Source organism: Vicia villosa, unplaced genomic scaffold (genome assembly GCF_029867415.1).
Source record: "Vicia villosa cultivar HV-30 ecotype Madison, WI unplaced genomic scaffold, Vvil1.0 ctg.000901F_1_1, whole genome shotgun sequence".
NCBI lineage: Eukaryota > Viridiplantae > Streptophyta > Magnoliopsida > Fabales > Fabaceae > Vicia > Vicia villosa.
The window spans coordinates 82,628-146,038 of NW_026705405.1; the positions used below are offsets into that span (position 1 = coordinate 82,628).

General features: G+C 31.4%; 2 protein-coding genes and 1 long non-coding RNA gene across 4 annotated transcripts; all 3 read left to right on the plus strand.

The window, feature by feature from the left end:
• Positions 1-11,883: 11,883 nt before the first annotated feature.
• Positions 11,884-13,922, plus strand: LOC131632066 (tobamovirus multiplication protein 1-like). Its single transcript, XM_058902830.1, has 11 exons — positions 11,884-12,122; positions 12,203-12,293; positions 12,368-12,420; positions 12,497-12,589; positions 12,671-12,742; positions 12,831-12,903; positions 13,066-13,111; positions 13,190-13,253; positions 13,408-13,461; positions 13,540-13,617; positions 13,727-13,922. The coding sequence occupies exons 1-11, from the start codon at positions 11,967-11,969 to the stop codon at positions 13,817-13,819; spliced, it is 873 nt and encodes a 290-aa protein (XP_058758813.1). The 5' UTR covers positions 11,884-11,966; the 3' UTR covers positions 13,820-13,922.
• An 18,468-nt stretch (positions 13,923-32,390) lies between these two features.
• On the plus strand, positions 32,391-33,803 carry LOC131632077 (uncharacterized). The gene is made up of 3 exons (XR_009292902.1): positions 32,391-32,511; positions 32,660-33,414; positions 33,566-33,803. It is a non-coding gene; the product is annotated as an uncharacterized LOC131632077 (long non-coding RNA).
• A 13,268-nt stretch (positions 33,804-47,071) lies between these two features.
• Positions 47,072-49,962, plus strand: LOC131632067 (probable protein phosphatase 2C 9). 2 transcript variants are annotated; one of them, XM_058902832.1, is made up of 6 exons: positions 47,072-47,264; positions 47,376-47,461; positions 48,576-48,815; positions 48,927-49,203; positions 49,347-49,501; positions 49,606-49,962. In XM_058902832.1, exons 2-6 carry the CDS (start codon positions 47,435-47,437, stop codon positions 49,744-49,746), a joined length of 840 nt encoding a protein of 279 aa, XP_058758815.1. In that variant the 5' UTR covers positions 47,072-47,264; positions 47,376-47,434; the 3' UTR covers positions 49,747-49,962. The 2 variants fall into 2 exon arrangements, with proteins under 2 accessions (XP_058758815.1, XP_058758814.1); XM_058902831.1 differs by having other exon boundaries at positions 47,073-47,264; positions 47,368-47,461.
• The last annotated feature ends 13,449 nt before the right edge of the window (positions 49,963-63,411 follow it).

Sequence of the window (63,411 nt, forward strand, 5' to 3'; positions counted from 1 at the left end):
ACTCTTTAATATCATGTTAGCAAAGGAGAAAGAAGAAAGAAAAGAGAAAGGATACAAGAGTTTCCTTTATAATAAGAAAAATCTATAAAACAAAGATTACAATAAAATATAAATAAATACTAGAGTGTTTGCGTTGCAGTTTAGATCGATTTTGAGATAAAAATTCATTTAATATAAAAATAAATTTATTTTGCGGTTCGGTTTATTTGTGAATTTGATCAATCCAATTCAATTATATGCGATTTAATTTATATTGATTTTTGAATAATCAAATTATAATTTATAATTTTACTAAGATTATAAAAATAATAGATTTCTGGGAGTAGAAATTTGCTTACATTGAAGAAGAAATGGTCAATTCCAAAACAATAACTACACAAATTGATCGGAGGAACGATAAAGTCAAGTATCACACCAACCGAAACCGAATACATCAAACCCAACACAATGCCAAACAATGTCATGTCTGTCCACTGCAACACACTAAAACGATATGCCACCATGTCACACGTGTACACAACAATAAACCTACGTGTACCACCTTTCCTCTCGCCACGTGTCCTCTCACTAAATTTCATAGAGTGTAGGTGGTTCAATTTTCCCATAGACCATCATGATGAACGGATTGTATTCCTCCGGAAGACCTTGTAAGATAGCATCAATTTGGTCACATTCTGAGATAGGCTCTCCTACAGCTAAGAGTGCATCAGCAATTGCACGGATGCGAAGAACGAACTCAGATATCGAACGATTTGCTTTCTTTGTGATCTTGAGTTCAGCGTGCAATTGGTGAACCCTGGCTTTCATCACTGTAGTGAAGTATTTATGGATTTGATCCCAAATCTGATAAGAATGCTTGCAAGATAAAACCCTAGGTAAAACAGATTCTGAAATTGTGGACAAAAGCCAAGTAAACAAGGTTTGATCTTTAACGATCCATGATTCATATTCTTCTGACCTGACATTGGCAAGTCGATCTGCATCTGTCTTGAACATTGGAGGGATTTGTGGATTCACGACGAATCTGTGAAGTTTGTGTGCAATGATGATGCCTTCGACTTGTTGATTCCAGAGAAGAAAGTTCTTTTCTTAAAGCTTGATTGATAGCTTAGGTCCAAACACTGTGTGGTTGGACATGTTGGAGAGTTGTGAATGCGAATCCTTGTTTTCTGGTGAAGGCGCCATGGTTGAAGATTCTCTGAAGGTCGTAACGGAACCAGGTTGCGAAAACTAGGAAGTGAAAAAGAAGAACGATATTACACTGCAAGATTTGAGTTCAGAGAATTCTTGCGTGTGTATATATGGTGAGCGGAAGATGGTTAGGAACGATTGGCGATTGATACCATAATAGGATATTCAGTGCTCTGCACTTTGTTATTCATTGTAATATCCATAACTGGATTTCTGGTAAAGTTTGTTACAAGTGTTTACACAAGCATTGCATAGATGCAGATTATATATCCTAGTTCTAGAGCTATGAAATAATAGTACAATACGTAAGCCCATTATACAAAGGACAGGCCCAATAATATGCATAAGCCCAGTAAGTAATATATGGTCTAATAGTTGTTAAAACCGCGATTTAAAACCTAAAATCTATAGATTTCACATTTCAAGGTCAGAACGTTGTGTTGAATCGTAGGCGAAATAGATAAAATCATTCTGAAATTGATAAAATCGTTAAAAATCATTGGATTTTATTCTTTCACCCGATTTGCCATTTTTTTGTCAAATTTTAAAAAGCACCATTTATATTCTGCCCCATGAAAACTTCTCTCGTACTTTTTAATTTGATTCACATTCACATATTAGTTATAATATTGTATAACCTTTATCATATAGAGATGATTTTAATCAAGTCGAATATGAATACACTAATAAAGATGAGGTTGTAAAATAATTGAACTTTTGATTAAGTTGAAGATGAAAACACTTGTTTTTTTTTTTTTTTAACTTGAGAAACTTATAAAACTCTTGTTTTTTTAGATAATCTTTTGGATGTTACTTTTTAGGGTTTAATATACAAAGCCCCCCTGTAATATTAGCGAGATCCGGTTTAAGCCCCTGTCCGTCAGATAAGTCCCCGATTGCCAGATTGCATCAAAGATTCTTTCATTTTGTCTACGTGGCAGTCCATCGTGTCATTTTCAAAATTTTAATTATTTTTTAAATATACGTGGAATTTTTTTATTATGATTTTTTAATTACATATTATATTTTCTTACCATTAATATTTTATTACATATTATATTTTTTACCATTAATATTTTTTCAGAATTATTATCTTCATTTTTATTAATATTTTTTTATAAATTATTATTTTAAAGTGTCAAAATAATACATTGGATCTTAAGCCCAAATCATTTTACACAGCAGCCCAACACCATCACATTTAATATTTATTGTTTGAAATAGCTTTATAAACACTCCTACTTATTACTAAATTTTCGATGCGGGACTTCTAATATCATCAAAAAATCATAAACAAACTAACAACTGATGGAGTCCCACTTCCATTCCCATACAAAACCAAAACAACTTCTCTATCATCATTACTATTATTTTATCTAACTCAAAACAACTTCTATTATTTTGCCAGCATGACTTCCTGCACTCAGTAAAGTTAAATGGAATCATATCCTTTCTTATCCATTTCAATGTCTCACAAGAAAAACTAGCTTATAATCAAACTTACATCTTGCGGCAGCACCACGATTGCATTGAAAAGTTTTCTGGAGACAGTTTAATCCAGTAGGCAAACCACTGCAAAATATTTATAGGAAAAATATTTGTCTCAAGTTATTCAAAATCAAAAGAAATTTATAAAAGTAAAACAAGATTATGGTAAGATCAAAACGTACATTACTTCCTATAAATAAAAGTAAGCTCAAATATTTTTTAATGAATTATTGAAACAATCAGCATTAAATAATCTGTATAAATATTACATGCTATTTGAAGCATCTATTGTCAAGTTGTTGGCTACTAAGTTCCTGCATTTCATGCCCAAAACATATCACAACATAATCTTTACTTGATAGGTCAGGTCATCAATGAACTCGGTAAAGTTAAAAGGAACCATAACCTGATAACAATGTGGATTTTAAATACAAAGTAATTTCCTAATATTAAACTCTTAGACTATAGAAACATTTCTTGATGTGAATTTCAAGCAATTCTTTAAAGCTTATTATAGTATTGTTCTCATTGATACCCTTGTTTGTGCCACCATCTCCCACATAGTGCTCGGCACAAGCTGCAACCTTGTTCCTGGGCATTGTCTGTTCTAACGGCATTGTCTGTTCCAACGACATGAAGATGAAGATGAATGAAAATGAATACATGAAGATGGAGGTGATGGACTTGGAGGATTCAAAGGGCTATCACTCTTTGATTTGGTCCCTACTCTCTTCCTTTGTTTTGATTCAGCAGAGAGTTCCTTCAACATAGTCAAACTGGACTTGGCAGTGGAAATGAGATTATGCATTGTCAAATTGCAAAAGAGTCCCACATCGAATGTTTCAGAAACTAAATTAATGTTTATAATGCAAACAAACACTTTAGCTATTAAATTGGTAACATGCCTAAGGTAGATGGGCCATAAGCTTTGGCCAACCAAATAAATAACAATTTTTGTTTAAATAATTTCTTAACTTCTAAAAAAAATTATTAATTAATATATATTCTGTAAAAAATAAAATATAGAATATAAAAATAATATATATCCTTTAAAAAATATGACATGGATTTAAAAAATATGACGTGGACTGCCACATTGGTAGTCATAAGGAATCTTTATTGTAATGTGGCAATCAAGGAGTATCTGAAGGAATCTGGAAATTGTAAGGGGCTTTTTTTTTAAAAAACTTTACCAGGGGCTAAAAACAAATCTCGCTAATATTACAGGGGGACTTTGTATATTTAACCCTACTTTTTATGATTTGGTGGGTAATTGATATAGTTGGATAGAAATTTGTAAATATTTCACTTCACTATGGCGATATAGTATTTTTTGCATTATAATTAAGTTAAAACTTTAGATTACTGCATTTACAATATTACACAAGTATATATATGTCATGTATATAAATTTAATATTATTTTAATATAAAGTAAACTTAATGATTTTACGCTTCGATTTTACATTTTGATTTTACCTAGACAAAACGAGTCAAAGTAAAAACTCGATTCTGACAACCTTGCTTGAGCCTTTATAAGTGGGAGAATCCACACACCTATCACCTTAAGATTTTGAGTGAGTATGTGGTATGTCTCTCACAAAGTGTGTTGCTCCTAAAATAAATGCTCAAAAGTACAAAAAAATGTCCCCTCGTGTTGATCTTTGAACATATAACTTATTAAATTGATTTTGAAAATAATAGTATGAAAAATTATGTTGTATTTGAAAAACATCTTACACTAATTAATATTGTTCAAGCATTTTGTAACTCATCATTCATCTCACGTTCTTTATTGGTTAAAATATTTCTCAAAGCTTCTAATTTTCGTTCAATTTATTCTATACTTTCATTTTGCAAAGCATCAATTTTTATGTTGTGAAGAATGAACTAGTAGAGAAGGAATTGTTGATTGAAGAACTTGAAATATTGAAAGAGATTACAAGATGCTCAAAAATCATTGAGTAATGTAAGTTGTTCTTTAAATATAATATAGTTGTCCATATAATTATTTTGTAAATCAATTTGAAAAGTTATGTTCAGTTAAGATTTGGTGAAATAAGTTATCCACATTATATATAATAAACTCAATTGTGTTTTATCCGTCGATTAAATGACAAAAATCAAAGAAAAATGTGTTTTTACCATTTAAAAATTAAAAAAAATTATCGTTGGGGATGAAACCCATGACAGTTATGCCTATCTCGTATGTGGAATTCCAACCGAGAGGTAAAGTGGCGCAATTTTTATGACGCCCTTCGTTACCTCACATATGAAACGGCGGCAACACTTTATATCTAACCAAGGTTAACAATGTTTTATGTAGTAGTGAGGGAGGGTTGTGGGGAAATCTTATAAAAAGTTCAAGTGTGTTTAGTGAAACTCTCAAGGAGAAACTTTTGGGGGTCATGAGTATGACAAATGATCATGTTGAACATGTATAAATCTCTAATATACACTTTATTTATCTCTTCTTTCTTTTATTTCTACTGTTTATGTTATCTGTATGTGTTTCTCTCTTCATCTTAATCTTTCTTTATTTCAATGCCTTATCTATGTGTGATTATCAAAATCAAAATAATTATTTGAAATAATAAAGTTTTTATAAATTGATTTTAATTTTTAATCAACACAATTAATCCATCTCTCTTGTGTTTGGAATTTTTCAGTCAACAAATTATTAAATCATACCATACTATAGTTTTTTAGTGTGATTTTAAGAGCATAAAATTCATACCAGACCGACCAATTAGATAATACCATACTTATTTACTTACCAAATAAACTTAAATAACTTTCTGCTTTTTTAATAGCTAATAAAAATACTAATAAATAATAGATTTGATATAATATATAATATATTAAAAATTAACATTACAAAATAAGAATGATCGATTATGGTTGAATGAAATAATAAAAGTAAATAGATTAAACTAAACTAATAAATAGTATTAAAAAATAACTATTTGTAAATAATTATGCTCTTAATAAATCAAGTAGGATGGTTTTTAAATAAGAGGTAAGAGGAACAAATATCATTAACCAAGAGAGAGAAATTAATAGCTACATTAAAATTGTAATAAATGATTTTTGATTAACCTAATGGTTGATATTTGTTCCTCTCATCTCTCATTATATATATATATATATATATATATATATATATATATATATATATATATATATATATATATATAGGTGACATATGAAATGAGAACTTTATATATAATGAAAAATGAGAACTTTTAATAATAAGCACTGAATTTGAATTAATGACTCAGATTTATCTCATATTTTAAAATATTTAATTAATGTTTAAGTGAACAAGATATTTATGTAATATGTATTTAAAATATGAGGTAAATCTGAACCATTAATTTAAATCTAGTGATTATTATTAAAAGTTCTCAGTTCTCACTATAAACAAAGTTGTCATTTGATATATATATATATATATATATATATATATATATATATATATATATATATATATATATATATATATATATATATATATATATATATATATATATATATATATATATATATATATATATATATAGGGCATATCATATGAGAATGTCATATTTATATGAGAATGTGAGAATAAATATGAACCATTGAATTTTAAAATAAATGGTGGAGATTATGACTGAATCTTTTTTTTCTCTTTCCTACATTTTGAAATAAATGATGTAGGAGAGAGAAAAAAAGATTCAGCCATAATCTACACCATTTATTTTAAAATTCAATGGTTCAGATTCATTCTCACATTCTCATATGATATGCCCTATATATATATATATATATATATATATATATATATATATATATATATATAGGGGACGACTCAAGTGAGAACACTTGGTTATTATGAGAAATGAGAACAATGAATCACGACCATTAAATTTGATTTTAATGGACTGGATTGGTTTCTCTTTCTAAGATCCAGTCCATTAAATATTAAGGATCTTAGAAAGAGAAACCAATCCAATCCATTAAAATCAAATTTAATGGTCGTGATTCATTGTTCTCATTTCTCATAATAACCAAGTGTTCTCACTTGAGTCGTCCCCATATATATATATATATATATATATATATATATATATATATATATATATATATATATATATATATATATATATATATATATATATATATATATATATATATATATATATATATATATATATATATATATATATATATATATATATATATATATATATATATATATATATATATATATATATATATATATATATATATATATATATATATGGAGCATATCAAGTGAGAGCATTTTTTAAATGAAAGATGAGAAGAAGAAATATCAACCATTTGATTCATCAAGAGAGATAAATTAATGTATTAACATTCTCTCTCTTGATGAATCAAATGGTTGATATTTCTTCCTCTCATCTCTCATTTAAAAATGCTCTCACTTGATATGCTCCCTATATATATATATATATATATATATATATATATATATATATATATATATATATATATATATATATATATATATATATATATATATATATATATATATATATATATATATATATAGTTCGGTTTGGGTCGATTTGAATGAATTTTGAAAAATAACATCAAAACACATTTAAAATATTTTTTTAAGATTTTTGATTTTTAAGATCAATTGCAGTTTTATTTAGATCAATATTCATCAAACTACTCTCTATTAAAATATAATAAATATAATAAATATAATAATAATAATATAAATAATACTAGCTTATGCTCTAGAAGCACAAGTTAAAAACTAGGTAAAGAAATATTATCTTAAAATTTTACTTTAATTTTAATAAAAATATATAATTAATATTTTTTTTTTTTAATATATATTTTTATAAATGAGTTTCTTAATTTGGGGCGCTAAAGCACAAAATATTATCTAGCACATATCATACTTATCTATTTCATTAACGGCAAAACTTAGGTGTGGTTGACTAGTGTATAATCTTCTCTTACACGTAAGCAAATTTCTCCTATTTTCACTCATTAAACAAGTAACAAACCCGTGCATACGCACGGGTTCTAATTTGGTACGCGCATTTGTTTACATAATATATTTATTTCAAATAGAAGGTAAAAAAAAATTTAAATCAATAATAATTTTTCCCGTATATCTTTTTTTGAATAAAAAATATTTTTGGATCTTAAATACCATTTTGCATATATAAAAATATTTAGATCATTAATAGATTTTTCCCATATACAAATATTATTTATGTTAGGTATCATTTACAAAAATATCTGAATCAATTGTAAATTTTCATATATAAAAAAATTTAAATCAATAATAGTTTTGTTCCCATATACCTTTTTTGAATAATTTTTTTTTTATCATAAATACCATTTTTCATATATAAAAATATTTAGATCATTAATAAATGTTTCTCATATACAAATATTATTTATGTTTAGGTATCGTTTATATAAAAATATTTAGATCAATAATAGTTTTTTCCTGTATACCTTTTTTTAATAAAAGTTTTTTGGATGATAAATATCATTTTTCGTATATAAAAATATTTAGATCAATAATAGATTTTTTCTCGTATACAAATATTATTTTTGTCTAGGTACCATTTACAAAAATATCTGAATCCATAGAATTTGACTATAAATAATAATAGTATACTACAATTGAATAAGTAATACACTTTTTCTCGTATATTTCTCCTATTTACATTGATAACATATATTTGTGAAATGACATCAATAACAAATAATTTTTCTAATATTTAATTGTACAAACATTATTTTAATTGTATAAACTTCATTAATGACATATATTAATATAACAATATTTTGAATCATATAAATTAAAGTTAATGGTAAGTGACACACATTTTTGTATTTTATCCAATAACACATCTTTTCAAGTATATTTTTAAATTCATTTTAATTGAAACAATTTTTTATTAAACTAAAATTATTATTATTTTCTTAAAAAATATTGTATCTTAAGATAAAAATTATTTCAAATTATATTTCTTTGTTATTAATTGAGAAAATCCATAAGATAACAGAAAATTCATAGGTACTATGATTTTAACACTTCCGTCCAGAGGTTGAACAAATGGGAAGATAAAAAGGAGCCTCTTCTAAAATAATCAATTGGATTAGCTTTATTTAACTAGACATTGTTTAGAATTGTTTAAAATAAATGCTAGAAAAATTAGATTGGTGATTGGAGTGATGAAAGTCACGAGACCTTTAAATTTTGATTCAATCAGAATGGGTCTTTTTATTTTAGATTAAAAAAAAAATCTTCCGTCGATGTGTCTACGGAAGGAGATAATTTTTTTGCAAAATAAATGTGTTTCTGGAAGTGCATCTACAGAAGCATGAGGCAAAATTGGAAATTTGCGCGGTAACTAAAAGATCCATGGGTGGGTGCATTGAAAAATTATCAATAGTAAAAACCACACCTAAAGAATTGTACCTAAGTTTTATTATTCAAAAAAAATTTAAATATATATTTTTTATGTTTTATGTTTGAATAGTTAATAATATGCATAAAAGTTTATATAATAGGTAAAATTAGAAAGGAAATATTGGCATAATACACCTCATGTATTTTTTTTTTAGGTTGAAGGTAGTGCACTGATCGTGTAAAATAATTTTATACTGTTATTCAATGAAAATTCATCAATTAATCATATTACACAATTAACTCAAAAATATTAGGATGACTTGACATGATACATGATAGTGATTAATTGACTTTCACTGTCGGTGCATATCTTTTTTCTCTTTCTTTATTGAAAAAAAGGATGATGCACAGACGGTGTAAACTATTTTTACACAATGACAACCATGTAAACGTAAACTATTTTTACACAATGACAACCATGTAAAACGTCAAGTCACACTTTAAATTTTAAAATACTTTTATAATTGGGTTAATACCTACTTTCACCCCCGCCATATGGTGTTGGTTTGAAAAAACCCCTGCCAAAAAAAAAATTGCAAGAATTCCCCTAACATTTGAAAATTCTCTCGTTTTAAACCTTGTAAAAGTTTTGTTTTTAAAATCAACCTTGCCATTTGAAGATTAAGTCATTTTAAACACTGTAATCTTGTAGATTATGTCATTTTAAACCCTCTGGAATATGATGGACAATGTTGGTTTTACTAAAAAAAATAATTTACAGGGTTCAAAATGATAGAGTCATTCAAATGACAAGGTTGGTTTTAAAAGTAAATTTTTTACAAGGTTTAAAACGAGAGAATCTTCAATTGTTAGGGGAATTCTTGCAACTTTTTTTTTGGCAGGGAGATTTTTCAAACCAATCTCATATAACAGGGGTAGAAATAGGTATTAACCCTTTATAAATTAACACTTTAAAATATTCTAATTTGAATAAATGTGTAATTCTTTTTTACACTAACAATATACTACCCTTAAACTCTTCATAATATATACAATAAATATAGAAATGGAGAATAACTGCTCATATATCCTACCATAAAAAGTTCATTTAACAAATTTATTATATAATACCGTCCACACGGGCACTCACGTGCTCTTCTGACCACTTTTTTCAATGTGCACCCAAAAAAAATATAAGTTATATTTTTTATTTATATTTAATTTAAAAAAAAACACATTATGTAGAAGTTAATTCTAAGGGTGTGTTTGATTCGGTGCTAGAAAAAAGATTTATGGGAATCTGAGGCTGAAAATAGTTATTCATTTGTTTGGTAGATGAGAAAGAAAAAAAGTGCATTGGAATAAATAATACCCAGAAATATATGTTATTCATAAAATTTTAACTGTTTATTTCCATGTTAAAGGGTGAGAATTATATATTCTCATAAGAATAAAAAATAACTAATTCAAACTACCCACTTTCATATTATTTCAACACATTATTTTATATTTTTAAAATTTTAAAAATTTAAATAAAATAAAATTTTAAATTATTCATTGGAACCTTAATTATTTATCAAAAAAATTGATAGGAATAAAATTCTTAGGATTAACATTCCAAGAAATAACATTCCTGAAATTGTAATTTAAATCCGTCAAACAAACGCACCCTAAAAATTTTTGAGGAAGTTAATAATAATAGTTTAAATGAAAATTATTATATAAATTACATAATAAAGAGTAAAAATAGACTACACCAAAAAAAAAATTTATATATATATATATATATATATATATATATATATATAATCCAAGAGTAAGTGTTCAACACTTACTCTAAATCTTAATCATTGATTATCATTAATCTAACGACCTTAATTATTTTTGTATATAGAAAAATATTTCCAAATTAAATGATCAATTAAAGCCGTTAGATCAATGATAATCAATTGTTAGGATTTGGAGTAAGTTTTATACTCTTGGAGTAAATATATATATATATATATATATATATATATATATATATATATATATATATATATATATATATATATATAAGGGATCGTTTGACACCGTTGTCAAAGTATTAATTTTGACATCAAATCCTACCCGTTTATTATTATTAATCTAAAGGTTAAGATACATTTACTTAAAACTAACACGAGTTTTTTAAGGAAATATATACTAACCTTTGAATTGTTAAGAATAAAGGGGTAAGATTTGGTGTCAAAATTAATACTTTGACACTGGTGTCAAATGATTCCCTCCCATATATATATATATATATATATATATATATATATATATATATATATATATATATATATATATATATATATATATATATATATATATATATATATATATATATATATATATATATATATATATATATATATATATATATATAAATAAGAGAAAGAATTAACTTTTATCCATTAATCTTAATACTAAATAGCGATGTATTTATGATTACCCTAAATAAAAAAGTAGACAAAAATTGTTTTTCTGGGAGTAGAAATTTGCTTACATTGAAGAAGAAATGGTCAATTCCAAAACAATAACTACACAAATTGATCGGAGGAACGATAAAGTCAAGTATCACACCAACCGAAACCGAATACATCAAACCCAAACAATGCCAAACTATTGTCATGTCTGTCCACTGCAATACTCTAAAACGATATGCCACCATGTCACACGTGTACACAACAATAAACCTACGTGTACCACCTTTCCTCTCGCCACGTGTCCACTCACTAAACTTCCAATCTCTCTGTCTCTCATGAAACACAGCGAAAACCAAACTCTTCTTCCTCCTCTTCTTCTTCTTTCTTCCATCTTCAGATTCTTTCCTTACAACTCAAGTTTTCATTTTCATGGCATTTTCACTTAGGACCAAGACGTTTACGTTTACAGAAGGAGAATCTCCACTTCAATCGTCGTTCAACGAGATTTATCATCTAGATCAATGGCAGAGAAGCATTTACTATACCCTATGTGCCGCTTACGCAACCGTTTCCGTTATTGCCCTCGTACGTCTTTTCATTCAAAATCTTAGATCAATGCCAAAAATTTCACAAATGAATTAATAATCATCTCTTTGTTTGTTCAGATACAACTGGTGCGGATTCAAATGAGAGTCCCTGAATATGGATGGACAACACAGAAGGTTTTTCATTTGATGAATTTTCTCGTCAATGGAGGTAAACACTTACGATTACGAATAATCTATTATCAGTCAATTAAACTTATTTATATTTACCTATTACATTTGCAGTGAGGGCTCTTATTTTTGGTTTGTACGAAAGTGTTTTCGCAATTAAACCAAAGGTACTTTCACTTCACAAATCTCTTTACCTTATTTTTTGAATCATGTAATGTTCTAACCTGTTATGTTATGTTATAGGCATTTGAACAGGTGTTAATGGAAGTTCCTGGTCTTCTGTTTTTCTCTACTTATACATTGCTGGTCTTGTTTTGGGCTGAGATATATCACCAGGTACATCAACTTTCTGATAAGAGAATTCGAATATTAATTATTAATTTTGCTTCAAGTTTATGTGCCTCAAATGTATTTCAGGCTAGAAGTGAACCTGCACAAAAGCTTAGGCCTGCTTATTTTTCAATAAATGGAGTTGTTTACTTCATACAGGTAATGGTACAAATTTGATTAAGTCCTTTACAAGTAAATATAATGGTAATGCTACTTTCTCTTATTCTTCTCATCATCATGTTTATAGATTTGCCTCTGGATTTACATGTCTGCAAGCAAAACTGCCACGGGCTTTGGAGCGGCTAAACTCTTCCTTGCAGGTTATTTCTATTTACATTGTTTTAGTTTTTCATATTTTATATCAAAAATCAATTTCATGTGGAATTAGTTAGCAATAAGATCAAGGATCTCTTTGATTCCATACATATAATGAAGGCTACTATGTATGGGATTGTAAACTTTGTTTCAATGTTGTTTTGCAGTTATATCATTCTGTGCTTCTCTTGGATTTTTGTTGTATGGTGGAAGGTATACATATTCTATCATCTTGCAAATGGATGCATTCTTCTTACACACGGTAACACTAACATGTTCATGATGATGTAGGTTGTTTTTCTTGTTGAGACGCTTCCCCATTGAATCCAGAGGTCGTCAAAAGAAGCTCTACGAGGTTAGTGTCTAAATATGTAACCCCTTTCGTCTTTTGTTATAATCAAAAGTAAATGTTAGATGTTTAGTCACAGTTTAATTGTGACAAATCTACCATGACGCTCTATTCTGCCACGATTTAATTTAACCGTGTCTAATATTTTTGTTCTTGGCAGGTTGGATCAGTTACAAGTATTTGCTGCACATGTTTCTTGATAAGATGTGCTTTGGTGAGTTTCTCTCAGTTTGAAAATATGTATTATAAATATCTGAAATTATTGTTTACTAAGATCTTGGTTTTTATGTAGCTTGCTGTTTCAGCATTTCATAAGGAAGCAGATCTTGATGTTTTGGATCATCCCATACTTAACTTAATGTATTATTTGGTAAGTTTCAACATTCAACATTCCTCCTCATATTGAAGCTACTTGAAAACTGTTTGAGATGATGATGAAATTGAATGATTTTGTCTTTGTTGATTATTTTATGGTGCAGTTGGTAGAGATTGTTCCATCAGCATTGGTGTTGTTCATTCTAAGAAAGCTTCCTCCAAAACGAGTTTCAGATCAGTATCACCCTATTAGATAATTGTGTGTATTTATTTTAAATTTTCAAGGCAATATTCAACAGTTTCTTCCATTTTATAATTACCCTCCTTTTTAATACATCTTTTCGTCTCTCTGCTCCACAATCGTTTCATGACTATTGTGTATGTTCATTAATAATTTTACCCTCCTTTTTAACAAACTTACAGTTTTTCTTTAAAAAAAATTAGAAATTAGTGATTTATAAGTATCAACAATTTATTTAGTTAAAGTCAGGAAAAGTCAATGAGATTAAGAGGCAGAGACCAATTGTTGTTGACAATGAAATTGCTGACATGCATTTTGAGAGAATCCTGATAAAAACTAGGAACATTGTATTTCTGAACCACAGGTATACCACACTAAGAGTCCAACCAAAAGTTTATATCTTTGCCATTTCTAACAATCCAAGAAGAGTTATCAAAGATGTTATTAATGTGGTTTTATAAACCAATCCATAAGGAGGGTAAAATATGGTGGCTGATAGCCTTCCCATTTTTTAATGGAATTGCATATGTGCATACTGGTTTATCTTATGTTTTGAAATTTTCTTTATCTTATTTTATCATATTTTGAGTTTCTTCATTGATCTTCTCTCACATACAAAATAAAAATGTTTTTTTTTTTTTAATATAAAATGAAGGTTTAAACGATTGAAGGTGATTCATGACTCGATTCAAACTGTCAAGGTTGCTTGAAATGGTTCAAAAAAGGTTCTGAATCGATTCCAATAGATTTTTGAAATTCATAATTTCCATTATGCTTGTAAGAATCGAATCAGAAACTTGTTTGAAACAATTCAAAGAGATATTTTGATCTTTCTCTGTTTGTGGGAATCGATTCAAATGCTGAGATAACCTGATTCAAACATTCCTTTGAATCGATTCAAGAACTATTTTGATCTTGAACTTTTAAGGAAAACCTTCAACATTTGAATTGATTCAATAAATTTTTTGAATAGGATCATTTAAGGCTAATTTGAACAAATTTAATGTTATTTTTATTGGTCAAAATTATGTATATGGAAAGGATTGCATGTACGTGTACCTTATGTCTATGGATTTACAATTATGGGCAGTCCTAGGAGAATGACCTTTTGTTCTTATGTCGAATCCGTTAATAAACCACATAAAGAATAGAATGACAGTGAGATTAGGAAGGTGCTTTTTGATTTGAAAGTGAGAAATATACTCATCTCTCAATTGAGTGTGAATATGATGTTTCTTAATATCACATTTTAAGATGGCTAAGGCAATGTGGGACGCTCTTTAAATTCTTCATGAGGGAACTGAAGACATCAAGCAGCCTACTAAAATTAGCACTTTGATAGAAGAATAAGAATTGGTGAATTCTTATCTACCCAACTCAAAAAGTTGGGTAAAGTTACCTTCAATGTAAAATTTCTTGGAAACAACAAAAAATTATACTATTTTATAATTAATTAAATGTGTTAAAATTAAATGGAACATTGTGATTGGCTGAAGGTACCATACCCAATATTTTGTGATGGGTAGAGAAGTTGTCCTCTAAGAATTTTTCTGTATGGAACTCGGTGAAATTGTGGCTTCTACGCAAATGAAGTTTTCACATACAAGCAACAAACTAGAGAATTCAGAGGAAACAATGTCTAATCATAATTGTGTTGATAAAATTTTGAAATCTATGTACAGGGAATGACAACCTAAAATAACTATTATTAAGGAATCCCATGATTTAAAGACTCTACATATGTCAACTCTCGTTGGAAAGCTCAATGAACATGAACATGAGTCAATGAGTCTTAAAGCGAGTGAAAGCATTACAAATATTAAAGGTCAGAATAAAGATTATGAGAAAAACATTTTTTCGAAACCTCAACTTCCAAGGCCAAGGTGAAAGAAGATAAACATGACTCAAGTGATTACTCTACGAAAGGCAAAGATATATGACTATCTGAGAGATTGTAAAATAATTACATGATGAATAATGGTCTAAAACATCCACACATAAACTTAATGAAGATCTGAAAATCAAATTCTCTAAAGAAGTTTGATGATAAAAAGAAGGAAAAAAATAAAATAACATGCTTTAAGTGTGGTAAAATCGAACACTACAAAAACAAATGTCCAAGATTGATGAAGCACAACATAAAATAACCATTCTATAAATCTAAAAGCTAAGACAAAGGACGTAGAGCATACATTACTCGGGAGAAGGTGAATATTCTTCATCATCAAATTCAAGTTTAGATTAAAAAGTAGCTAATATTTGTTTGATGGAGTGACATAAGAAAAAAGACTCAGAACTAAGTGACTATGACACATACTCTATACCTTTTTATAATTGTAGTGATATATTTGTGAGACCCTCTAAATGGGGTAACATATGTCCCTCACCGGCTATCAGCCCCATGACGCGTCTCCCAGAGTATAACCCTCATGTAGCATGGGGCTCACCCTAAAGGGAAACATGAATAATAATGTTTATCCATCCCATAAATGTATGTGTGAATTCATGCCCATGACTTCCTAAGAAATATGTAGTCAAAAGCTCCCCCAGTCAAGAGGGAGAGGTTACCATTTCTTAGGAGTTTTTTGAACTCTAGGTCCACATGCCTCTATAAATACCTCAACCTTAAGGCAGAGGGACAACTCAGATACACATGAAATATCACTAAGAACATAAAGCTTTTTACCTTACGTGAGTTTGCTCTCTCTCTCTCTATAGCAAAACAATGCCAAATAGGATTTTTCACCTCCATGAGCAAGTCCTAAACCACTGAAAAATACTAAGGCTTGTGACCACCCCTACCATCATATGGGTGTCATACATTATTTACTTTTTGACAACTATATTAGTGTCCACTATGGGCTTTCAGTAAGACTAATTTGGGCTACACCTTTCGTTACCATAACTATTTTGATACTCATTGATACCTTAACTCCTATACCTAATTGTTCCTAGTCATGGTTGTTATGAGAGCATAATCCCTCACGTCTGAGGATACTAGAGGTAGAAGTGATTCTAATGGCCTAGCCAAAATGTGAGTCACCATGGAGGAACTTCATCGCCAAAATTAAAGACTAGAGGACAATGTCCATAAAATCCAACAATGCCAACATGAGACTACCACCACAGTTGAGATAGAAGTTTTGGATCCTTAGCCACTTTTAGACGAAATATAGGAAATATCTATTCGCAAATGGTTCAAGCCTCCTTCCTTGGAAAAGTTTGATGGACGTAGTGATCCCTATGAGCATGTCGCTTCCATCAACACACATATGACCCTTATCGGAGCACTCGATTCCTTGAAGTGAAAGCACTTGTCTAGCTCTTTCAAAGACGAGGCCTTGCAATGGTACATGGATCTATCCCGAGCTTCCATAGCCAACTATCATGATATGGTGAAGAAACTCATGCTTCATTTCGCAGTCAATCGACACATGAAGATATCTACCACGAACCTGTTTAACATTTGATCGGGTCCCTCAGAGACATGTTTCAGTGAAGCTACCATAAGAGTCATCCACACAAACCAAGAAATGTTCGTGGGGGAATTCTAGAATGGTCTCAAAGCATGACACTTGTTGATGAAATTGATCTAGTTTTTGATAGAGAAACGTTAGAGCTTTTGCACCTTAACAAGTTGTTGCTGCTACTGCTATTTTCATATTCCTTTGTTGTATTTGTTCTTGTGTTCTTGGTCTATGGTACTTGTTCCATTTTTAGATCCTTTGGATAGAGATGTGTGTTGGCCTAGTTGGTTATTGTTCTTGTCAAGCTTTTGTTATGGACCCTGAAGCTTGGTGTTTTATTTGTGGTTCTTTCCATACCTTTTCCAAATTGTGGCAAAAAGGGGAAGTAATGATCATGTGGGACAATATGTTACAACATGATGTTTGTGTGTGTGTGTGTGTGTGTTGATCTAATCTCTTGATGTGTAGTAACCACCATTAATCTTTGATAAATATTTCGTTAATGATGTATGTTCTGATGCGTGTTATGTGGTATGGTGCTTATTGTGTTTTGTTTGAAGATTTACTTATGTACATTTTGTAGAATTTATTAAAGTTGTTTTAGCCAAAATTTATCAAAGGGGGGATTATTGTTACTTTGATTGCTGCATTTGGTAAAACAACATGATCTAACACAAGGTGTAAAATATGAAGAGGCATCATGTGAGACATGATGTTCCAACATGAAGTGCAACATCTAACTTCAGTCTATTAGCTAGATTTTGTGAGTAAATCTAAGTGTGATTATGTTTGTTTCTATGAAGTTTATTAGTCCAAATCAGTTGGAAAAATATTTTATTAAATCATAATACATAAAGATCGAAGAAGATTTAATTGGATATGGTTTGATAAAAAATATTCAAATAAGATGATTTTGATTTGCATTGAAGAAACAATTTATTTAAATATGCCTTGAAGGAAGATTTGTTTCAGATTTAGTTTATTCAAGATTGTGGAGATATTGAATATGAAAAGATATTGATTGAAGATTCATTCCATGAAGAGATTTAATTTGAATTTGCACTTACTGAAAAAATATCCAATCTCAATTAAAGATGATTTAAAGTATGGTTTAGTGTTTGCAAGAGATATATTATGAATCCTTTACTTGAGAAGTTGCAATTGTAATTTAAATCAAGTAAATATTTTATTTGAGATGTTAAAGATTCATAATTATGTTACATGGACAGATGTTGTGCCGAATGTTCCAACGACCTGTGAGACATTCGTAGTATTAGGAGAAGAAGCAATTGACAAGGGGTTGTTCGTCTAAGACTATTTGTAATACTACTGAGAGTGGATTTTCTTTCTTGGATTGGAAACCCTCCATACGCAGGTGACGTTGTGTAACACTCCAAGTTCAATTAATTGAATTTAATTGCATTTTATGTAATTATTAATTGAATTATATGCTTTTAGTTAATTTTTGGTGAATATATGTGTATTATGTGGCATGTGGTTAGAGTGGTGAGAGTAGTAAAATTAATTAGAATTTTAATTAATTTTATAATAGGGAGAATAATTGAAATAATATAAGTATAGAAAAATAAGGAGAATTAAAAATAATAATTAATTAATGGTATATTGGTAGAAATTAGATTTAATATTAAAATAAATAGAAAATAAAGGTAGTAAGGGTAATGTGGAAATTATGGAGATTAATGAAGATAGGATAGCAATAACCTAAAAGAGGGTAATATGTTTTCTATTAAAAAGGGAGAAGTGTGGGAAGTTGAGATTTTACTGATACGTGAAATTGAGCTTGAGAGAGAGAGAGAGAGAGAGAGAGAGAGAGAGAGAGAGAGAGAGAGAGAGAGAGAGAGAGAGAGAGAGAGAGAGAGAGAGAGAGAGAGAGAGAGAGAGAGAGAGAGAGAGAGAGAGAGGCATTAGGGAGAAGAAGGCTACGAAGGAGAAAACAAAAAGGCTAGAGATTCAAGTGCTTTTGCTAGAAAATTTTGTTAGAATAAGATTTGGTTCTGCATTCTATCTCTAAGTTTCAATGGTAATAACACATATATTTTATATGTACACAATTTTGTTTCTAACGGTTTCTTGAGTGTGAAGATTAGAAATGCTTATTGACTCAGGACTGTTGTCTAAAGAAACATCATAAATATGCTTGGCACGTCAAAAAGAGTTTCACTTCTTCTTGAAGAAACATCAGTAGTTCTGAAGAATGCTAGATGTTAACCAGAAAGAGGATCTCATGTGTACTTCTCAATAAGTTGTTGCTTCATAAGTCTCAAGTGTTCCCAGAAGAAATATGTCTTCAAGATCTGAAAGCAAATCTACGTCAGATACAAGCTTTTACTTCAAAAATTCAGAAGTCAAGATGTGTTCGTCAGAAGAGCTGTTACTTCTAACTCTAATGACCTAGTCAAGATCAGTTGATAAAGATCAAAATTGCGAATTAGTTGTCATGACTCAAAGTTCAAATATTATGACTTGTCTTCAAAAAAGTTGTTGCTTTATATATCTGAAAACATTGTTCTATTTCTGAAAGACTCTGACACTATTGAACATAATGTTACGAGGATTCTTTCTCATTCCTCACATCAGTTATCTTATTCTCCAGATACATATTTGATCTTAAATAGGAAGTCTTGCGTCATATTTAAGAAAATTTGTTGCTATCATTTCTAAAAGATAAAGTTCTGGTCCTAATGGCTCTGATATTTTTCGTACTATCATAACAAAGTAGTTTGTGAACTACTCATCAGAAAAACGAAGATAAAGAAGTTGATCTCTTCCCATATTACTACTTCAGATCAGAAGTACATCATTTGAAGATAAGATCAAGAAACTTTTTCAAGAAGATTTTAGTACAACGGTATGCTCAACAAATCCACTTTTACAAAGAGGTTTGTACTATTCAGAAGCTGTCTTCCACGCTATCATGATAACGCTGCAAACTACATGCTAAGGAAGTAATGTGTTGTACTAACCAACATCTACATTAATACTATTCGTTGGAAAGTAACCGTTGGTTTCTGGAAAATACTCTTCTATCCTCATGCCTCTATCTTTTGAAGGCTATAAAAGAAGATCAAGATGATTGTGTGCATCTACAAATGCCTTTTTTAAATCTTGGATTTTTGAAGGCATTGTATCTATCATGTATTGCATATGCCTGATTTCACATTTTGAACCTATTAACCTAACCTGATTATCAGTTAACAGTATTGACAGAACCAACCTAATTCTAACTAACATTTGAACTAACCGGTCCAAGCCTGCCAGCTAACTTCATTCCTATCAGTCCCTACCAATAATCACGGCAGCCCACAAGCTATACAGTCAGGGCATCGATATGACATTACGCCCAATGCATCACCACTCTATCATCTCCACATATTTGCAACTGGCCAATTTGTCATGACGTAATTATAAGCATAACAGCCGATCCTTCATAAGAGAAAACAGTCCAGTTCAGAAACTCAAAACAAAATGATCAATTATCAAAAATTAAGAGTGAGTATTATATAAGGTGAAAATTTAAGCTATCTAAATATAAGGTGAAAATTTAAGCTATCTAAATACCTTGATCAGACCAATCGTGTTAAGACACTAACCAAATGATAAGTCCACTTTGTTTTCACATGGGAAATATATATATTCTTAGAAAAATTGGATTACCTTTGCTACTCCCATTGCAGCTCTTATGTGTTTAGTCCAACTCAGATTTTCAGTGTGCCTAGTTGTCAAAAATATATGATACAACAACTGTTAAAAGAAAGGATAACAAAAAAGACATCATAGTCTCAAAGTTCCATTAAAAAATATTTAAAAGAAAGGTTGCAACTTCAGTTCTGACACAGTAGTTCCACAATCATCTTCAATTTTCCGAAACTTGAGAAATTGAAACTTGGTATAATAGCAAAGATAGATAGCTTCATCATTTGCAAATTTAAAAATCTAAATAAATGGGTACCACATGCATAGTGTTGACTCGTGAGTCACATTGCATACTTATAAGCTTTGTGATGTTGGTGTGGATTATTTGTTGTGCTGAGTTTAAATAATTATAGTATTGTGTAGTGATTAAATGTTGTTGTTATTATGTGTTCAATCTACCCTCGCATTTCTTACGTTGTTAATATATCGAAGTTTATCCTCACCCCTTTCTTGTTATTTTTGTGTTAATTGTACTTGTTGTACAAATAGTCAGTAAGATTGATCTTAGCTGATGTGAGTCGAAAGATGGCCTGGGTGCTCATCTTCGTTTATTTTCAGTTTATCCTTAACTTAGTTGATTTGTAATGCTCTGATCTGTAACATCGGGAACGAGGCGTTTGAATTGTTTTTGAATTAATTTATGAATAGTTTATCTGAATATGATGTTGTTATTAAATTCCGCTGCGAGATGTTGAATTTTTAATGATAAAAGTATGTACGTTTTATCGAGTGATGTAACATCCCGATTTTTATTAATATTTTTATTAATTATATTAGTAATTATATTGTTTGGTGTTTTTAATAATAACTTATTTATTTAGTTATTATGTGATATAATAATTATTTAAGTATTTAATTATGTGAGTGTTTGTGTTGTTTGACTTAATTGAGTTATTAGAGAGATATAACTAAATGGGCCTAAGTGATAGAAACATAATGGATGGATTGGTGGGTTAAGCCCAATTGACATAAGTGAGATAGTAAGAGAAGGTTAGGGTTTTAGAGGTTACTATTTTCATTTGGGGGAAAAGATAGGAAGAAGAGAAAAGAGGCAAAAGGGAAGAGAACAATGGTGGAAGAGAAAAGCTAGAAGAAATCTCATTTTCGCAGCAAGTTTCAGCATTGAGTCACCTTAGCAAAACGGATGTATCTCTCAATCCAACCGTTGGATCGTCGCGTGGTTTTGACACAACGTGCCTGACTCATAGAGGTAAGTTCTGACCGGAGCGATTTTGATTTTGAGGATTTTAAGTTCGTCTGATAAACTGATTTCCAAACTGGTTTTTAGGTGTGTCTCCAAATTATGTTTGAAGGATTTATTTTGGAGAAAAGTTTAGAGCTATGGTGAAAGATTTCATATTTGCCAAGGTAAGGGTGGGGTTCTTTCATGCTAAAAGGTTGTATGATAGTATGTTATAGTGGGTTTAATTCTATACTTTGATATCCATGTTCTTCTATGTTGCAATTTTGGGTATTTGATGATTGTTGGAATGTGATGATATAAATGTGATAAGTTGTGTGCAATTGATAATCTATGTGTATTAGATTGTTATGTTTGTTGTGAGTAAACCATTGATAGTGAAATAATGGGTTTTGTTATAGAATTGGAAAATAATGGAATAGAAATATAATAGTTGAATTGAAATTAATATAGTTTAATTATTAATTGGATAGTTAAATTATTAGTTGAATTGATTCCAATAAGTCTATGTGATTGGAATATACTTGAACTTGGACCAATTATTCGGTTTATCGGTAAATTACGGTATTTTGAGAAATTGTTTGTAATTGTGTTTTGGCTTGAATATGTATGTTGAGAAATATATATTGTCATGCCAATGATGTTGTTTTGATATTGATTCTTTATGGTTAGTTGGTTAGCATTAATTCTAATGACTAATTGCTTGATGTTGAAAATGTGTGTTCATGTATAATTGACAAAAATGAGAATTAACATGAGATAGTATGATTACTAGTGTTAATTGGATTGTGTGAATCGTAATTGATTAATTGGCCTCTCATATGTGAATGATGTGTGTGTGTTGTGAATGTTGTGTACAATTGGTGGATAATTCATAGAGTTGAATTGTTGTGATATGTGGAAAGTTAAGATGGTAGAGATGATCTTAATTGCATATATTTGTGAGATTGTACATACATTCATATCATAGTGTGCCTTGAAACATAGGTGGAATTGCTTTGAAACACAAGCGTGGCTTGGATTCTAGAGTGAATCGGAAAGCGGTAAACTATATGTTTACATTTGGTGGCTTTGGTCTTGTCCGGATCTGAAGCGTGGCTAGATTCTATATGAATCGGAAGCGGTGGAACTTTGGGTCCATATTGGGTACCACATGCATAGAGTCACATGTCTTGCATTGAGTTACATTGGAGTTATGTGATGTTTGAATATATGTAATTATGTGATTAGGTGATTGTTATGTGTGCATGAGATGTGATAATTAAATTTGGTGATGTTTGATACATGATTTTGGTGATATATGTAAATGAAACGTATATGATGAGAATGCAAATATATATATGTATTAATGATATATGTATATATGTGGAATATATGAACCATGTTTTGCCATTGTTGATAGTTGTATTAATTTACGTTGTGATTATGAAGTATATGTTATTATGTGCTTGAATGACATACTTGTAAACTTGAATACATTGTTATAGTTGATAGTTAACATTATTGTTGTGATGCAAATTGCTTATATTGAGAAGTGGTGAATTGTGTATGATTTTATCTTTGATATATGTATTATCATACTTTCCTTTATAATGTTTGATATCTCACCCCTTCTGCTGATGTTTCTTCTACCATGGGAAATGGGCAGGTACTCAAGTATAGTTGTGGAAGTTTGTAGATTCACCGTGTCTGGTTGGTGTGTCGCTCTGATACGTAGCACTCGGGGGTTGTCTATATTGTTGTTTCTATGTTGTTCATGTTTTAGTTGTTGAGTTCCAAATTGGATAATGAGAAGTACTATGATGTTTGAAGTTATTTCCGATTAAATAAGATGATTTGTTTATAAATTCGAATGTTATGATTCTGCTGCACATTACAATGAAGTTGGTTTGTCTAAGAGCTGTTATAGGTTGTTTTGTGCTTCTCTGAGATTAAAGTGTTATGTATCTATTTATGAGTTGTTTATAGGAAGTAAATGTGATATCCCAAATGCATTGTTGATAGTTTTTAAAATACTCTGATTTCTTGCATGATATTTTTGGGTAGAATTTGGGGTGTTACATTAGTGGTATCAGAGCAGGTCGGTCCGTCCGGCCATGTTGTCGAGTCAGTTGAGTTGTGTGACAGTTGAATGATGTTAGTGTTTTATTCCTTAGTACGCGACATGTGTGTGAAACACTGTTGGTACTTGTTCGTTTTGTTGCAGGGTTAGTTTGAGCGAAGTAGGGAAGAAGCTGTGCTTCTTGGATATGTTTCAGTTGTAAGTTTTTGGTGCAATATATTTCTTAAGGAGACAGAGCAAGCAATGTAGAAGTTTGTTGGTTTCCGAATTCGAAGGTAACATGGATTTAAGATTTTGGTTGTTTAACAAGTCGGAACGTCTTGGAATAAGGACAATTGTTATAAGATGGAATTTAGGAAGTTGTCATATTCAGCATTATTGGTGGACTGTGAAGTTATCAGTTTAAGTAATTGTTGCGTAGGATGTTGACGTAAGAATAATTATTAAGCGACGAATTACGGTAGACCTTGTCAAGGGATCCTTGGCAAGAGATTGGAAAAGTTGTCAAAGTTGTTGGAACGTTCAAGTCGGAGTTAGAAATGCGAAGGGACGAGTATGATTCCAAGAATAAAAAGTGTTGATACTGGTGTAAAGGAATTATGTTCTAATGTTATCACAAGGTGTGTGTTAGCATGTTCAGATGATTTTGGGAGTTAATGAAGTATGGTACTTTTGATGACGTAAAGGATTCTATTGCAGTTAAGTAACGATGGTTTACGCTACCATTATGGTTGTCGGCTATCTATTGACAAATTGAGGAACTGATCACCCTTAATCTCTTGTTGATAGTAGACGGAATCGTATTGGAATGAGATAGACTTGTCTTACCAGCTTGATAATATTGGAAGTGAATAAGTCTGTGCAAGATGGTGCGATGTTGTTTAGGTTGTTTGCAACTTTGGATGTTCATGAGGAAATAACGATTGGGGGATTATTGATAGTTGGCGCATTTGCATAAGTGTTTCCTGAAGATGTAAGTGATTTACCGTCAGAAAGAAAAGTTGAGTTTTCAATCGATTTAGTTCCTGGAACTAGTCTTGTATCGAGGACTCCATATAGGATGTCTGCTTATGATGTTGAAAGAGTTGAAGAGTCAACTTGAAGATTTGTTTGAGGAGAGGTTGATTCGTTCGAGTGTGTCGTCTAGAGGTGCATATGTTTTTGTTGGTTAAGAAGAAGGAAGGTTTTGCAAGGCTTTATGTTGAAACAAAAAGGACAAGTTGTAGCTTATGCTCCAAAGCAACTTAAGATTCATGAGAGAAATTATCTGACGCAAGATTTTGAGTTGGCCGCCGTTGTTTTTGTTTTAAAACTTTGAAGGCAATACTTATTTGGATCGAGATTCGATGTGTATAGTGACTACAAGAGTTTGAAGTATTTGCTTGATCAGAAAGAGTTGAATATGAGACAGAGAAGGTGGTTGGAGTTCTTGAAGGACTAGGATTTTGCTTTGAATTATCATCCGGGAAAAGCGAACGTTGTAGCCAATGCATTGAGTAGGAAATAATTGCATATGTCTATGTTGATGATTCAAGAATTGGAATTGTTGGAATAATTTCGAGATTTGAGTTTGGTATGTTGAAGCTTACTTGTGGTATTCTTGATGAGATTAGAGAAGGTCAGAAATCGGATTTGAAATTGGTTGACAAGATGAAATTGATTGATTGAGGATAAGGTGATAATTTTCGGATTGACGAGAACGGTGTCATGAGATGTCGTGATTGAATTTGTATTCCAGATGTTTCGGATTTGAAAAAGAGAATTTTTGGGATGAAGGGCATCAAAGTGGTTGAGTAATTATCCTGGTGCTACTAAGATGTATCAAGACTTGAGAAAGTTATTTTTGTGGCGAGGTATGAAGAAGGATATTGCGGAATTTGTGTATTCGTGTTTGACTTGTCAGAAGTCAAAGATTGAACATCAGAAACCGTCTGGTTTGATGCAACCGTTGTCCATTCCTGAGTGGAAGTGGGATAGCATTTCTATGGATTTGTTTTGGGTTTTTCTAGGAAATCGATTAATTGTGAGGCAATTTGGGTCATTGTAGATGGATTGACGAATTTTGCTCACTCTATTCCGATAAGCAGGGATTATCCGATGGAGAGACTTGTAAAGTTGTATTTTGAAAAGATTGTGAGTTGGCATGGTATTCCATCGAGTGTTGTTTCTGATAGAGATCTGAAGTTTACTTCTAGATTTTGGAAAGTTTTGTAGAGTACTTTGATTATTAAGTTGTGTTTGAGTTTGTTTATCATCCGCAAGCTGATGGTCAAACGGAGAAGACGATTCAGTAACTTAAGGATCTTTTGAGAGCTTGTATTTTGAAGCTTTGTATGGTTGAAGGTGTGGAACGCCTTTGTGTTCGTGTGATTCTGGGGAGAGTAAGTGTAGTTTTGGAGATGAGATGGTTGTGTCGATGGTATTTTCGAGGACGAAAAAATTCTAAGTGGGGGAGAGTTGTAACATCCCGATTTTTATTAATATTTTTATTAATTATATTAGTAATTATATTGTTTGGTGTTTTTAATAATAACTTATTTATTTAGTTATTATGTGATATAATAATTATTTAAGTATTTAATTATGTGAGTGTTTGTGTTGTTTGACTTAATTGAGTTATTAGAGAGATATAACTAAATGGGCCTAAGTGATAGAAACATAATGGATGGATTGGTGGGTTAAGCCCAATTGACATAAGTGAGATAGTAAGAGAAGGTTAGGGTTTTAGAGGTTACTATTTTCATTTGGGGGAAAAGATAGGAAGAAGAGAAAAGAGGCAAAAGGGAAGAGAACAATGGTGGAAGAAAAAAGCTAGAAGAAACCTCATTTTCGCAGCAAGTTTCAGCATTGAGTCACCTTAGCAAAACGGATGTATCTCTCAATCCAACCGTTGGATCGTCGCGTGGTTTTGACACAACGTGCCTGACTCATAGAGGTAAGTTCTGACCGGAGCGATTTTGATTTTGAGGATTTTAAGTTCGTCTGATAAACTGATTTCCAAACTGGTTTTTAGGTGTGTCTCCAAATTATGTTTGAAGGATTTATTTTGGAGAAAAGTTTAGAGCTATGGTGAAAGATTTCATATTTGCCAAGGTAAGGGTGGGGTTCTTTCATGCTAAAAGGTTGTATGATAGTATGTTATAGTGGGTTTAATTCTATACTTTGATATCCATGTTCTTCTATGTTGCAATTTTGGGTATTTGATGATTGTTGGAATGTGATGATATAAATGTGATAAGTTGTGTGCAATTGATAATCTATGTGTATTAGATTGTTATGTTTGTTGTGAGTAAACCATTGATAGTGAAATAATGGGTTTTGTTATAGAATTGGAAAATAATGGAATAGAAATATAATAGTTGAATTGAAATTAATATAGTTTAATTATTAATTGGATAGTTAAATTATTAGTTGAATTGATTCCAATAAGTCTATGTGATTGGAATATACTTGAACTTGGACCAATTATTCGGTTTATCGGTAAATTACGGTATTTTGAGAAATTGTTTGTAATTGTGTTTTGGCTTGAATATGTATGTTGAGAAATATATATTGTCATGCCAATGATGTTGTTTTGATATTGATTCTTTATGGTTAGTTGGTTAGCATTAATTCTAATGACTAATTGCTTGATGTTGAAAATGTGTGTTCATGTATAATTGACAAAAATGAGAATTAACATGAGATAGTATGATTACTAGTGTTAATTGGATTGTGTGAATCGTAATTGATTAATTGGCCTCTCATATGTGAATGATGTGTGTGTGTTGTGAATGTTGTGTACAATTGGTGGATAATTCATAGAGTTGAATTGTTGTGATATTTGGAAAGTTAAGATGGTAGAGATGATCTTAATTGCATATATTTGTGAGATTGTACATACATTCATATCATAGTGTGCCTTGAAACATAGGTGGAATTGCTTTGAAACACAAGCGTGGCTTGGATTCTAGAGTGAATCGGAAAGCGGTAAACTATATGTTTACATTTGGTGGCTTTGGTCTTGTCCGGATCTGAAGCGTGGCTAGATTCTATATGAATCGCAAGCGGTGGAACTTTGGGTCCATATTGGGTACCACATGCATAGAGTCACATGTCTTGCATTGAGTTACATTGGAGTTATGTGATGTTTGAGTATATGTAATTATGTGATTAGGTGAGCGATCAAAGGGCGGAGTAAGAGATTTTTTTGTTTTTCTTTTCTTAAAAATGGTAATCTCTATGTTGCTTTATCTCCATCTTATTTATAAGATAAAGTTTACTTTTTAAATTCATTGAATAAACAATGTATTTGATCCATGATACAATCCAAATACATTTATTATTTAATAAATTTAAAAAGAGAATTTTCTCTTATAAATAAGACAAGAGTTATTATTTTATTAGATAGTGAAATGATGTATAATTTTATAAAAATATATTTTATTAATTACAATGAAAAGAGAAATAAAAAGAGTATGGAAATGGAAGGGTATTAAATGATAGAGGGTATAGGGGTGTAATCGGATTGGTTTGGACCGGTTTCTGGTTGAAAAAAGATCCGAATCAATGATATTTTCATCGGTTTGGTTTGGTTCGATTTTCAGCATTTTTCAAAAATGGAACCGAACCAAACTAATCGGTTTGGTTCGGTTTGGTTTGGTTTGGTTGATCGGTTTACAATGTTTATTTTTTAAAATATTATATTCATCCGTATATTCTCCATTATCGTGTTTTTTGGTGTATTTTATACTATTATTTTTTAAAACATTATATTCATCTGTATATTCTCCATTATCGTATTTTTTGGTGTATTTTATACTATTATTTTTTAAAATAATATGTTTCATGCTATATTTGTTCAAACAAATTACAAGTTGCTCTTATTCTATACGAAATAGTGACATGATTTCCACTGCATCTTGAAATAAATTTCCTATCAAATATAAAAGTTAACACTTAGTATCAGAAAGTTGAAAAGGGATTTCAAAGCTTAACATATAGAATATAACAAAACGCACATTCATTAACATGTTTCACACCTCAAACACACATCAAAACTATTTTGTAACAAGATCTAAATGAGTTTTGATGAAGAAAAAGAAGGTACAAAAATATATGAAAATTAACAAAGAGAACTTGAGCACAAAGAAGACGACAATAACATATCATAATGACGGTAGTGAAAGGAACAATAGTTGTGGGCAGCAAGAGCAGCAGTTCTGTGAAAGCATAACTTTTGTGACTTATGGTTTCTACTGTCTATGTTTTAGAGTTTGATTCTAGATGCGTGTTTTGCTTAAAGGATGGAAGTGTAAACAAAGATGGATAATGGTTGGACCGATACAAAATTTGAGTTTAATGATGGGTAGAATAAAATATTTAGAGCGTCATTATTTCCATTGGTTCGGTTCATCGGATTGGCGGTTCCTAAAAACTAAATCCGAGAACCGAACCAAACCACATCGGTTTTTATTGGTTTGATTCGGTTTTTGAACCAAACCAATAATAATCGGTTTAATTTCGGTTTGGTTTGGTTTGGATTGACGGTTTAATTGGATTTTTTTGATCCGCTTACACCCCTAGATATATTGTAAAAATTTATATTAATGTTGTATTGAAATTGTAAAATAATTTATAATTTGCTACAAATTTTTTTCCAAAACGTCTTTTTTTTTTTGAGACAGAGAGTAATTGTTATTTTTTATATTTTTTATATGTATCAAAGAAGTTTATAATTGTTGTTATTTTTCAAATAATGATTTTTATTTTATTTATAATATTTATAATTATTTATTATTTTAATTTTCATAATATATATTAAAAATAATTTTGACAAAACTATAATAACTACTATATTAAATTTTAAAAATAAAAGAAACATATAATTTTTTTTTGAAAAGTGACCATTAAAAAAACAGATGGAGTAATAGTAAATGTTAATTGTATTATATTTGTCACCTAAATGTTAAACTGGACTACTTGTTTGTTTCAAGCTGCTAATGTTAATTAAAATATGTAAAAAATAGGTTATTGTAGTGAAATTCAACTGGAGTATAATTTAACTGAAAATAATTCAAACATATATAAAACACTAGGCATACTCCCAATACACGGATATGTTTTATTTAAATATCAAACATAATTTTTATAATTTAAAATATATTGATATGAATAATTTCTTATATTGTTTGTATCTCTTTAAATGAGTTATTTTTATGTTCTGTAATATAAAAATTAATATACGTTTTCTAACTCACTCTCTCCACCAACTCAAATTCTTTAACATTATTTTTTATGCTTCAAATTATGCATAAAAAGTCATAATTAAAAATTAAAAAACACCAATAAAATTTGTAAGAGAACACCTACAACATAACATAACAAAAAATTAAAAATACTTAGGAGGTGTTTGTTTGATAAATTTAAATATGATTTTTATGAATGTGAGGTTGAGAATCTCATATTTTCATATTTGTTTTAAGTTTTAAAAAATTATTCATAGTTACTTTTTATTCTTTAGAATAAAATCTACTATCATAAAATTTTAAGAATTTATTCTTATGTTAATGGGTGGGAATCTTACATTCCCATGAGAATAAAAAATAACCACCGATAATTATCCACTTATATATTATTTTAATATATTTTTTATTTTTAAAATTTTAAGACTACAAATAAAAAAAATCCATAAATACAAAGAGAATGATAATTCTTAGAACTCGCCATTTAATATTATACCTTGATGCTTCAATTTAAAGTTTGCCCCTACAAAAAAAATATAATCAAATTTGAGTAAGAGAAAATAAAAATCATAAACAACATTTTATGATGCTTCAAATGATGTAACTATAAACAAATATAATTAAGAATTAAAAAACAAAATTTTGCAGACAAAACCCACAACGAGAAATACTCATATTACCTGCGGAATTTCCTGCGAAAAATATTTCGCAGGAATACCTGCGGATTTTTCTGGGACTTTATTAAATAAAATAATTTTCTCGCGGATTCAGCGTTGGCAGCAAATTCCGCAGGAATACCTGCGGATTTTACTGCGAGTAATGTATTTTAAACCAAATATCTAACAAAAATATAAAATCAGGTAATTTCGCAGGAAACTTTCCTGCGTGCGATTATCAACTTTTATTAACACCAAACTGTAATACAAAAGTCGCAGGTAATTCCGCAGGAAAGTTTCCTGCGAAATTACCTGCAGATTTGGCATTTCATTATTTAAATTTATAAAAAAATTTAATCATTATATTTTCTATTTTATTAATTATATTTATGGTGTTTTATATTTAGTTTAATTTTAATTTTCAATCTTAATTTTTTCAATGTTATTAATTATTTTTATAATGTATTTTAGTTAATTTTTAATAAAATAAATAAATGGTATGCAAATTTTAAATTATAATGTATTTTAGTTAATTATATTTATGCTGTTTTTATATTTAGTTTAATTTTAATTTTTAGTCTTAATTTTTTCAATGTTATTAATTATTTTTATAATGTATTTTAGTTAATTTTTAATAAAATAAATAAATGGTGAATAAATTTTTTGTATATTTATATGATTCTTTATTGTTTTTCCTGATGCTTATATAAAAAAGTTAATAAAATTTTAATGATTAATTATTCAATATTATTATTATAATTATATTAGTTAATTTTTTAATGTAAATTGTGTTATTTTTAAATTTTAACTTAAATAGTATGTGATAAAAAATTATCTTATATTTTCACGGTTTTATAGTTTTGTACTAAAATAATTTTGTTTGTAGAGTTTCTAATTTAAAAGTTCTTTTACAATTTTTTTTTGTAAATTTTTTTAATAAATTTAAATGTTTTCTACAAATAATAATATCTTTTATAAATTTTATCAAAAATATAAATATGATTATTAATATTAAGTTAATATTTTTTATAATTATTTAGTGTAAAAATATTTATTAATTATAAATAAATTAGTTTATGAATGAATAAATATTGTGTATATTTATATGTCTTTTTATTGTTTTTCCTAAAGTCTATATAAAAAAGTTAATAAAATTTTAAAGATTAATTATATTAATTAATTTTTTTAAATGTAAATTGTGTTAATTTTAAATTTTAACTTTGAATGAATCTATTCCTATGTTCATAAAAGAAAAAAAAAACACAACTCGTAAAAGCAAAATGCAATGGAGGAAACCCTAATCGTGAATCATCTCAATCGACTGTTTCATAAACCCTCTCCGTCAACCATTGTGTCACCTCCGTATGGAGCATCTCAATTCTAGGTCGTAGTCTCCGTTTTCCCTCTCGCAATTTCCTCAAATTTCTCCATTTTTTGTCTTTGATTTCTACATTTTCAGTTCACGTCGCTTTTAATTTTCATTCTCACTCGAATTCCTAAAATATATTTGCTTTCAATCATCGCATTTGCAGGATCTCAGCAAACCCTATCTTTTATGCGGCTAAATCTACCATTTCGGTTCACTTCGCTTGATGCGGAAGCACGACTCAAGGATAAGAAATCAAGAGATTTTACTAGAGAAGATTTGAAGGAAGCTCAAGGTTCGAATGTTGGTATTATTGTTGATTGATGCTCTATTCTTGCTACCAATTGCTTTCAAAGTAAATAGTTTTTCATCTTGCACACAAGGTGTTTGATGAAAAGTCTCAACCAAGTTCTTTCACTTTTTTTCTGTTTCAGTTTGGCTTTTGCTTTTTTTGTTCATATTCGTATCAGTTTCATTTTGAATGAGATTTGATGCATTATTATGAAATTTCGAAATATGAATTTGTTTGAGTATGCAATTTAGAAGATTGCGGAGTATGATGTTAACAGGGTTTAATTTTGGATGTTTGATTTTGGATGATTGCTATTAGGAGAACATAAAGCATATCAGTATTGCAATTTCTACTTAAGGCAATTGAGAATCAAATTTGATGTTCACAATTTAGTTTATGTTCATGATGTGACACTCAAGATTGATGCCGTGAATCTTTTATCTTTAAGATGCTCATGTTATCCAATAACAGAATTTATCCCTGTTAACCTAACCTCCTTAGTTGATGCATATATTGATGTTGGGTATGTCTATCTGCCTAATATACCATACGCTGCTCAGTGTGCAATTCAGCTATTCAGTGGACTAAGTAGTGTCAAGTCTCTCAAACTATCTAATAATACTCTTGAGGTATGTTTGACTATTTGCTCATCAACTTAAATTTTTTATGAATATTGTATGCGATAATACCTAATGAGATTTATGTGTTTCGTATTATCCTTGCATATTTTCTCTTTCCTCTGTATCACAATACTGAATGCATTTTTGTTTCCATTACTAGTGTCTCTACCATACAAAGGATACTCTCCATCTCCTTCCTACATTTCACACTTTGACACATCTTCTTGTGTTGTCTGGTCCCGAGTATAATAATGAAGTATTAATGAGCATTCTCCGAAAGACTCCTAAACTAGAAGTTCTTGAGATACCTAGGGTGGTACGCTTTATATTCAGCATCAGTGCTTTTATTTGTTGTGTCTCAAGGCTAACAATAATTTTATTTTTGTCAATTGACTTGTTTGGTGGTTCTATTTAGGTTCTTAACTACTTGGATGGTGAAGATTTGATATTGAACCCAGTGCCTTGCTGTTTTAGATCTTCTCTCAGTCGTTTATGGCTTTTCAATTTTTATGGAAATGAATATGAAATCCAATTTGTTGCGTTTATCTTTAAAAATGCCCCATATTTATTGAAGATCGACGTACACTATTCAAGACATTTACTAGCTGATATGGAGAAGGTGAACTTCAATTATGCTAGTTCTTATTGGAGGTGGATGAGAACTCCAAATGCAACAGAATGTAAGTCAGAATTATATTAGGCAATGTTTAGATTACTTGAAATTTATAGTCGTCACTGAGTCGTAGCTTCTTTCTCTCACTCATTCTCACACTCACAAGCAAGTCAAGAACAGTGAAGAAGAAGAAAAAGAAGCAGATCGAAAATGGCAGAAACGAAGAAGAACGACATCGTTCATTCACCGCTCGTCACCTACGCTTCCATGAGTTCTCTTCTCACACTCTATGGAATTATTACCAATACTAATGTGAACCGGGTTAGCACCAATTTTTTTCATTAGAGAATAAAGTTCTAAGTGCCAAACATCACCATTAACTATTGGAATATCATTTAGCAAGATCTTTAATAAAATAGCATGTCACAATTTTTTATTAACCAATTGTTTTTAAAAGTCTATGCTTCATGTAAATATGCATTTTTAACACTTTAGATTAACACTTTAGATTTCCTATGTAGTACTAGTACCAACACTTTAGATTAAAGGTGTGTCCAACTCTAGGAGGCCATCACACGCTCACATGATTAACATCAATGAATTTCTCGCGAACCGTTGGTGCATAATTGGAGGCCGTTATCGATTTTAACAGCCTACACTATGGGTCTTAGACAGGTTAATTTTCCTTTTTATTGCAGGACATGGGATCAATAAAAATGCATGTTGCGGAATTGACGATATTCATTTCTTTGTATTTGTATGGTGGTTTTGGTGATGAATATTGTGATGCAGGTTCAGTAAAGCACAGTAAGTCTACCCTGAGCATTATTCACGATTGCAACAATGAAGTTGCAAAATCATGTTTTGCTAAATAAACTTATCTGATATGTAATTATTCTTCTAGGTTCGAATGCTGGGCCCAGGCAGGCCATTTCTTGTTGAGGTGCAAAATGCACGACAAGTCCCATCTAAACTGTTTGTTAAAGATATAGAGAAAAAGATAAATAGCATGGAGAATAAGTTGGTAATACTGTAGCCGATTTGGTAACATTTGTATCTCAGTTATAAATGCATAATAAAGATCTGTCTCAATTTATCAATTTAATTCTTAATTTTTTTTAATTTGGACACATATTAGCTACGGATTTACCTGCAGATTGTTTCCTGCAGATTTACCTGCAAATTGTTTCCTGCGGATTTACCTGCGGAATTACCTGCGGAATTTCCTGCCAAAAATATTACCCACGAAGGTTTTAGCTGAGGACAAATAAACGCAGGAAAATCCGCAGGAAACGTGTTTCCTGCGGAATTTTAGCCATAATCCGCAGGTAATTCCGCAGGAAAACAGAGTATTTCTAATAGTGACCTACAAATTAACACAACAAAAAATTAAAAATTAACACTTTAGTTAGAAAGAAAAATAAAATCCATAAATTTAGAGAAAAAGATAATTCTTAGAACATGCCATTTAATATTATATTGTATTGAAGTTTGCACCTAAAAAAAAACACAATTAAAATTGAGTAAAAGAAAATAAAAATCATAAATTTAAAGTTATTTTTTAATATTTGTAAAATAAAAACCACAAACTAATCTAGAGAAATTCACCACTACGTAAGGTAGTGACCTCTAATTTAAAATATAAAAATTAGTTGTTAAAATTATATGAATCTCCATAGAAACATAAGAGAAAATGGAGATAGTTCTTCTAAACTGTCATCTCCTTCAACTCTATATTATGAATTGGAATTAATAAAAACTGTTTTCTATTTAACAATTTAATTAAATTTAAGTGGTTACTTAAAATATTGAATTATTTTTATATGTAAAAATTATAACAGAATAAATAAATAATTATATATAAAAAATTGCAAAAATATTCTATATTTTGGAGGTAAAAAATTGTTAAGTGACTTAACAACTTTTATATATAAGATTTTGGCGGTAAAAAATTGTTAAGTGACTTAACAACTTTTATATATAACATACGTAATTAAAATTACATTTTTAGAGTCATGTTAATTTATGTCCTAAAGATAAGTGTTAAAAAACCTATAAAAAATTGTAATAAAAAATAATTATAAATTTTTAATAAAATTAATACATAATTTATAAAATAAAGTTTTTACTTTTTATTTTTAACTTGTATCTTTATACCAATATACATAATTTATAAAAATTACATTTTTAGAGTCATGTTAATTTATGTCCTAAAGATAAGTGTTAAAAAACCTATAAAAAATTGTAATAAAAAATAATTATAAATTTTTAATAAAATTAATACATAATTTATAAAATAAAGTTTTTACTTTTTATTTTTAACTTGTATCTTTATACCAATATACACTTTTTTAAGAGACGCACCACATATTCACCCAAAATTTTAATGGCTTTGCGACCGACAAATCCAAAAGATCAATTCCACTGTTCACTAGTGAGGGTCTCGTTTAAAGTCATATTTAGTCGGATTCAAACTGAGAGCCTTGAGAGAAACACACTTTCAAAACCCAAGCCTTCACAACTAAACTTAGGGTTAAAGTTAGTTTAATTTAATTTTGTTGGAACTTATGTCAAAAGTAAAAGTTAACTCTTTCAAAAGTTTTACTTGTTGAGGTTTAGTAAGGAGTGTTTTTGTTTATAAAGCGCTTTTAGTGTGTCTAGACAATCAGTGTTTAAAGGGTAAAATAATTTAGTTTCTCTTTATTAGTAGTACTATAAATAATATATTTTATGATAAAACCTTCACCTCAATCAGAAAAAAGAGGTATATATCTAGGTGCGTCATATTTTATTTTTATAACATTAAAAACAACATATTCTCTTGGTTTTTAAGAAAATCGGAGAAAAAAATAAATCAGGACACGCTTTGAATCCCAACTTTTGCAATTTTTATTTTTATTTGTTTATAAGTGTAAACTAAATGAACTAACCCTTTGGTTTTTTGATATAATCGAGAGATCAAATAATCATATTTCACTATTAAAACATTGGTCAAACAGATTTTAACTTAATCCTTATTTATATAAAGTCGTCCTAAACTCGCATGCATCATTTTTTATGATGGATTGCAAGACATAAAAAATCTTCAATGTTTTTCTATCTAGAACAAAACATTTTTTATGCCCTCGCAATCTATCTCACATAATGGTGTTGATGTTGTTGTTGTTGTTGTTGTTGTTGTATTTTTGCTTATTTGATAGATTGCAAATGCAGAAAATGAATATTGTCTCAAAGATTTGTTGTACATTTCCAACCAAAGAAATAGTACAACATTTCTTTTGTACTCCTCTCCCTTCAAACAAACATACTGCTAAAAAATGATGAATTTAAGTGCAAAGTTCTGACAATTAAGCATCATTCTTCTAGAAGTTGAAACTTAAATAGAGAAGGGAGCTTCAACTTATACAAAGAATGGAGCTTAACTTTTGAAAAGATTTATTGTAAACAATTTATCTTAAAGTTATGTGTAAACAATGTCATATTTAAAAAAAGAAAGAATTATTCACATGGGTTTTAATCCAAAACCGAGGTGATAGTTTACAGGAGATAATAATTTACCTCGATTTTATAGTTAAATCAAGGGGTATAATAATCATATTTTACTATAATAACACTCGTTAAACAAATTTTACACTAATCCTTAATAATATGAAGTCGGCCTAAAGAGAGAAAATATTTACCAACGCTACAACATATCCCTGGGATAGATTGCAAGTGCAGAAAATAAAAATTCTCATTCGCCCTTGAAAAAGATCTCTAGCATTTTGCATGAGACCTCTAGCATCTAAGTCTTGATATCATCAAAGATTTGTTGCATATAATGTATTTTTAATATTCTATGAAAACAATGTAATTAAAAATACAATAAAATGCGCATTCACCTCGGTGATTTGTCATGACCGAGGTGATAGTTATGTATTTTTTTCTTGGAAATGCTATTTGTACAAATAATTGCACACCTACACCGTATTTTATACACCAAATATGTACTTATTAATTTTTTTATCTACTTTAGATTTGTCCAACACTATAATAACTATACTTATACGGTGTAAATTGTCTACGGTATATCAACTTGGTGTAACAATAGCGTAGCTTTTTTGTATACTAAACTAGGTAATAAACCCGTGCGTTGCAATGGATTAATTAGAATGTATTTAAATAAATTTTTTATGATAGGAAAAAAATTATTTTGGTTTATTTGATTTTCTATAATTTATTTTTTTGATAAATAGTTGTATATGGTTTGAACATAATTATTTATAACTAAAATGATGAATTTGATATGTATAATTACAAAAATTAATTTTATTATTTGTTGGAGAAATAAAAATAAAAATTATGGCTTGAGAAAAACGTGCATATTTTTTATGATTAAATTAAATTTACATGTATATGATCAAAAATTTGCTTGTTGCTATAATAAATGAAGAAAAAAATGTATTCGATATTAAAATAGTGAGGACAAATGATATCAAAAGTGGTCTAAGAGGCGGAAATAAAAACAATAATGTTAAAATGTATTTTTTTTAGTTTTTTTTTTGGAAAAATTATAATGATTAGAACATTCTTTTTCATTGATATATAAAAATAATAATTCATTTAAAAAGATTTTTTTTGAAATTTATAGTTCATTCGACCTCCAGAATTCTCCTAATGCTATGAGAATTTAAATTGAATTAGGAAAACATAAAATTAAAATTTAAAATATAAAATTATTTGATCATAGAAAATAATGTGTTAAAAAATGTCTGATACTATATTACTAAAGTGTCTATTATAATATGCAATTATAATGGTAAAAAATGTATAGGAGAATTGTAAGAGATGAATGTATTTCTAAATAATCTATATTTATAATCTGTAATACTATTAATCTTATGACCTATCATTTTTATTCAAAAAATGAGAAAATGATTTGAGTATTAAATGTTAAAATAAAGTATTACTCAATTAAAAAATATTTAAAATTTGAGTAAATGGAATTGATTATTATATATAATTAAAATAAAATATATAATATTATTTATAAAAAAAGTGTATTCGATTAAAATTCATATCAAATAAATAACTTTTAGTCTCTCTATTGGTACTAAATATATATGATTATTATTAGTGAATTTATTTTCTGTTTAATAGCATAGTAGATACACTAAATAATTTTAAAATTATAAATTTAAAAGTTAGAATAATTTTTCTTTTATAAAGTTAATAATAATATAGGAGTGTATAGAATATTCGAAAAACAATTGTGAAATTTTTTTAATTTATTTTTTTAAAATAATCTAATATTGAATCAATATTTTCAAAATAGTCATAATTTAGAGTAAAAAGTTTTTAATACAATTTCATAATATATGACACATGTTCAATAACATCAATTTAAAAAGTGAATAAAAATTTCTCAAATAATTTAATAATATAAGCATGTTTACTACTATTAATTTATTATAGTATAATAGAAATTATTAATATACATAATATCCTTCTTGTTTTGTCATCAATTCTTTACTTGATGATGATCTAAATCTCCCATAACACCACTTAGATCTCCAATAGTCGATTTGGACAAAGAGTTGCATCTGAATAAAAAGTAGACAAATACTTAGATTACACAATTTGAAGCTATATAGTGTTAGTATTTGATATAATTTTTATTGACGTGATACATAGTTCATCCATATAAAGAAATAAATAGGAAGAAATAGTTATCTTTAATCTATGCGTCTTTGGTTCTTTAAATATTGAGGGACTTGATATCAACATTTATATCTATGGTCTTCTCAATGATATTTACTTCAATAATAAACTCAGTTACATCTGATCAACAAAAGCATATAATATATTTTACATGAAAATATAATAATTGAATATGAGATTTAATAATAAGATAAACTTACTTATAAACTTATCTTTAAAACACACTAATTTAAAAAACATTAGGAGAAAAAAAAACTTACTTGTTGAAGTTGTAACAGTAGCATACATGATAAAAAAATCATATAAAATGGTGAGTTTGTGAAATGTGTAGCAGACAATGCATATGAATATGAGATTAAGTGAGGTTATATTTGTGTGGAGGAATGCAAAGAGACATGGCATTTTATTAGTGTTTTATTATACTATTATGAATGTTATGACCTATCATTTTCTATTTATGATATGAGAAATTAAACTGAATATTTTGTGAGAATTAAAGTTATAAAATTTAAAACGGACAATTAAATGAATAGTTAAAGAAAATAAAATAAAACAGTGACTGTCAATTAAGAGATAGAAAAAATATTTTTTATCCTATTGTTTACTCAAGGATATTTTTTGATGGGTATAGATGAATAAACTTTATATTATACTATCTAAATTTAGCTATAAAAACTTTAATATAAAAGTTTCATAAATTTATAAAAGTCTCTGTCATAATATTTTTTAATCTTAATTTTTCGCTTATATTCATTGGCAAAAACAAACAACAAATGGTAGAATATTTTACATAAAAAGATGCTAAAAGTTTAACCTATATAAATAAAAGTTAAAATATAATAAGTAGAATAAATAGAATTATAAATGTGAGAAGTTACAGAAAGTGAGAAGTTTGAAACGGGCACTTTAATGAAAATTTAAGGAAGAAAATTAAAAAAAAATGAATGCCAATTAAGAAATATAGGAGATTTTTAATAATCATATTTTTTTATCCTATTATTTACTTGAGAGATATTTTTTATGGAATATAGATAAATATAAATTTTATATGATAATATCAAAATTTAGCTATGAAAATCATATTATAAAAATATCATAAATTTATAAGAGTCTTTGTCATAATATATTTAAATCTTAATTTTCCGCTTCTTTATTGACAAAAGCAAAAAATATGTGGTAGAATATTTTACATTAGAATATACTGAAAAAATGACCTCTATAAATAAAAATTTAAAAAATATTTAGAAGAAATGATGTTAGAAATGTGAGAATTAAAAGGATAAGATAAAATTTTAAAATAAAGTCAATAAATCGAGACAGTGAATTTTTTTGTGTGACATAAATGTGTTAATTTAAAGTGATAAAATAAATTTTATTTTTTTAAATAAATAATTTCATATAATTTAAACCTTATTGTTATTATTATTATTATTATTCAATATTATAATAATAATAATTATTATTATTATTTATTTTAGTATAGAATTTTTATAATTAAGGTTTATAATTAAGGGTTATTCTTAAAATTGTTATAAATTGACATGTGACTAGGATTTTTACCAAGATGATATGTGGCTTCATGACTTCTTTGATTTTATATTAAGTAGAAGTAGATACACCAGCCTTGATAAATCTTTGTCGTCCATTCAATGATTATCAAAGCTCAAGACGCACATTAGTGATCCGCATGAAGTCTAAGAGACATCCATTATAAAAGCATGCTGAATATTAAAAATCAAACCTAAATGAAACATATGAAGCGCTTGAAACATAAGGACACTTGGAAATGTTCTCTATGATGGATTGCAAGGCCAGAAATTTTTTTGGATTCAAGGTTTGTTTTCTTAAATATTGATTCAAACCAAAAAATAATTTAATTTTCTATATTAATTATTTTAACTTTTTTTCATCAGAAACAATTGCATGTAAAATTCATTTGAATGAAAAGAAATTGTAGTATGAGATTCATAATTCATAATTACTTTTTATATAAATTTTACCCTTTTTTCATGCATTTAAATCATATTTCTTTTAATTATAAAAAATTAAATAAATTTAATTTATAATAAGAATGAAAATGAAAAACACGACAATTTAAAAGTTATAAATTAAAGCTAATCCAGAAAAATGCAAGGTATTCTTTGGTGGCACAGGTTTGGAGGTTTAGCAGGCCATTAGAGAAACTGCCTATAAGATATTTGGGGGTGCCTTTGGCTAGTAGGAAGCTGTCTGTCATGCAATGTCAACCTCTAATAGATAAAATGATGGTGAGAATTCAACACTGGTCAGTCAAACTCCTCAGCTATGCTGGGAGATAGCAGTTGGTTCAGAGTGTGCTAATGGCAATTTCAGGTTATTGGATAAATGTTTTTCCTATACCAAAGAAGGTTATAAAAACAATTGAGACTCTATGCAGGAACTTCTTGTGGTCTGCAAAAGTTGATGGTAGGAAAGCTTTAGTGGCTTGGGATAATGTCTATGAACCAAAAAATGCAGGAGGGTTGAATTTCAAAAAGCTATACATTTGGAATAAAGCCCTAATTCTGAAACTATTATGGAATATTCATAGCAAAGCTGATAAGCTCTAGATTAGATGGTTGGACACTTATTTTATGAAAGGAACCCCGGTCCTTCAATGGCAAGTAACAAACACGAGTTCTTGGATGTTGAATAGTGTATTGAAATGCAGGGTATACACTTAGAATAACATAGCTTGGGACAGAGCCAATCAAATGGGGAAATTCATCACATCAAGCATGTACAAAGCAATTTGTGGAGACAGTGTAGAGGTTGCCATGGAAATGTGTTTTCTTCCAAAACCGAGCCAATCCCCGTGCAAAGTTCATTCTATGGCTGACATTACTTGGCAGACTATCCATTAAGGATAGACTTGTGTGTTTTAGATTAATCCAAGACACTGACTGCTGCTTCTGTCAACAGAGGGAAACATTGCAACACCTGTTCTTTGCGTGTGATTTTTCTAGCAAAATTTGGGAGGAAATGTTGCAATGGAATGGATACAAGAGGACTGCCACTACCTGGGATAAGGAGAAAATATGGCTGATCAAAGAGGTAGCCAAGAAAGGATGGCGTAGGGAGATCTTGAAGATGGCTCTAACTGAGACGATTTATCACATTTGGTATGAGAGAAATGAGGTGGTGTTTAAGCACACTAGACCGAGGATGAACATTCCCCGCGGGATTAAGGATAGAGTAATGAATAGAAGCCTCTTGTATAGGAAGCTAAACACACATGTTAGCATTAGTAGTTATAGCTTGATATTAGTGTTTTTGATGTTTTTGTCTCTTTAGAAGCCTGGATCTAAGATCGGCTTGTATTACCTGTTTTTGGAATTAATAAAAGTTTATTTTCTCCAAAAAAAAAATTATAAATTAAAAAGCTATTTTAAACAACTTTTGAAAAAATTATAAATTAATAAAAAAACTAAAAATTTTGTATCAAACCATTTTTTTAGAAAATTTCTTTGCCAACCTCCCAACTCTCTAGCCCACCTCTGGTGAAAAACCCAAACTACCCCTGACTTCGGTAATGCATTTCCGAAATGTAAGAAAAAGGTCTTTTCGGAGATGCATCTCCGAAAGCGCCTTTTTTTTTAAAAATTTAACTTATTTCGGAAATGCATTTCCGAAAACACATTTTCGGAAGTTCATTTCCGAAATACTGTGCGTTTTGCAGATTAAGCAAAACAGCCCCCTCCCCCAAATCATTTACCCTAATCTTCTTCAAACTCAACCCCAAAGAGATTTTTGTGCAAACCAGTTCCAAGCTACCTCAAAGGCTCCATCTACTTGCTCTATTACATTCTAAAGTCCTCCAATCTATTCAATAGGTAAGCATTTTGATTTTAAGATCTATGATTAAAATGTATATTAGGGTGTTTACAAATAGCAAAAAATGTATTAGGTTAGGTTTATAGTGATATTTAGGATGTTTAGAATGTGTATACATAGGTTTGAATTTTGATTTTGGGGTCTGCCATTGAAGGTTGCAGAAAAGCTCTGCGCAGGGGTGTTTCGGAAGTTCATTTCCGAAAACACCTCCATCCCAGTTTCGGAAATGAACTTCCGAACTGTATCAGAAGTGCATTTTGTTTTGTTTTTTCATTTGTCTCGCATATTAATCGATTTCGATTGTTTACAGGAACATGTCAGGCAACCAGCCAGCACGCATCAGACAGGGCAGGGAGTCCCAGACTGCGTCGGCTAGACGCGAGCGGGCGGCGGCGCAACTGGCGTCGACCCAGGGACGGGGTCGGGGACGCCGTGTGCGCGTTCCACAGGACTTGGTGGAAAGTTCATCTGCTTCAGGCTCTAGGAGTAGGCTGGCTCGGGTATCTTCTTCCCGCCAGCGAGAGGATGAGGATGAGGATGAGGAGGAGGTGATACCGGATGTTGACCCTCCAGTCGGGGAGGAGGAGGAGCAGGAGGAGCAGGAGGTGGATAGCTATCCGGGAGGGCCTTTTGACACTTCCCTGCTGATTCACAACCAGGATCACGTCGCTCGGCGGATCTAGGAGGGAGAGGTATTTTTTTTAACTTAGCCGTTTATTTGTCACCATTTTTTATAATTTTACCGTTTATTTCTCGCTTATTTGTTTTTTTTTGTAACAGGAGAGAGAGCCATTGAAAATGGTGAACCACTCCAGGAAGATTTTCGGTCTGTTTAAACCAGCAGCTCAGTGGTTTAACGACCATGTGCGAGGTTCAGGGCTTAGCGGGCTCTGCCTGACCGGGTACACCACCATCAGCACCGGCATGCAGGGGGCATTTGTGGAGCGTTGGCACAAGGAGACGTCTTCTTTCCACTTGCCGGTGCGGGAGTTGACGATCACCTTGCATGACGTCCAGTGTCTTCTCCACCTGCCCATCAGGGGGTGGCTGTTGGACCACTCCAGAATATAGAGGGTCGAGGCCATTGAGTGGATGATGCACTATTTGGGCATGCCGCACGAGGTTGCTCACCTGGAGTGCGTCTCGACTTTTGGGTGTCATGTTCGGTTCAACACACTGAGCCTCTATTTTGAGTTCCACCTGGACGCGGCGGCCGAGGCCGAGTAGAAGGGTAACGACCTATTCAGGGAGTACCACCGCGGCTGCGCTCTCCGGTGCTGGTACATGCATGTGGTAGGCGCTGCATGCTTTGTGGACAAGAGTGCCAGGTACGTCGACGTGGCCTACCTCCGCTATTTCATGGACCTGGATACCGTTCACCAGTGGAACTGGGGGTCAACTACTCTAGCATATCTCTACCAGAAGCTGAATGAGGCCTCCAACTGGAGGACGAGGCAGTTGGTCGGATCCTGCACACTGCTTACGGTACATTTTATTTTAATACATTATCGTATTTATTTATTTATATATGTTTCGTATTTAATTTTAATACATTATCTTGTTTCTGTTTCAGAGCTGGATCATCTCCTACTTCTCCCGCATCCACAGCTACCACCTCGATCCTGCGTACGTGGACGCCTTGCCCAGGGCCGCCAGATACGATCTCCAGAGGGGGAACGATGCGGTGGGACCATACCGTGGATACCTGGATCGCACTCTGCACGACGACGTCACCTGGAGGCCGTTCATCGACTACGCTCAGATTGTCCCCTTTGACGGCATTGCACTTTATTCTGGCTGGTTGGCTTGCGGGACCGGCATCATGGTTCGATATCTCCCTGAGCGGTGCATGCGTCAGTTCGGATTCGTGCAGCGGATACCCATGTCACCCTTTGAGGCTGCTCCCGACACTGTGACCCGAGTGCAGCTCACTGCCATATGGGAGCATTAGGAGGATCATGTGGTACCGCTGGAGTACCGTCTCACTTGGGTCACCCAGGACTGGCACAGTGAGGAGGGATACGTCACATGGTTCTACCGGGTGTCACATCCTCTTCTGAGGCCCGACATTCCCGGCGCTCCTAGGCCAGCACACGAAGAGATCCTGGAGAACCAGCAGGCCGAGGATGATCACGCCATTGATCTCATGCCGATCTGCCAGCGGATATCGATGATTGGGCAGGACGCGTTGGATCGAGGTATCGTGGAGCGGGGCGGTCCAGAGGCAGTCGCCGTGATGGAGATGATCGTCACTGATGCGGGCCGTGCGGCGACATACACGCGGCAGAGGAGGTCTCAGGGCGAGAGGTTTAGGCACACCCAGTAGTAGGGGTGGCAAAATGGGCCCGGCCCGCGGGCAAAACCCGTTTTACCCGCACTTTTTCGCGGGGCGGGGCAAGGTTTTAGACCCGCTCTCTTTAATGTGCCCGCCCCGCCCCGCCCCGTTTTTTTGTGGGCTTTTGCGGGCATTTGTTTTTTCATAGAATTTTACTATTTTTAGGCCTAAAAAGCCGAATGCCCGCGGGCTTTCCCCGTCCCGCCCTCACTTTTTTGCGGGGCGGGGCAAGGTTTTAGTCCCGCACTTTAAAAACGCCCGCCCCGCCCCGCCTCGTTTTTTCGCGGGCTTTTGCGGGGCGGGCCTAAACGGGGCGGGCATGCCCGTTTGCCACCCCTACCCAGTAGTGGTCGGGTTTATATATTTTTTGTTATCGGATTGTATCTTTAGCACACTATTTTTATTTTTTTCGGTTTGTATATATTATTTTCATCGGATTAGTTTTTTTTTTTTTGTTTATTTATCATATTAGTATTTTCAGTTTATCTATTGCTTATTTTATTTGGCGTTTACGTTTAATTAAAATGCGAGACTGTTTTAGATAAAACATAAAAAAAAAACACAGTTTCTGCATAATTCGGAAATGAACTTCCGAAACCCCCCAAAATCTGAACAAAGGTGTTTTCGGAAGTTCATCTCCGCAGACACCCCCCATGAGGTGTTTTCGGAGATGCACTTCCGAATTAAGGAAATTTTTTTAAAAAAAAAACGCTTCAGAAGTTCATTTCCGAAGCAGGGGTATTTTGAGATTTTCGCTGGGGGTGACCCCCATAAGGAGGTGGCCAAAGAATTTTTTTTTTTATTGATGTAAGTTGAAAAGGTTAAAAACTAGTTCTTTTTTATCTTATCAAACTCTAAATCAATATTTAAAAATATATATTTTTCTGTCAAATGAATGAATTATTAAAAAAAGAGATTATAAAAATACAGTTTATCTTATAGAAAGTAGAAACAAAGCTTATATGGAAAGATGGATGAAAAAGGAGTGGGTGTCTGCCGACCCTATAGAGCGGACCCACCACACACGCGGTGAGAAACACAACTCAAAGCAGTCGACCAAGTAGAAAAGAATGAAGAAAACAAAGTATGAAAACAAAAACAGCTGTGTAACAACAAACAAAAGAAACTATGTCAGGTCAGCATTCAGCAATAATAATAATAATAATAATAATTAATTCAACACGGGAACCAATCTTCTAAAGTCAATAACCCCAAACCTTTCTTTTCTTTTACCCATTTCCATTTCCATTTTCTTTATCAACCAAAACTAAACCGAACCACTTCTTCATCATCATCACCATCGTCTTTGTTACACCAATCATACACCACCCAGATCTTCTTCCCTCTAGTTTTTAATCGGTAAGGACTCTTTTTATTTTTTTTGGTGATCGGTGTTTTGTTGCAGAAAAAGTTTTGGACTTTTTATAACGTGGAGTTTTTTTTGTTGTTGTTGTTGTTGAAGGTTAGCAGAAGAGTTTGATGCTGAGTTATTATTATAAACAGAAAAGTTGAGGTGGGGGTTGGAGTATATGGATAGTTTCTGTTGCTTCAGCTCTGTAAGTCAGGCCAGGAAGGAATTCTTCCACCTCTTCTAATTTTCATGAATATGCTATTACTTCTTTGTAGTCTCATATCATATAGAGTATGTGGACTTGAGAATAGTTTCTTGTTGGACTCTTGAGTTTCTCTATTTATTTTGTTTTAAATTCCAAATAGGCTAGTCAAATTGCAGATAATAGGTAGAACGGTGACAATTTGTTCAAATTCTGCTATCTATAGTGCCACTATACTTGGATGTGAAAATTGGGGATCATATTTTATTAAAAGTCACCTAGTTTAAGTTTCTTGTATTTATAATAGGAACTAGGAAGGATAAAATAGATCAATAGTATTTTTGTGATCAAAGGGGGCCAAATAAACTTAAACCAAAATTTTGCTTAATGATTAAAAGACTAGGGTTGTTTTTTAGGTTTGAGCGTTTGACAGTAAAGTTACAAACAAGCTCTAATAATCAATTTTCCTCAATACCGCAAACTGCAATAGTCCCAATTTTTCATCATTCTCCCTCACGCTAAAGCTTACTGAACTTGAGCTTGTTAAAAATAAGATATAGTGGAATCTTATATCATTTAGAGTTGTGGCCTAGGCAGTCCTTGTAATGTATAGTAAGGCTTGAGTAGTCCCCACCTTACAAGGTGATTTTATGAGGTTCAGTTAGAACCCAAAGCTGATTTTAATACGGTTTCGGAGCCTATTCTAGATGTTTTTAGAATAATATGTCATTTCACCCACATTTGTCCATGCTCCAAATGTCTAACCTTGAACGTGAAGCTGCATAGACAATTGTTATTCCACCCGCATCAGTCCAGTCCTGTGTGTGAGGGTGTGTTTGAACTCCCGCATCAACTAGAGATATGACTCGGGCAATGCTTATAATCTTGGTTAGTCCTCGATTTACAAGATAACTTTGTGGGGATGAGTTAGGCTTGGTTAGGCAATATATTGATGGTGGGGTGACGATGATGAGATTAAAATATGTGGTTTTTTGAGTAGGAAATGTGCTTCTCCATTTCATTTCCAACTGTGGCTTGGTTTCCTTTCTTTAATATATAATTGTTGATTGTTGTGATCTGTTTAACAAGTCTCTAATAAATTCTTCAATGTTTATAGGCGGTTGGAGGGCGTTCTTCATGCAACTCTGGCAAAGGTAAAAGCAGTCAGTCGCCGGTCAAATATGGATTTAGCCTCGTTAAAGGGAAAGCCAACCATCCAATGGAAGACTATCACGTAGCAAAATTTGTCCATTTCAAAGGACAAGAGCTAGGACTTTTTGCTATATACGATGGACACCTCGGAGACAGTGTACCGTCATATCTGCAAAAATATCTCTTTTCTAATATCTTGAAGGAAGTGAGTTGTTGAACCAAAGCTAAAGATATTAATATTATGTTATTTATGGTATCGCGTGATCTTTTTAGTTCCTATTGCTAATTATATTTATGGTTGTGATTGATTATCCAGGACGACTTCTGGAACGATCCATTCATGTCCATTTCTAAAGCTTACGAGTCAACAGATCAGGCAATTCTTTCTCACAGTCCTGATTTGGGGCGAGGAGGATCAACTGCCGTGACTGCAATTCTCATAAATAATCAAAAACTCTGGGTCGCCAATGTTGGAGATTCACGAGCAGTTCTGTCAAGAGAAGGGGTAGCTGTACAGATGACTACCGATCATGAACCTAATACAGAACGTGGCAGCATTGAGAATAGAGGCGGCTTTGTCTCAAACATGCCAGGTACTTCAATTAACCCCGAAATTTATTTTTGTGCTATTGATTTGTTTAATCCATGTAGCCGACTCCATATAGTGGAATAAGACTTGGTTATTATTATTTTCAAATTTATAACAACTTTTTCATTCGTGGGTTATATATATCAGGAGATGTTGCAAGAGTGAACGGGCAGCTTGCAGTTTCTCGAGCATTTGGAGACAAAAACCTCAAAACACACTTGCGATCTGACCCTGACATTCAGTATGCTGATGTTAACCAAGATACCGAGCTTTTGATTCTCGCTAGTGATGGTCTATGGAAGGTCTTCCATTCATCTCCCTTTTTTACTATTATCATTAGAAAGTTCAATCTTCGCGCCTTTTTTTAATAACAACCTTGTACCTTAATTTTCATCTATTCCTCCAGGTAATGGCAAATCAAGAAGCCGTCGATATCGCAAAAAGAATAAAGGATCCACAAAAGGCAGCTAAACAACTAGCTACTGAGGCATTGAACAGAGACAGTAAGGATGATATTTCCTGCGTTGTAGTTCGTTTCAAGGGATGAAAAAGGAAACATACACACATACATATGTAAAAAAAAGTTATAAAATTGAGGTTCTTGAGTTTAGGTGGTGTGAGATTTAGAATTTATTGATTTCTTGGTTGTGATATAGATTCATACATGATAAATTTTCCTTGTAATATGCTTTATGTGATGGAGTAGTGTGATGATGGATGGCCACAGTTCATACATTATTGAACATGGGATTTATTTTAAAAATGAGTGTGTTATTATATACTATACTTGAATATGTCTTGGAATATATTAGAGTCATAACAAAATAGGTAAAGTTGAACTTTCTAAGACTGAAATTGTCTTATATGTTTTATAAAAGTCTTTTCTAATCAAAATAGGTGAAGTTGAACTTTCTAGGACTGAAATTGTCTTATATGGTTTATAAAAGTCTTTTTAAACTTTAATCTAATTATTTTAGGTGTGATATGACATAAACCACACTTATACTACCTTTGACCCATACTAGTTACTACCATCTAAACCACACAAACATAAACAAATCTCTTTGCTTCCAATGACCCAGTCTGGATCACCACACTAATTTCCTCATCATACTTAATGGGTGTAAACCAGACAATCAATGTGAACTCTAATAGAATCACACGCCATCAAATGCCAATCAAAGTTTAACAAGTAAAGAATGAAAATGTTAAGCTAATATATTAAAATAAAAATATATAGAGAAGGTAAAAGTTTAACTAGCATATAATAACAATATGGGAAATGCTAATCAGTGCCCTTAGGGTAATGGTTAAGACTTTAAAAATAGTAAATTTATCTCGGTAATCTGCGTATTTAATGCCTCGAAAATTGAAATGTTAAATTTTCTCTAAAATATTTTTTTTTTTTAAAATGTTTAACCATTGCACTGAGTGGTTAGCAAGACCCTAACAATATATAGAATGAAAACTGTTTAATTACTATAAAATAAAATCATATAAATAAACTAATGATGATTAAACAAGAATCAAAGAAGCATACAAATATATATGTTTGAGATGCACTAAAAGCTTCAACAACAACAACAAAAATGAAAAATGCACATGCCTGATTTATAGGTATATTTAGAAAAACTTTTCGCCCTTACTCGATTTATGGTTGAGAGATGGTATATATGCTTGATTTTTTTGATATATTTTAGAAAAATATTTCACCCTTACATGATTTATGATTGAGGGGTTGTGTACTTGTATGGTCTCTTGCGTTGGGTTCTTGAATGAATCATATTAAGCTCGGGTCCAACGGAGCTCGCCTCGAGTAATGATCAATTCAGGAGAACAATGTTGGGATGAAATAGCTGATAGGATAGGTTGAAATAGCTGAATGAATCATCCCAAGTGTGTTTTGAGGTTTTTGTCTCCAAATGCTCGAGAAACTGCAAGCTGCCCGTTCACTCTTGCAACATCTCCGGATATATATAACCCACGAATGAAAAAGTTGTTATAAATTTGAAAATAATAATAACCAAGTCTTATTCCACTATATGGAGTCGCCTACATGGATTAAACAAATCAATAGCACAAAAATAAATTTCGGGGTTAATTGAAGTACCTGGCATGTTTGAGACAAAGCCGCCTCTATTCTCAATGCTGCCACGTTCTGTATTAGGTTCATGATCGGTAGTCATCTGTACAGCTACCCCTTCTCTTGACAGAACTGCTCGTGAATCTCCAACATTGGCGACCCAGAGTTTTTGATTATTTATGATAATATTAGTTCAAAGTCTATACAATCCAAGTTTACAACTTCTCGCTTAATCACTACCTTGTGCGACTTCTATCTAGAACCCTTTAGATATGAGACCCCTCTCTCATTTCCTACAACCTAATCACCTCAGTGATAAACCAGTTCCCAAAAAACAGAAGATCACACTTCCAATAAACAATACTTAGTCTTGCATAAAAGCTTCAACTAAGAACAATACTCGGCTCTTTTCTTAAAAGCTCATGAGTTAGAACAATCAGTCTACCTCAATGTATCAGAAGATACATGAGTGACATACAAAGAAAAATACAAAAACCTTAATAGACTCCCAAAACTTAAACCCTTATTTTGCACCCACGGTTTGTTGTTGTAAATGCTTGTTCTATTAGATTTCGCAAGTCCTTATTTATAGATTTTTGCAGTATGAGCTTGGACTTGAATCAAATCCAATCTTCTCCTTTCCAATCAGCAGTAAGATCTTCACAAAATGTCTCCAAGATCCTTTTTAGGAAACCAAATCAATTTTGCACTGCCCCTAAAATATCCTTGATTGGTTGCACTTGTATGAGTACTAGAATCTTCCAGAATCTCATATTTTTCAATCAAATCTTCAAGGATTTAAACCAACTGTACTGTCATGATGTTCTGGTGTAACATGTCATAACATCTTGCAGAACATATGTTACAAATGCATGACAGCAGAACCTGTCATGATAGTTGGTAAAGATATTACAACATCTTCTCGATAAGAACCATGTTTTAGGAAAATTTATGCCAATCATAAAACCATGGATCTATAAATCTCCCCCTTTAGAAAATTGTGGCTAAAACAACCAAAGCACAGTAAATCTTGGACATAGGAATAAAACCACAAACAAAAACACAAGCTACATGAAAACATGTAAAATTTGTACAAATCAACACAGCTCCAGCACAACACAAGAGCTAGTACAATCAGACAAGCCTATTACTCCCCCTGTCATACATAACCATTTCTCCCCCTCAAGGAGAAAACCCAAACCACCAGAGAATCTAGAATCCAAATCACCAAATATGAACTTTCCAAGTTCACACATCAGAGACACATACAGCAGAAGATAAATCAACCTTGCATCAGGATTCTTCATAACAGGCAAGATGTCAGAATATCATGTAAGATATCACGCACATAAATCCTCCAGTGGCAGCAACAACAACAACAAGCATGACAAACTATCATGCTCCCCCTAAATAGTTGCATCCAGCAAGCAACCACAATCACTACTCTCCGCTTAGCAGTAGCACAATCGTATCAAAATGCTAATCAACATGTCAAGACATGTTTCATAACATCAGGATTAACACAATACACCAATGTTTTACTCTCCTTTTTTGCCAAAAATTGACACACAAAAATAGAATAAATACATAAATGGAAGCACACACATTGCACACAAGCAGTAAACACATATAGAAGCACAAAACTCAATGGAAACACATAATTCTAATGGAAACACACAACTTTAGATCATCTTCAGGTGGTCTTCCACCTCTTGCCCTTGTCAAAAATCCTTATGCACTCCATGTGGTTGTCTTGCAGAGATCTTTTGTTCCATCCTTCAACATTAACACTCTGCTTAGGCTTCTCAAGTCTCAGAGAATAGAGGAAAGATGTAATAATAGTTACATTCCTCAATGTCTACAATTACTATAACTCCTCAATATTGCAAGTTCTAATCCCACTGTTTTTGTTCTCAATATGACTTGTTTTAAACATAACACTAAGTTGTTCCTTGTTGTCCATATGCTACAAAGTAACAAACTTCCCTTTAACAAAATTCTTAATTAGTTGGATATAACTATCAATATTCCTGTTCCAGCCATTTTGAATTAGATATCTGATAACTGACCGGTAAAATAGCAAGTGTACTATTTTTACCGATGTAGTAATAAGTGGATTAATTTTCCCAAGTATCGAACTTGCGGACTGCGTAGGAATTATATGTTTTAGAATAGTGCAATGGAATAAAAAGTCATCGGAGTATTTGAATTTGATTATTTAATTGAAATGACAACTTAAGTAAAATAAAAGGCTTAAATGTTTTGACTAATGAAAAAGTATAAAACTAGTTAGGATAGATGTATGAATTTCTCTGTAATGAAATAATTTCCAATTAACAGATTGACTTTAGAAATTCTCTACTATCGACACCGAACATTGATTTTCCCTAATTCCTTAGTGAAAAACTTCTTGAGATTAAAACCCTCTTTCAATTCCTTAACAAGATAATTTTATCTCAAGATTCTATAAGACATAGCCCGGATAATTTGATCGCTACACATCAAACCCTTATTCCTAAGTGATTCTTAATTATAGCGTTATGATTAAAAAATCATTGAGGTAGTTTGTCCGACAAAACCCCAACCGTAAATCAACACATATATTTTCCAATATATTGAAGCAATAAGAACTTTTAATCATAAACTTAATCTCATAAAGATAATCCGAAAATAACGGTAAAGATTATTCATTACATCACATGATCCAGGGACATCAATCCTAACAAGTAAGAGTTTAGCTACTCATGGAAATTGTTAGCATAATAATGATTAAAGATGAAGACATTACAATTGGTTGAATCGGAATTGATCTTCAATCACGGATGCTCTTGAAGATTTCTTCGCTCAAGCCCTAGTGCTCTCAATCTTCTTTTTCACGTTCTCGGCTATCAAAAAAGTGCTTTTCTCCTTTCCAAACGGTGACTAAATAACTCTCAGCAAATATTCCCTTCTGAAAAGTCCATCATGCCCTTCCTTAAGTGACAAAGTCCAAAGATTTAAAACAAAACTTTTTCTGCGCACACGTCTGACACGACCGTGTCATGGGACACGGGTGGCCGTGTCAGACTTCTGACTTAATGGTTCCAAGATTTTGAAATATTTTCCTTCAGCAAGTGTGACACGGCCGTGCATGTCACAGGACACGGGTGGCCGTGTCACAGCTCTGTCTCGCTGCAAACCACATTTCCTTGACTCGAATCGTGCCCTGTTCCTGCAACACTTAAACACTACCAATACAAGATCAAAAGCAATAGAAAAACCAACAAAAACTAGAAAATATAACACATCAAACTCAAATATGAAAATACGCAAAATTAGAAAGAACAAGACTAAAACGATTAAAACTACCACCGAATGAAGTGTTCTTCCATTGATCAGAACATAGAAACGAGGTGAAATTTGTGGCCGATCAATAACATTCAGATCCCCACAATGTAATGTTATAACATCATGTTTAACATTATAATCCTTCAACAGTTGTTTCATCCTTATTAATTCAGAGAAACTTCCTCTTATTTCCCTAAGTTCACATTTAGTAGTATACCAACAAGCACTTACTTGCTTCTTATTGATCTAGAAAAACAGACTGTTCCTCAAGGAAAAACATCCATCAGTATTAATTTAGTGATGTCCCCTTCATTAGGGTATCTTATAATCAATTCCTTGGATTATTTTATCTGTTATACAGTAGAGAGACCTTTGCTGGATTGAGAACCCACTGATTCAATGCTTATGAATTCACAAATTTCCTCTCATAATGCTCCATCAGTCTTCACATAAGATGTTCCAACATTGTATTTGACATCCATCTTCTCTTTAGTAATAGAATCATCAATAACCACACTAATGAGTTCCATTGTACTCTAATTCTAGATTAAAATATTCTGTAAGCTTGCTGTGTGAAGAGTAACCCAAAAATATCCCTACATCTTTTATGGGATCTTTGTCAGTCAAGATATAACATCTACTTCCAAAGATATGAAAATATTTGACTAGAGCTTCCTTCCTTTCCATAACTCATAGAGAGTGGTTGAAGTACCTCCTCTCAAGGCGACCCTGTTATGAATATAGCATGCAGTATTCATAGCTTCAGCTTAAAACTCCAATGACAATTGCTTAGCATGAAGCATGACTCTAACTGTTTCTTGTATAGCTCTAGACTTCTGCTCTAGGGGTGATCAAAACCAAACCAACCCAATAGAAAACCGCAAACCAAACCAAACCAAACCGAAACCGCAAAAAACCGCATTTGGTTCGGATTAGTTTGGGTCATCTTTTAACAAAACCGCACGGTTCGGTTCGGTTTGCGGTTTGTATTTTGTAAACCGAACCAAACCGAATCAAACCGCATTATGTTACAACCTAACTTTTACTTAACTCACATTCAACCCAAACTTAAATCTATAATACCTTAACCTTATGATTAGGAACAATTTTCTTATCCTTACACACATGATTTTAGTCCCTATCTTCTCAAATCTCTAATAGCATTATCGCGCCTTCTTTGCCACATACATCTTCCATCTTTTTCTATAATCTCTACTCTCTTATATTCTTTCTTTTTCACCTTCTCATTTTTATGCAAATATTATTTATTTCAGTTTCGTTTTTATGGCACATCTTCTTCTCTAATATCTCAACTTTTTTGTTTTTTCTTTTTCACCTTCCCTAATCTCTCGTCTCTTTTATTTTTTTGTTTCATTCTAATCATTTTTATATTGTTTCATACTATTATTTTATGTTTATTAGTTCACTTTTGTCTAATTTAATTTTTACAAATTAAATAGAAAGTTGTCGTCAAAATATGACGAGTTTTGTTGTTATTTGATAGTGTATGAATGTCTAAATACAAAGTTATGTTGTCATCTATATGTATATGTGTGGTTCAATAAAATATTTATAAAAAACCGAACCAACCAAACCGAACCAAACTGCATTAGTTTGGTTTGGTTTGGTTCGGATTTTTTTTAAAAGCCAACCGAACCAAACCAAACCGCACAATGTTTTCTCTTGCGGTTCGGATGATTTTTTTCGTCAAAACCGCCCAAACCGCACCGCGAGCACCCCTATTCTGCTCAATAATCTCATCTTGATGAGAAGAGAGTTCATGACTAATACCTTTAAAATCACAAAATTCATAGAATTTTGCATCCTCAAACTCTTTTTCCTGGCCACTTCTAACTTTGACAATTACACCATTCTTCTCCTCTTGAATAGTTTGACACAAATCTTTGAAGACTTCAAAGGTGTCTGATTTTTCTTTAAGAAATTTCATCCATGTATACCCAAAAAAATCATCTATAACCACATAGACATCCCTCTTTCCACCCAAGCTTTCTATTTGCATTGGTCCCATTAAGTCCATATGAAGAAGTTTCAGCACTTTAGAAGTATTTTGATGTTGCAATATTGGGTGTGACATCTTGGTAATTTCACACTCATCACAGACTTTCCATTCTTCAAACTTGAGCTCTGACATTCCACTAATTCCTCCTCTAGATATGATTTCCTCCATTCTTTTGAGATGAAGGTGTCCAAGTTTCTGGTGCCATATTTTTTAGAACGTGATTTGGTTCTACTATATAATCTCTAGTTTTGATGATAATAATACATATATTTTATATGTAACAATTTTGTACTTTAATGGTTTCTTAAGTGTGCATATATTATAATTTATTTGATTCTGGAAAGTTATCTGGAAAGATCATTAGAGTCATTGCTAGCACGCATCGGAAGAACTATTGTATCCGCTTCTAAAGAAACATCAGCAGTTCTGATGAATGTTGAATGTTCACTAGAAAAGGATCTCCATGTGTATCTTAGATAATCTTTTGCTTCCAGATCAAAAGTCAAGATTTTCAGCTCAGAAGTCAAGATTTGGTTCTCAGATTTTGTTTCCATCTTTGAATATAAGGTTTTAACTTTGAATACTTTGATACTTTTGGAACACTCATCTGACGTGATCTCTTCTGGACTCACCATTACTTTAGATCAGAAGTATTTATTTAGAAGATAAGATCATGAACTTGCACTAGAAGAAATAGTACAACAGTATAATACCCATCCCACTATGGTGAAAACGTATGTACAAATTGTTATGCTCTTTGTCTCCCAGGATCTCATACTACTGTTATGTCATCTGACAACGATAGTGACGTTTTTTCCTTCCCAACGGTATACTTTTTGGGCTTATATAAAGGATCATTATTTCATTAAAGAAGAAACAGAGAAGAGAACAGATTGACAGTTACAGCGCAAAAATAATCACGTAGAAAAATATTCATCCAAGAGAAACTCAAAACACAAAGAATTGTTTCTCATTTTTGTGTATAAACATTTGTTCTTAACTTTGTTTCATTTGCTTATCTAGAAGCACTATTGTAAACACTTTCTATTGTAAATCTTTTGAGATTTATTTTCCCCTCAAGTGACTAGGTGATAGTTTGTATACTTGAGAGGGCTAAGGTGTTTTCTAACTCTTAGACATTTGTTTGTAATCTTTCAAGATTAATGGATTAAGTCCTTTTTGAAGGCGAAATCACCTTGACGGGTGGACAAGATTAGCTTTGTTTAAGGTGAACTTGTATAAACCGATTGTCATTTTTCTTTCTTAGCTTGCTTATCTTGATTATTTGTGTGAATAGTATTATTAAGCAAAAAGTTTTTGAAAATCCAATTCGAACCCTTATTTCTTGTGTTTTTCTCAACCTTAAATAGTTTCACTTCATCCTCATTGGTTGTTGAACATGTGGAAGAGTAAGCAGTTCTTTGAGATTCCCACAAGTAACAGTTGTCTTTAGCTTAAAAACAAAAAAAACACATTGTTATAGTCGATTAGCTTAAAATCAACCCAAAAGTCCTTGTGATACGACTCGAGTGTCACTTCCCTAAACTATAGTTTATTTTCTCGTTTTGACCCGTGTGTGGCAGCAGATCAAATTTAGCCTATTAAAAGCTCTATAATTTCTCACAATCTCTTGAAAACATATCAGTGCATGTGAGGAATTGATAAAAAAATCTAATAAATTGGGAATTTTTTTCACTGCCTAATTGATTAGTGACCATGTATAATCGATCATAGAAAGGAAAATGATTTCCTAATCATTAGAAACACTTTGAATCGATTAAACATAAAGACCTTTAAAGTCTACTTTTCTGAATTAGGGTTAGCGCCTTTTGGAGCACCTTAATCGATTAAATGATGGTTTAATCTATTAAATAATTTAATTTGCCCCATGAATCATTTCCTTTTTGAGATAAACCATCTCCTATATGTTCCATACTAGAACTAGAATTGTGATTGATTAATGATGATAGACTTATGATGTGGTGGTTCCCATCTTCAATACGATAATGCGAGGGTGAACTTGCAAGGTTAACACTCAAACACCCAAATGAGTTACATAATCCAAAATGCGTGAAGTGAAGTATGAGATGAGATAGTGTACCTCAAGTCTCATGTGTGTAAATTATATATGATGCATAATTTTATTTGGGTTTTGCATTATTGAACTTGATATTTGGATCTTACTCGTATTGGTCATTTGGTCGACCCATAACACTATATAAAGGAGGCATCTCCTCATTCCATAACTTGATATTATTTTCTTGGACACATGTGATACGAGCAACTGATGTATGGCCCAACTCTATCCAGTCTCCAAACTTGACACCACTAATACACTAACATTCTCATAACTATCTTCATCGGAGGAAACTGCAATCTAAATAAAATCTTCATTGTCACTCTCTTTAGATAATCCATGTTGAAATGAACAATTTTTTATATATAAAGAATTTTGTCCTTGATTTGTAAAACCTCTTTGATTTGAACATTCCTTCATGCTCACTTGTTCCTCTAGAGACACTCAAACTTTCATCACTATCGCCAATCTTTAATCTTCCACCTTTGATTTTTTTGGATCTTAGAGTCGTGTAGACATTATTCAAAGTAACAATACCTTCTTTACTATAAAAAAATGACACCCTTAAAATACTTAAAGAATGTGGATAACGAGTTCGACAAGAGTAGAGTCTTCTCTTCATCATTAATCTTCACTTCAATATTCTCAAGACCATTAATAATATTGTGAAATTTTGCCAACTTCTTCACTATAAATATGTTCCCTACCATTTGTAATTAGTAAGTCGTTATTTAAGACACAACCTGTGAGCCAAAGACTTGTTTATATACAATGATTCAAGTTTTACCAACATCGAAACCCAAATCTTCTCCCAGGCGACTTCCCTTAAAACTTATCCATGAGGTACAAGATAATGACATTTTTATCCTTATTAACTATCTCGATCTTCTCTACTTCTATTAAAAGTTCAAGCACTGATGCCTCACCCGTCAATATTTTCATACAATTCTCTCTAGTTAAGATTGCTTGCATTTTCATTTTCTACAATCCCAAATCGTTATCTACAAAAACCTTTCAATATACCATTTAGAACCCATGGTGCTCACTCGTAAATAAAACCCTTTAGCGCCACAGTGCACATCATTTGTTGTTAAATTGTAGAATAATTAAAAGCGCTTCAGAAGAATTATTTAAAGTTCAGTCACACCAAAAAATTTAATGTGCAGGGACAAAGAGAAATGACAACCAAAATAAAAGACCATTAACAAGAATTAACTTTATGTGCAATAAGACACTAGTTTAAATTGACAGAAGAATATAAAGTAAAGACAATAAATACAGTAATTTGTTTACCCAATTCGAGCAAACGATCTGCTATAGGAGAAAACAACTGTGGATCAATATACTTCAAAGAGTTGTTACAAAATATTACAAATGAGTTACACGAAAATAGTCACCCAAGTTCCCAAGAAAATACCCTATTTTCTACTCAAGTGTTTCCCAATTTCTCAAACTCTAGATATATAAATCACTTAAGTCCAATGTGTTTAGAAATGTTTCCCAACCCCTATTAGATATCTCCAAGGGTTTGCAAAATTCAAAGAACACACTCTTAGAAATTTACCCTTACCTCTCTAGAATTACCATTAGGACTTTAAAACCTCAACCTCTATCTTCAACTCTAAAGTTCTAAAGGTTATGATAACAAACATGCAAGTGATCCATATTTATAATTGTTGAAATCCAACAAATCCATAATAAGCCAAAAACTCAACCAATTAACGAACAAATTCATGCACTAAAACAAAGAAGCTAAATAAACCCACGAACCGAAAAATCATACATGATGACCAAAAACCCGAACCGTCGCATACCAGTCTGCACCACCGCCCAACCACTACCACCATAAATTTTCAATTTTCGATTATTGTCTCCTTCCATCATCGACCATCTCCACATGATTACCTTCCCGCAGTTCTGACACATTCTATCAATATACTGAATTCCTTTATAATTTTTTTGATTTTTACAATCTCAAAATATCATTTTTTTCATTATCACTTAAATTTTTAAGACATACTTCAACAATATCTTAGACTCAACAATTCTACTTACAATAATAACAAATTTATATAATATTTATCTTGTGTTGGCGCACTAATAACGATATGTAAGACATTACAATAAATAAGTAAATAAAGAGAACCATAATTATCTGTTTCTAGAAACCAATATCAATCATAATTAAAGTTTCACAACTAGGGGTGGAAATAAGCGAGGCCAATAACAGGGGTCTAAGGTCTAGCCTACATAGGCCAAGGACATGCCAAACATTTTTTTAAATAGAAAAGACTTAGACTTTTTGATAAATCTATTTAGTTAAAAATGCTAGGTCACTGGCCGCAAAAAAACCTTTTAAATCTATCAGATCAACTTATTTAAATAAATATAAATAATTTTATTATTATTATATAGTATTTGTATTTTAAATTAAAATGCAAAAATAGAGTTTAGTAGTCTAGAAGGACTTATGAAAATAAGAAAAAAAAACTTTTTGAACACTATCATAAGTTGTTTTCATAAGTTCTCTAAAGCAAATGAGTATTTAGTCTAAATAATCTTATAATTTATTAGTCTATTTTAAGACTAGTTGAATTGCTTATTTGTAAATGTTGAAATAAAATAGGCTTTTATGTAGACTAATAGATCAATTAGACATTTGAAAAAACCAGACTCAAGTCTTAAAATAAGCCTTTGATAGGCCACAAGTCAAACTTAGACTTTGAAATTTTTAATAGGTCAGACTTGACAAAGACTAATTCGACCCAACCTATTTTCACCATTATTCACATTATGTTTGCCAAAATAGGCTTGTGAACAACTAACTAATACAAGAAGAATATAATTTCCCGTAAAAGTTAAAAGTAGTGTACTGTCAATATAAATAAATTTTACATAATCATTTAATAAAATTATTATATTCTATAATGTTATATCAATATTTTAAAACTAAAAGCGAGATTTAGCGTTTGTAATTAGTTAACAATGTAAAAATATGTTGGATTTTTTCTCTCTATAGTATAATTGAAAAAAAGGAAAAACATGAGATCAACAAGTTCATCTTCATCTATGTCATCATAATCATCAGATTCATCCTCAAATGAACCTCAAGGGCACTATCATACTGAAAGTTCTCATCCTCACTATCATCATCACTTTCTTCATAAACCTCACCCATGTTGTTACTGACCTTCAATATTGTTTGAAACTAAGTCAGCTCTTCCTTCCTCATCAATATTTCCTCTAGTTATATTAGCATCTCCTTCTTCAACAGTAACATTTCCACCATTCAAACCAACTTCTCCTTCTTCTACAACATTATCACCATTCAACCCAACTCCCCCTTCTTCCACAACAACATTGTCAGCATTCATCTTATTCAATTTATCAGCTATTTCATCATGTAACTGATTAAGAAACTCTTCAACCTCATCTACAAGCTCAACAACAACATCATCCACTGGTCCATCATAAAAATCAGGTTGAGACAGTGTGTGTTCAATGTAAATGTCAACACTTTGGTGCACCCTGTAGAGTTCTGCAATTTTTAAAGCACCTGTGTCATCAACTAGCGCATTCATACCAAATTGCGGATCCTTGTAATACATTTTCTCAAAGTCCCTATAATCTAATTCTTTCAAAACACCTACTAACTCAAAATAACTCCACTTATTAGCATCTACTTTCAACTTATCAACCACGCCTCCCTCATACACACTAAAATCAGAGTCAACGAAATGACCACCATGGTGAATTTTCAGTTCCAGAATTTCGTCCATGCTCACCTAACACAGTTCATTAACAATATTTCAACCCTAAATCTACAGAAAGCCCTAAATAAACAAAACCCTAAATCTAGTTAAACCCTAAATTATAACAATACCTAATAACGTGCAGAAAATACTTACCTGGTATAGTGCCTTCGTCTTCAATCGTCCGTGCTTCCTCTTCGTTGCAATCGCTCCTTCTCCTTCTTCGTATTCAGCTTCTCTTGTTCGCAGTCGCCGTCCACTTCTCCTTCTTCGTTTTGCTACTATGAGGGTTGATTGAGGATAGCAATATCATTATGTGTACACGTAAGCATTTTTATACCATCTGGAATCCTCTTGACCACGTCATCACACAATTTGCCATCTGGACGCTTTTTCTGACCTTTGGCTAACGTTTTAGTAACGGAAGGACAAACGTGAATACATTTAGAAACTTAAAGGACCAAAATGGCACGAAAATTAATTGAGGGACCAAAGTGAACCAAAGGGCATACTTAAGGGACCAAACAGGGTATTTTGCCTAAAATAAAAATGATAATACAGTAGAAACTCCTTAAATTAATATTGTTAGGACCGAAGAAATTTATTAATTTAGAGAGTTATTAATTTATCGATAAATTAATAATTATTAACTTAAAGAGTTTTTAAGTAATTATACTGTACATACCAAACAAAAAGTAAAATTAGTCTATGCCTCTTAGAATTACGTTGCAACGAATCTTGGGACTCAACGTAAATTAGTAACTACTGTATTCATATGCATTGGAAATCAATAATGACTTTTGAAGTATAGTAAATGTAAATAAGAGGAACAAATGTGTTCAATGTATTCTTAAAGGAAAACATACAACTATTGAATCATATTTCAATAGAGTGTAATATATTTCTTTCAGTTTGTATGAATTATTAATTTATGATTTTCTTGGGACCGAAAA

Bases quoted from the DNA above. Each gene is read 5' to 3' on its own strand.
- LOC131632066 (XM_058902830.1), top strand. From the start codon at position 11,967: ATGGCATTTTCACTTAGGACCAAGACGTTTACGTTTACAGAAGGAGAA. The intron at 12,294-12,367 runs GTAAACACTTAC...TTACATTTGCAG, and splicing joins GAATTTTCTCGTCAATGGAG to TGAGGGCTCTTATTTTTGGT. The intron at 13,112-13,189 runs GTATACATATTC...ATGATGATGTAG, and splicing joins TTTTTGTTGTATGGTGGAAG to GTTGTTTTTCTTGTTGAGAC.
- LOC131632067 (XM_058902832.1), top strand. From the start codon at position 47,435: ATGGATAGTTTCTGTTGCTTCAGCTCT. The intron at 47,462-48,575 runs GTAAGTCAGGCC...CAATGTTTATAG, and splicing joins GTTTCTGTTGCTTCAGCTCT to GCGGTTGGAGGGCGTTCTTC. The intron at 49,204-49,346 runs GTACTTCAATTA...TATATATATCAG, and splicing joins CTTTGTCTCAAACATGCCAG to GAGATGTTGCAAGAGTGAAC.